At 40.1% G+C, this 71,831-nt stretch overlaps 3 protein-coding genes across 5 annotated transcripts in view; 1 reads left to right on the forward strand and 2 right to left on the reverse strand.

Moving 5' to 3' along the window:
* Nucleotides 1-8,766: 8,766 nt before the first annotated feature.
* CB3H15orf48 (chromosome B3 C15orf48 homolog) lies at nt 8,767-12,552 on the reverse strand. Of its 2 annotated transcripts, XM_043555512.1 has the most exons (5): nt 12,417-12,552; nt 12,241-12,302; nt 11,983-12,068; nt 11,080-11,140; nt 8,767-9,160 (listed from the first exon to the last, which is right to left on the reverse strand). In XM_043555512.1, the coding sequence occupies exons 2-5, from the start codon at nt 12,274-12,276 to the stop codon at nt 9,092-9,094; spliced, it is 252 nt and encodes an 83-aa protein (XP_043411447.1). In that variant the 5' UTR covers nt 12,277-12,302; nt 12,417-12,552; the 3' UTR covers nt 8,767-9,091. The 2 variants fall into 2 exon arrangements, with proteins under 2 accessions (XP_043411447.1, XP_043411446.1); XM_043555511.1 differs by lacking the exon at nt 12,417-12,552 and having other exon boundaries at nt 12,241-12,404.
* Nucleotides 12,553-19,233: 6,681 nt separating this feature from the next.
* On the reverse strand, nt 19,234-39,096 carry SPATA5L1 (spermatogenesis associated 5 like 1). 2 transcript variants are annotated; one of them, XM_043555513.1, is made up of 8 exons: nt 36,632-39,096; nt 34,973-35,158; nt 29,896-30,054; nt 26,807-27,016; nt 26,067-26,291; nt 22,088-22,222; nt 21,046-21,171; nt 19,234-19,523 (listed from the first exon to the last, which is right to left on the reverse strand). In XM_043555513.1, exons 1-8 carry the CDS (start codon nt 37,724-37,726, stop codon nt 19,356-19,358), a joined length of 2,304 nt encoding a protein of 767 aa, XP_043411448.1. In that variant the 5' UTR covers nt 37,727-39,096; the 3' UTR covers nt 19,234-19,355. The 2 variants fall into 2 exon arrangements, with proteins under 2 accessions (XP_043411448.1, XP_043411449.1); XM_043555514.1 differs by lacking the exons at nt 19,234-19,523; nt 21,046-21,171 and having other exon boundaries at nt 22,090-22,222; nt 26,099-26,291.
* Nucleotides 39,097-65,802: 26,706 nt separating this feature from the next.
* GATM (glycine amidinotransferase) overlaps nt 65,803-71,831 on the forward strand; it is a 16,211-nt gene continuing 10,182 nt past the window's right edge. The window contains exons 1-2 of the mRNA XM_043555515.1: nt 65,803-66,000; nt 67,527-67,745. Coding sequence (XP_043411450.1) covers nt 65,932-66,000; nt 67,527-67,745 — 288 coding nt within the window. The 5' untranslated portion in view covers nt 65,803-65,931. The remainder of the gene's footprint in view (nt 66,001-67,526; nt 67,746-71,831) is intronic.

The raw sequence follows: 71,831 nt of genomic DNA on the forward strand, positions 1-71,831 counted from the left end.
CCACACCACAGCCCAAGGAAGCCTATTTGTTGTCCCTGCAGGGACAGACTGAACTAGGAGCCCTGGTCCAGGTGATCTTGTTAGTGTGTTTCTTACAATCTTCAGCAATGTCCAGTTTCCTGTTTTCAGAAAAAAAGCAAATCAAGTGTAATATATAGGCTAGAGGATTACTTCATATGGAGGGAAAAAATTATGCCAGCCTCTCTTATTTCTGAAGGTAAGAAAGCAAGTAAATGTGCAACAGATTTTTTTTTTAGAGGGGGGCAATAATTCACATACGATAAAATTCACCCTTTTTACGTGTACAGTTTGGTGGTTTTTAATTTAAAGAGTGTCACAGGAGAACCTTCTGGGGTGATAGAAATGTTCAATAGCTTGTTTTGCATGATACCTTCATGGGTGTATATAATTATCAAAACTCTTATAGGGGTGCCAGGATGGCTCAGTCGGTTAAGCCAACCTCAACACAGGTCCTGATCTCATGATTTGTGACTTCAAACCCCGCTTCGGGCTCTGTGCTGACAGCTCAGAGCCTGGAGCCTGCTTCGGATCCTGTGTCCTCTCTCTCTGTCCTCTTCTGCTCTCGCTCTGTCGCTCTCTCTGTCTCTCTCTCAAAAACAAACATAAAAAAAAAACAAAACCCTCTTCTAACTGAAGCATTAAGACCGGTTCATTTTGTTATATCTAAACTTAATGCACTTGTCTCCAAATAACAAGCAAACTACAGGTCACATTGGTCTTGTGGTACAGATTCATTTCTCATTTATGTTGAAAAGGAAAATTCAGATAAGCAAAGGCATTATGAAATAAGTCAGGCTAGCTTTCCTGAGGCAATATATCCTTAACAACCACCAAGGAATAGTATCAACTTCATGATTACACACAACTATGTAAAGGAAAAATCATATACATTACTTGATGTAAATACAAAAAAGTGGAGTGTAATTTTTTAAACAGTATGCCCACTCTCCAAACAAGCAGTATTTTATTATATATGTGTTATAAATCATACCAGCTGAATGAGAAAGTTAGTTTTAGCATGTCTTCCAGAGTTATAAAATTTGGGGTTTTCCTTCATTTTATTCTAATTTTCATTTTAAAGCTAAGTAACATTCACACAGGCAAATGATGGAATAAAACACCATGAAAACCAAAACAAAAGCTTTAGTTTCTAGAGAAAAATTACATAATTACCTGAGGCAACTTTCTAAGCACGGGGAAAAGATGCTATAAGGGCCAATGACCAGAAAAACTAATTTGATTTCTTTTTTTTAATGTTTATTCTTGAGAGAGAGAGAGAGAGAGCATGAGCAGGGAAGGGGCAGAGAGAGAGGGAGACACAGAATCTGAAGCAGGCTGCAGGCTCTGAGCTGTAAGCACAGAGCCTGATGTGGTGCTCAAACTCAAGAACCGCGAGATCATGACCTGAGCTGAAGTTGGACGCTTAACCAACTAAGCTACCCAGGCAATACCCCCTGCTCCATGTTTTTAAATTTCTATAGCTGTCTTAGGTACATGCACTCAACTTCACCTGCCTTCCTTGTTCAAACCACATATCATCACTTTTGAATGTGAGAATATATATAACGTACTTGTGTGAATATAGTGATTACTAAAATACAGACATTTGTCTCTATGGAGGCATATATGTATATATGTATACATACATATTTTAATTTTAGAGAGAAAGAGAACATGAGTGGGGGGGAGGGGCAGAGGGAGAGAGAGAGAGAGAGAGAGAGAGAGAGAGGGAATCTTAAGCAGGCTTCATGCTGCCAGCACGGGGCTTGGCCTCACCACCCTGGGATCATGACCTGAACCGAAATCAAGAGTCAGTCAGATGCTCAACCAACTGAGCCACCCAGGTGCCCCAGGATATGTATATGTGTGTGTGTGTATATATATATATATATATATACACATATGTATACATATATATAATATATATTATATATTATAAATATATACAAATATTTATATATGTATTCATATTATATATGTATATATAATAAATGTTTATATTTTTATATATAATATTTATATATGAATATTTATATTTATAATGTTTATAATATATATTTATAATGTATATTTATAATATTTATATATTTACATATAACTATTTCTAATATTTATATGTATTTATCTATATATATAAATATTTTTGTTACTATGTGTTTTCTGGATGTGAGCACATCTATGTGGGCATTAATGTAGGGATTCTTATCTCCAGCTAGGTATCTATGTAGATGAGAGCTGAGGTGAGATGTATTTATCTATGGGTGTGTTTGTGCTCTCCCAAAGGTTTATAATTGGGGCATTGTGCACCCAAAGCGGATCAGTTACTACAGGTAGGTATGTGTGAATTTCAAACAGGCAATGTTCCCAGCCACGGAAGAATATACTTTTAAATACATTAAGACCCTTCTACTTTACAGAGATAATTTTTTTTAAAGAAGGAAACACTTTTTGAACAACTAGCCCTGTACATGCAAAACACCTCTTTCAGTATTTTATTGTCTCACCTGATTTTCACAGCTAACCTAAGCAGGTACAAATTAACCCAGTTTTATAGATGAGAAATCTGAGGCTTGTCCAAAGCAGCACAAGTAGTAAGTGGCAGAACAATCTGATTTCAGAGCCTGTAATTTCACTCTCTACCAGAAAGCCTCAACTAAAATGTGACACAATCTTCCAAAGGGGGAAAATATGATGAATGAGTATTTAATTAGACCCCAGGCCAGTCGTTAGTGATATCGAATGTGATTTTAACGTTTTTATTCAGAAAGCTTATTTATCTAAGCTTCACATCTAATTTTTTATGTAAGAGAAAATAATAGATGTTTGCTTAAGGCTCAAGGCCATAAAGTTGAATGGACTCTGGTTTAATTGCTGGAAAAATCTGACAGGGAAGAGCACTCCTCCCTCTCTGGGCCCCTGGACGCATGTCTCAGTCCTCCTTCCCTGGCCATGACCTCTCAGTCCCCGTCAGGGATCAGATCCTCCTCCTCTACCCACGCCCTTCATGATAACATTCCTCTCTCTTCAGTCTTCATTTCCCTTTGATGCCCTCTGCTCTCTGTAGGCACGTCCTTGGTCTTACCGCCCCTGAACTGCCTCCAGCTCACACCTCCTTGCAGTTCTCCAGAAGCAATCTACCTACATAGCTCACTGGGTTTTCAAAGGCAACAATTCCAAAGTCTAACTCATTTCCCTCATTATCTACCTTTCCCTTGAATATGCCATTTTGTTTCCCTCCTATATTCTCTATCTTGGCACCACCCCCCACCCACTTCCTCAGGTGAGAAACTGGGGAGTCATTTTGGACATCCTCCATCTACCTTCAATGAGCCTTGAAGTCTTCTCATCAATGTCCCTCAAACGCACCCTCTCTTTTTCTATTCTCTCTGCCATTGCTTTAACCAAGGCAAAGGTTATGGCCCTCACTACCTGCACCCTAGACCGTTGGCAGCAGCTGGTCTCTGGCCTCCAACCACAAAGTCCCTTCCAGCGTGCACGCCCCACTTCTACTTGCTGTAGCCAACGCCCCATTAAGTAAAGTGTATTCTCTCCTTCCACAGCTTAAAACCCTTTTCTGGTTCCTTTGTGCCTGCAGGATAATAGCATAAAGGGCCCTACATGTTCCATGTATCCCACTCTACACTCCGATATTAAATTCCACACATTAACCGACTTCGAGTTCCCAGAAGATAGGCTATTTTAGCCCCTCTGTGCCTTGGTAAACATGCCCCTCTACTTCAACTGAACTGCTGACTTCCAATGATTGGTTTTTCAAGAAGCCAGACTGATCAGTCTTTCAGCGATCCGCGTTTTTTGGGAAGCTTTTTTTTGTACCTTATGCTCAGTTCTATCCTTGCTGTGTGGTCACTGTATTGCTTTGATGTGTTCATAAGTGCAAGCCTTTCCTATGCCAGATTCTAGAGGCCAGCACCATGCCTACCACATAGTGGATGCTCAATCACGTGCAATTTCTTAAATTTCTTTAAATTACATGAAAACATTATTATATCTCAAATTTTGAAAATTCAAAGTCCACATCCAAGACTATTTTATCCAGATCAAACTCTATAGAGATAACAGTTCTACAATGCTCCTATGGAGTCATTTTTATGACCACATATTTGTCAAATACTCAGTACAAATGACCTAACAATCATATGCAACAAGAAAATCTTGAGTTGGATTCCAGACATAAAAATACAGCTATCTGGCACAAAAACAGGCACTCAGATCATTGGAACAGAATAGAGAACCCAGAAATGGACCCACAAACACGTGGCCAACTAATCTTTGACAAAGCAGGAAAGAATATCCAATGGAATAAAGACAGTCTCTTCAGCAAGCAGTGCTGGGAAAACTGGACAGCGACATGCAGAAAAATGAACCTGGACCACTTTCTTACACCATACATAAAAATAAGCTCAAAATGGATGAAAGACCTCAATGTAAGACAGGAAGCCATCAAAATCCTCCAGGAGAAAGCAGGTAAAAACCTCTTTAACCTTGGCCGTGGCAACTTCTTCCTCAATACGTCTCCAGAAGGGAAACAAAAGCAAAAATGAACTCTTGGGACCTCATCAAAATAAAAGGTTTCTCCACGTGAAGGAAACAATCAGCAAAACTAAAAGGCAACCGATGGAATGGGAGAAGATATCTGCAAATGACATGTCAGATAAAGGGTTAGTATCCAAAATCTATAAAGATCTTATCAAACTCAACACCCAAAAAACAAATCATCCAGTGAAGAAATGGGCAGAAGACATGAATAGACACTTCTCCAAAGAAGACATCCAGATAGCAAACAGACACATGAAAAAATGCTCAACATCACTCATCATCGGGGAAATACAAATCAAAACCACAATGAGATACCACCTCACAGCCGTCAGAATGGCTAACATTAACAACTCAGGCAACAACACATGTTGGCGAGGATGTGGACAAAGAGGAACACTTTTGCACTGCTGGTGGGAATGCAAACTGGTGCAGCCACTCTGGAAAACAGTATGGAGGTTCCTCAAAAGGTTAAAAATAGAACTAGCCTACGACCCAGCAATTGCACTACTAGGAATTTACCCAAGGGATACAGATATGCTGTTTCAAAAGGACACATGCATCCCAATGTTTACAGCAGCACTATCAACAATAGCCAAAGTATGGAAAGAGCACAAATGTCCATTGATGGATGAATGGATAAAGAAGATGTGGTACATATATACAATGGAATATTATGAGATCTTGCCACTTGCAACTACGTGGATAGAACTAGAGGGTATTATGCTAAGTGGAATTAGTCAGAGAAAGACAAATATCATATGAATTTACTCATATGAGGACTTTAAGATCTAAAACAGATAAACATAAGGGAAAGGAAGCAAAAATAATATAAAAACAGGGAGGGGGACAAAACATAAGAGACTCAAATATAGAGAACAAACAGAGGGTTACTGGAGAAGTTGTGGGATAGGGGGTAGGGGGTGATGGTGTGGGTTTAATGGGTAAGGGGCTTAAGGAATCTATTCCTGAAATCATTGTTGCACCATGTGCTAACTAACTTGGATGTAAATTATAAAAAATAAATAAATTATAGAAAAAAAAGAAATAAAATGTCTTCATTTCTCAAAAAAAAATACAGCTATAAAGGACATTACAATTGGAGAAAATAGAAATGGATTGTATGTTGGGTGATACAATTGAATTAGTGTGAATCTTCTTAGGAATGATAATGGTATTACAGTTAGCTATAATGTCTTTCCCTTAGGTATAAGAAGCTTTATGAGGTGTATACTCATTTTCAAAGAGCTCATTTTATTTCTTTATATATTTAAATTTCTATTTATTTATTTTGAGAGAGAGAGATCACAGCGGGTAAGAGGCAGAGAGAGGGAAAGAGAGAAGAGCGAATCTCAAGCAGGCCCCACACTGTCCCAGTGTGGGGCTCAATCTCATGAACTATGAGATCATGACCTGAGCCAAAATCAAGAGTTGGACGCTTAACTGCCTGAACCACCCAGGCACTCCTTCAAAGAGTTCATTTTAAAAGAGCATAATAACATGCGGAGAGATACAGCGAATGTGGCAAAATGTTTGATTAAAAGTTGTATTCCTTGTACTGATTTTCCACCTTTTCCACATATTTGAAAATTTTCAAAATAAAACATTTGGGGCAAATGCTAAGAACACAAGCAAAAATAAAATCAGTCAGTGTTGAAATTTAATTATCAATATTGCTCTTGGGGTTTCTTCCTCCCAAACCTGCCGCCCTCCAGTGTCATGTCCATCCCTTAAAGCTACTGCATTTCAATCGGGTTTGTGTTTTAAAGTTGAAAGGTTACCCCTCACACTCTGCAGTTTTTTCTCCTAGTTGGCCGAACTTCACAAAGTTTTTCATTTTTATTTGCCTAAAGGGTACCATAGTGCACTTTAAAAACTTAAGCAAATAAAATTTTGCTTCCTAATTGGTACAGGTAATACCGTGAGATCAACCACTGGAGATTTTCATCTGGGAAAATGAGGTGATAAGGAATCACAAAGGTTGGCGGAAGTAGTCTTGTTTTAATCCTTTCAGAATCGCCAAGTCTCTAGCAAGAGCTAGTTATTTTTTATTGCCGGGAAGGTGATAGGAATTTAGCCCTTCCCTCAAATTTCTATTATATTCAGATGGAAACTAAAACAATTTTTTTTAATTATTATTCTTTTTTTTTTTGAGAGAGAGAGAAAGAGCTGCGAGGGATGAAGAGGAGCAGAGGGACAGAGAATCTCAAGCCAGGTCCATGGTCAGCGTGGAGCTTGATAACGGGCCTCAATCCCATGACAGGATCATGACCTAAGCTGAAATCAAGAGTTGGACGCTCAACTGACCAAGCCACCCAGGTGCTCCTCAGGTGGAATTTTTTTTATTAGAAAAATATTTTTTAACGTGTATTTATTTTTGAGAGACAGAAGGAGACAGAGCAGGAGCAGGGGAGGGGCAGAGAGAGGGAGACACAGAATCTGAAGCAGGCTCCAGGCTCTGAGCCATCAGCACAGGGCCCAACGCCAGGCTCAAACCCACGAACCGTGAGATCATGACCTGAGCCAAAGTTCGATGCTTAACTGACTGAGCTACCCAGGAGCCCCTCAGATGGAAAATTTTAAAAGCATGTATCATCTTTATTTAAAAGAGGTGATGAACACCCAAGAGAACTGAAAATGTATGGCTACACAAAAACTTGGACGTGGCTGTTCACAGCAGTATTACTGATGTAACAACCAAAAAGTGCAAACAATCCACATCAACTGATGGATAAACAAAATATGGTACATCCATACAACGGAAAATTAGTAATAAAAAGGAATAAAATACTCACACATGGCACAACAGGGATGAATCTTGAAAACATTATGCTAAGTTAAAAGAGCTAGAGACAGGGGCACCTGGGTGGCGCAGTCGGTTAAGCGTCCGACTTCAGCCAGGTCACGATCTCGCGGTCCGTGAGTTCGAGCCCCGCGTCGGGCTCTGGGCTGATGGCTCGGAGCCTGGAGCCTGTTTCCGATTCTGTGTCTCCCTCTCTCTCTGCCCCTCCCCTGTTCATGCTCTGTCTCTCTCTGTCCCCCAAAAAATAAACAAACATTGAAAAAAAAAAAGAGCTAGAGACAAAGGCTACATAACGTATGATTTCATTTATGTGAAATGTCCAGCATGGGCAAATCCATAAAGACTAAGTTTATCAGTGTTTGCCTGGGGCTGGGAGCAGAGGGGTCAGGAATAGGGGAAAGACTGCTAATGGGTAGAGGGTTCTCTTTAGGGTGATGAAAATATCCTGGAGTCAGATGGTGGAGGTGGTTTTAGAATTTTGTGTGAATACACTAAAAACCAATGAAGTGTGCACTTTACATGGGTGAATACTATGGTGTGTTCATAGCTCCTTTTTTTAATAAATTATACCTCCTTTTTTAAAAAATAACAATGAAAAGGTCCCATTTTTTTTTAAGTTTATTCCTACTTGGTCCCATTTTTTTTTAAGTTTATTTATTTTGAGAGACAGAGAACAAGCAGGCAAGGGGCAGAGTGAGAATCCCAAGAAGGCTCCATGCTATCAGTGCAAGAGCCCAACTTGGGGTTTGAACTGACTACCTGTGAGATCATGACCTGAGCTGAAACCGAGAGTGAGATATTTAACCAACTGAGCCACCCAGGCGCCCCATACTTGGTCCTTGGTCCTATTTTTAAGAAAAGTCAACGGGGAGCCCAGGAGCATATGGGTTTGGTTGCACCTTTAGTCTCCAAGTCACCACTGGCCAGAGTCAAGAGTGGCCCTGGACTCTATCATGCATGGGCAAAGCTCTCCATTCTCCCCTCCCCCACCCTCACGGGAGAACCATGTTATCCTTGGCATCTGCCAGGCCGGTTTTGGCGTGCCCCACCTTCCTACGTTGTAATCCCAGCACTTCCTTCCAAGCCCAAGTGTCATGCAAGTCTCATCCCCCATATCACCTTCATTTTCCTCATTGTGCTTACCATCTTTTATTCATCTCCTTCCAAAGTGTGGTTTTATTCACTGCTTTATCTCACCTGCACAAGAACAGGGCATAGCTAACAGCAGGGGCTCAATAAATTTCTGGTGAATGAATAAACTTGGAAGAAAAGTTTACACACAAATTTGCACTGTATGTTGTTTTAGAAAATGAAGCTCCATCCTTCAAAATAGGTTTTTCTTCCATAAAAAGACTTTCTCCTCTATTTAAATATGTATCTTTAAGAAATCTTGCACAAATAGTATTTTATTATAGACAATCTAGTTCACAAATCTTTACACACTTTAGGAAAATATTCAGGCATCATAAACATAAAAATTTCAATATGCAACATTAAATTTACAAGAAAATAAACACAAACTTATTTTTGAACTACGTGACGTGGTTATTGCTGCACTACCTTTATAATTCCTATCCAGAGTCCAAAAATGTAGTCAAGCCCTAAAAATGTAGCAGAAGCATTTCCGCACACTGGTATCCATAATCTAGTTTGTGCAGAAATGTTTCCACTAGATTCATAGAGTACTCTTTGGAAGAAAGAAGCAAGAGCTGGTCATTTGGTGGCCCTTCGGACCTTCTGCAACTCTTCAATGGGCTTCCATTGTTGGTTGATTGTTATAAGCTTGAAAAAAAAGAAGGAAAATACAAATGTTTTTCAGGATCTGTCCTTCATCCTCATGTCCCTTTTTAGGGTTTGTCCACACTCCCTTTTGGAAAGAGCATCACCGTAGTATTTGTAGTCAAAGAACCATTTCTTCCCATCTCTAAGAACATGCACAAAACAGTAATATGAGCTCTAAAAAGCCTTTGGGTTCCTGAGTGTTATGGGATCATCAAGAAAGGTCATATACATTTGCCCACTTTCACATAACAGGTTGTAGATTTCTAAGCTTCCTATGGCTTTAGGTGAATTATAAGTTCAAAAAGTGTGTCTGCTCCTGGTGAGTGGATGTAAAATGCTCTAGCACAGGGCTTGGCACACAGTAGGCTCTTAACCAAACTTCCTCATTGTAATTACTCAACAAAGGTACACATGATCTAAGTTATGCAGTAAGGGAAAAGGGATAGAGCTGTGGATAGTCCTTGACTTCCCAAAAACTCAAATTCAGAGGTTCTCATTTATCATCACAGTTACAGGACATAGGACATACCCCATACATATCATACCCCAGGACACAGGAGATGTAGATAGGGTTTTTTTGTTGTTTCAAAATTTTTTGGAGGGCACCTGGGTTGTTCAGTTCGTTGAGCAACCAACTTCGGCTCAGGTCATGATCTCACAGTTCATGAGTTGGAGCCCTGCATCAGGGGCTCTCTGCTGTCAGTGCAGAGCCCGCTTTGGATCCTCGGTCTCCCTCTCTCTCTGCCCTTCCCCCACTCTCAAAAATAAATAAACATTAAAAAAATTTTAATTTTAATTTCAGTTATAGTTAACCTACAGTGTTATATTAGTTTCAGTTGTACAATATAGTGATTCAACGTTTCTGTACATTACTCAATGCTCATCATAAGTGTGCTCGTAATCCCTATCACCTCCTTCACCCATCCCCCGACCCGCCACCCTTTGGCAACCATCAGTTTGTTCTCTATAGTTAAGAATCTGTTTCTTGGTGTCTCTCTCTCATTTTTCCTTTGCTCATTTGTTTTGTTTCTTAATTCCACATATGAATGAAATCATATGGTACTTGTCTTTCCCTGACTTATTTTGCTTAGAGATGCACGTAGTTTTAAAGATTCTAAATGTCCCTCACTAGGTCAAACTCTACTATTTGAAAGTTTTGTTTAAAAAAAGCTTTCCTGACAGATCTAAGTAGTGTTGATTCCAACAGACTCAGAAATATAAAAAAGTCTTTGCTATAGTCTTAAAAGAATGAGCGACTGTTAGGTGATTTTGTGTAAAGAGAACGCCACTCCTGTTTTCAGGAGCTCCTGTTATTTATCACAATAGACCTTGTATTAACCTTAGATAAGCAATGGATACAATGAGATAATATATTACAATAATGATGAAAGTTAATATTTAAGTACGTACTATGGGCTAGGCACTATGCTAAAGGGCGTTATGTATTTTACATTCTTTAATCCTCTTAACTCTGAGGTAGAATCCTATTATTGAGCCCAGTTTAGAGATTCTGAGAGCCTCAGAAAGGCCAGGTTGCCCAAAATCACCAGTGAATAATGGAACAAGGATTTGAACTAGATCTCCATAATTCCATAGCACTCCCTTTACCAACACTCAAAGGCATGCTGAAAGTGAAAGGTATTTTTTTAAAGTTATTTATTTATTTAGAGAGGGAGAAAATGAGTGTGGGAGGGGCAGAGAGAGAGCATCCAAAGCAGGCTCCACGCTGTTAGCATAGAGCCCAACGAGGGGCTTGAGCTCACCAACCACGAGATTATGACCTGAGCCAAAATCAAGAGTCAGCTGCTTTACTAACTGAACCACCCAGGTGCCCCAAAAGGGAAAGGTATTAAATCCATTTTGCTGCAAGGGTGCTAAAGCTTGGGGTAAATGTAAACCACTTTTTAATTTAGCAATACCTTGCTAGGTACATTAGGATCCACAGTTTCCCAAGGTTCTGGATTTTTTTTCCGATCAATGCTAAAAAGTAAAAGAAAGCTGATTAAACATCAAAGTAAGTAAATTTAAACCAACTCTGACAGTGGGTCTATAAGCATGCTGGGACATCACACGACAGACCTAGACTGACAAACAGGCATTTATCTGTTAGTTTGCTGAAATTAATGGAAGGTTACTTAAGGGAACTTCACGATTTGGCTCAAACATTAAGGATCAATTCCTCTGCAGGGTGAAAGGTCTGTATTCCTTTTATTGGGCTGAACTGGAGAATGTTCCCATAAGCTGAACAGCAATGGGGGTGGAAATGCCAGGATAAATGCAAGCAAAAACGTTCTTGCCCTGGTTTCTGGGACAGGGAGAGGGGCCGGGCTTGATCTCTGTAGATGGTGAACTCCGAGGTGCAAGGCCCCTGGGCCAGAGCCTGGCATTACCACCCTCTCCAGCCCTGCACTGGGCCAAGATCAGTTTCAAGTTTCTTTCTTCCTCATATTCCAGGATACATGGTATTTTACCTCCCTATATCCAGAGCTGAGGTTAGGTTCACTATAGACAAATGAATCTGTAAAGGCCATTTAAGAACTTTAAATTTCAAAACTTAAGTTAAAAAAAAAAAATCAGACCTTGCTGAAGAAGAGGAGGGTCAGTGGATGAAAGGATACTTAGATACAAGGAACAAACTTATTCTATTAATATCATAATTCAAGGGTCTTCCGATATCAGGCTGCTTTCTAGTCCCAACTCCAAGTTGACAATTTGACATTCTTATCCTGGGGGTAAAACTAGGAAACTGACACCATGCATTTCATATGCGGAAGGTCAATCTAGCACTGCTAAAAACGTTTGTATAAATGATGGCTACTTACATCACATCAGTCTTTTGAAGGGAATATACTGCAAAAGCCAAAGCTCCACCCGCTGCTGTGGTCATCATCAGCACCAAAGGAATAAGCTAACAGAGAACAGGTTTGAGGGTGAATATTCCCATGTTTCAGTGTGAAACATGTGACATATAACAGAATAACTATATATCATCTTACATACTTCCTTCAAAATTTGCACCATCTTTTCATCTTTAAAAATTAATATTTTAAGTCAAGAATTTCAATTGCTTTAAAACTTACTTCCTTCTTTTTCCTCAGGAGTTGGAAGAGGTTCATGATGATTTCAGTGTTGAATGCCAAATCTAGAATTAAAAAAAAAAATCCAAGATGCTGCTGAAAACTTCAGCCACTAAGGACCCAATCTGGCGGGCTCCAACCGGCCAACGTCCTCCCCAAGGCAGCCTGAGGCAGCTCACCTGGGAGGCGGGGCAGAGCGGCGCGCGGACGAGGAAAACGCCCCGAACCGAATTAGCCCTCTGCGTCCTCACTTTATATACGGACCGCAAATGATGGGCCGGGCCAGGGCGCTCAGGTCACGCGGGCCTGGCGGGGGGCGTGCGGAGGCTGACTCGCTTTCCCTTCCCGGCGCCCGGCTTCCGGGCGCCCCCTGCAGGACAGCCAGCTGGAGGACGCGCAGCAGCCGAACGCGGGAGCTGGCGCCCCCTGCCGTCCGGCGTGGTCCTTACTTGCCGCCCAGAGAGCTGAGGCTCAGGGTTGATGCTCCAGGTTGCTCCCAGCCCGGCCCAGCGGCCCAGCGACGCCAAGAGAGCGGCACCGAGAGCAAGGGGAGCTCTGATGGCCAAGGCCTGGATGAAAACCAAGCCCCCTAAAAGGAGGTCTGGAAAAGAAGCCGGAGAGCCGGGGTCTAGAGGGATGGAGGGGTGTGTGGCTCCCAGGAACAGGCAGGTAAATTAAAATCCATCCAATCACATTAAAAGCTCTAAAATAAGATGTATCTCCACATATGGAGATAATTATAATTAAATGTAAAATTCACTTCAGAACTCCCATGGTGTCCTGATTTGTTCCTTTAAAAATTTTAATTTCCATCCCCCTCCCCCCCATTTTTTTTTTTTTTTAATGGAAAAAATCAGGTGAGGGAGAAGATAACAGAGAGAATCAGGTTTGGAAAGGTTTCCTTCTCGGAGACGACTCAGTCTTTGGCGTCGTCTGGAAGTCTCCTTTTAACTAGCAGTCTCGCCTTGCACAGAGCATGCAGGCAGCTGCAAAACCACGGAAATAATGCTAACAACTCCATTAAAGCAAGCCCATGTGCTAGACTCTGTGCCGGAATCGTCTTCGGCATTTTTACAAGGTGAGTATGTTATATAGAGGCTCAGAGATACTCAAGTCACATAGTAAGAGGCGGAAATGTAATCAGAACCCATGCCTGTCTGACACCCAACACCCCTGTTCTTTCTGCATGGTGGCGCTCTTAGATACTGCAATTAAGCCAAGAACACAAGCGCCGTTATTTAAAAATAGTTATTAAAAACAATTATTTTTAAATTGTTTGAGGTTCAAGCTACCAGTTAACATTAAAAGGGAAACACCTTCATGTTTCCTGGAAATGATCAGACCCAAGATCTGTTTCAACCCCCTTTTAGTTTAAGGCTCGGGCTTTGCAGTGAAATGGCCCAGAATTCAGAGCCCACCCCTGCTACACTTCATTAGCTGAAGGACTTTGAGGAAATGAAACTTAACCTTTATGAGTCTCAGTTTATATATCCGTAAAATGGGAACAAACCTAGCAGGGGAGGCAGTTGGAAAAAATGTTAGAATGCATGCAAAGCACATCAATAAATAGTAGTTACTATTTGCAAAGATTTGTTTTATATAAGGAAGATCATAAATGTAGCATCACACCCACTTATTCTGATAAGGATTCTCCCTATGTAACCCCAGAGCTGTAACTGGAGACATTTTCTGGTTGGTTGGGTTCAGTAATCAATACATCAAAGAAAACTCAACATTAATTCTCTGTGGTTTGTATTGAATAGAATCAAACTTCTCCTGTCAGAAGTTTCTTTAAAAAGCGTCATGTGTTTCCAGGAAGGAAGGGAGGAAAAAGGAAGGGAGAGAGAAGGGGAAGGAGGAAGGAAGAAAGAGGAAGAAAGAAATTTTACAAGAATGTATTATGGCCCCCAAATTAAAATTAGAGTGTAGCCCTTGCTCACTGATGTCTGTAAACTGCTTTGCCAGTGCCGTTTCTTTTCAAAATGCAGTACTGTTTTGTAGTAATCTAGGCATTAACCTGGGGACAAGGGCACAGTAAATTTAAAAGATTAATAGGATATGAGTCCCTTACTTCAAGGTTCTTACAATTTAGTGCCTGTAAATAACCCCAGGCATGATGTGGCACCAAAGGCAGGTGAATAATTCCACCAAGGCGGTCTTTGAGAAAACTTACAAAAGGTGAAGATGTTTATTTGGCAGCAGTTAAGGAAACCAAATGCAGACCATATATGAAAGAATATTAAAGAAGTATTGTTCAGTTTGTTAGGTGTGATAATGATATTATGTTTATGTTAAAAAATACCCTCCCTGGGGCACCTGGGTGGTGCAGTCGGTTAAGCGTCCGACTTCAGCCAGGTCACTATCTCGCGGTCCGTGAGTTCGAGCCCCGCGTCAGGCTCTGAGCTGATGGCTCAGAGCCTGGAGCCTGTTTCCGATTCTGTGTCTCCCTCTCTCTCTGCCCCTCCGCCGTTCATGCTCTGTCTCTCTCTGTCCCAAAAATAAATAAACGTTGAAAAAAAAATTAAAAAAAAAAAACCCTGCCCCCCTTTATAGAGATTATATATGAAAATATTTAAGGGGGAAACATCTTTTTAAATCTTTTTAATGTTTAATTTTTGAGAGAGAGAGAGAGAGAGAGAGAGAGAGACAGAGCGTTAGCAGGGAAGGGGCAGAAAGAGAGAGGGAGACACAGAATCCAAAGCAGGATCCAGGCTCTCAGCTGTCAGCACAGAGCCCGAGGCAGGCCCAAACTCATGAGCTGTGAGATCATGACCTGAGCCTAAGTCGGCCGCCCAACTCAGGTAGAAAAAAATTTTGGTTTTGTTTGTTTGTTTGTTTTGGTTTTTTTGGGGTTTTTTTGTTTTGGGTTTGTTTTTTTTTTAAAGTAAGCTCTAGGCCCAACTTGGAGCTTGAACTCACAATCTCAAGAATTGCATGCTCTACCAACTGAGCCAGCCAGGTGCCCCGTAAGGGAGAAATATAATGACTGAGATTTACTTTATTTAGTTTTTAAACGTTTATTTATTGAGAGAGTGCAAGCTGGGGAGGGGCAGAGACAGGGGGATAGAGGATCCAAATTGGGTCTGCTCTGACAGCAGAAAGCCCAATGTGGGGCTTGAACTCATGAACCATGAGATCATGACCTGAGCTAAAGTCGGAGGCTCAACAGACTGAGCCACCCAGGAACCCTGACTGAGATTTACTTTAAAATATTTCTGCTAAAAAAAAACAAATGAAGCAGGGGCACCCAGATGGCTCATGGCTCAGTCCATTGAGCCTCCGACTCTTGTTTTCAGCTCAGGCGATGATCTCACGCTTCATGGGTTTGACCCCCACATCAGGCTGACAGCATGGAGGCTGCTTGGGATTCTCTCTCTCTGTCTCTCTCTCTGTCTCTCTCTCTCTGCCCCTCCCCCACTTGCACTCTCTTTCTCAAAAATAAACATTTTTAAAAAAACACAAATGGTCAACTTTAGTAAAATATTAATTAGTCTAGGTGGTAAGTATGTGGGAGTTTTTTATACTATTCTATGTTTGAAAATGTTCAGAATAAAATGTTTTAAAAATTACAAATTGTATACACAGATATAACGTACCCATATAACCATTAAGATCTGCTTATTTCTATTTGCGGCAATGAGAATTAGACCCAGACAACCACACTTACTTTCCTTTAAATTAATGCCATTTTACTGACCTTGTGGGAGCTTCAAGGTCAATATGTAGTTTGTTTTTTTCCAGGATTACTTGCAGGCACAGCTCCCACCCTTCAAACTCTGGCAGCTCCCAAAGAAGCCACTTAGGACACTCACCAGGATCACTGTCCGCATCTGCTCCAAAGCCTATAATTCCTTCAGGAAGCCTCCCCACCCGACCTTAATTGCCAGTAACTTCTAGAACCTTCTCTAGCTGATGCCCTTTACAGGGGTGTTGAACCATGGCTGCTTGGCTCCCAGTCTAAGAATTTCAACTTAGATTTTAATCAGCCCAGCTTAGTCTTTATAAGAAAAATATTTTTTGTTGAAATTCTTTCTGCCCATCCTTCAGTGTCTACCTAGTTACCAGGTTTAGTAAAAACTGCATTTGCTTAATTTTGGAATGTCTGGGAGTACACTATATTGTTTATGGCTGTTAATTGTGGCTCAGAAAAGAGTTTGGGTTCAGTGTATAGGGAAAGCTGTTCACACTTCCCAGGTGCTCAGAAGCTGAAGTATTCTTTTCTCACTGATTAAGAACACAGCTTTTACAAGTTTCCCAGAGCCATATTCAAATCACATTAAAACTGATCCAAAGAAATCCTTGATCTGACTTCATTATTTATCAAGTTTTTCAATGAGAGGAGACACATGGTTTTTGTTCTCAGGGGGCTTTCAAAGTTTTGTTGAGAAGTTACCATTACAATTTAAAAAGACATTTTCAAATCAAAACTCAGTCTCTGAACAATGTACGGGTACTACATTTCCAGTCTGGACACTAGAAACTTTTTCTAGGGAAAACAAGGAGTCCATAGCTAGAGTCTGAGTTAAGGGCCAAGATGTCTCAGCACTAGGATGGCGAAGCCTTAATGGCTGCCTTATCCCATAAAATCAGTAGCTGAGAGAGAACATGAATGAATTGTCAGAATTCTTTTTTTTTTTTTTTTTAATTTTTTTTCAACATTTATTTATTTTTTGGGGACAGAGAGAGACAGAGCATGAACGGGGGAGGGGCAGAGAGAGAGGGAGACACAGGATCGGAAACAGGCTCCAGGCTCTGAGCCATCAGCCCAGAGCCTGACGCGGGGCTCGAACTCATGGACCACGAGATAGTGACCTGGCTGAAGTCGGACGCTTAACCGACTGCGCCACCCAGGCGCCCCTGAATTGTCAGAATTCTAATAGGTTTCTGGGTGTCTTCCCTACTATTCAAAAGGGGTCAGTTTGTTAGAATAATTTTAATTGCATTCTATTTTATGCCTATAAATAAGACCGGTCTTTTAATTATTCCCAAGTAGTGAGGTTTTGCTTAATCAACAGACCTGGTTCCAGTCAGAAATAGGAAACTTTCAGGGCACTTGGGTGGCTCAGTTGGTTGGATGGCTGACTGTGGCTTGGGTCATGAACTCATGGTTTGTGAGTTCAAGCCCTCGCATCAGGCTCTGTGCTGACAGCTCTGAGCTTGCTTCGGATCCTATCTCCCTCCCTCTCTCTCTCAAAAATAACTTAACGTTACAAAAAACAAAACAAAACAAAACAGGGGCACCTGGGTGGCTCAGTCGGCTAAGTGTTGACTCTCAATTTCAGTTCAGCACATCATCTCCTGGTTCGTAGTTCAAACCCCAAGCACAGAGCCTGCCTGGGATTCTTTCTCTCTTCTCTCTGCCCCTCCCCTGCTCATGCTCTTTCCCTCTCTCTCAAAATAAATACACATTAAAAATTAAAAAAAAAAAAAATAGGAAACTTCCCGACTATGTAACATTTATAACTCGCATGTGTCACGCACTATGCTCTCCAGTACCCTACACTTGTTTTGAAGCACATCTTCATTGTGCTTAATTCACTGCATGATTTGTCTGAGGTCTGTGCTCACAGCTGGCCTACAGCGGCTGTCCATCTCATCCATTTACACTCCAGCATCTCGTATGGCACCTCCTTGGTGAAGAAAGGCTCAGTAAGATGCTTACCAGACAGACACTGTTAGGTGAGAAAAACAAGTTAAGAGCTATACCATGCATTTTTGGTTTAAAAAAAAAGATCTACACATGCATAAGGGGCTAAAAGGTTAAATATCCAAGTATTTTCTTTGTGTTTATCTGTATTTTCTAACATTCTATTACTTTTGTAGTAAAAGGAAATAAAAACATACATATCACTAGCTCCTTAAAAATTGTTTAGAACTGCAAAAGGAAAATTACAGCTATACGTGGAGAAATTGGACAATACTGTGAACAAGTGATCAAAATCAACACCACCAATATGAGTAGACTCACGTGCCTCCAGCTGTGATCTCTGACAACACAGCACTTATGTAGTGCACCACTGGTGATGCATAGCCTGAATCTAGATGCAAAAGCAGGCAAACACAAATCAGAAGCCAGTGGTTCTATTAAGTAGTTAGTCTGTACTCTTCAAAAAATGTCAAGGTCTAGAAAGACTGAGGAACTGTTACAAATCTAAAGAGGTTAAAGATACATGATAACTAAATGCAATGTATGATCTGAGACTGGATCCTGTAACTAGAAAAACATTACTGTGGAGACCATAGATGAAATTTATTAAAATATTGTATCCATGTTAAATTTCCTGAGCTTGATAAATACACCATGGTTACATAATAATCACATTTGTAAGAAATATCCACTGAAGGGGCGCCTGGCTAGCTCAGTTGGTGGAGCATGAGACTCAAACTCAGGGCTTTGAGTTTGAGCCCCATGTTGGGTGTAGAGATTACTTAAAAATAAAATCCTAAAAAATGTACACTGAAGTATCAAGGGGTAAAGGGGCATGATACATGAAATCTATTCTTAAATAGTTCTGAAAAATACTGTGTTTATGTATATGTATGTATGTATGTATATGTTTATGTATATATAAAAAGGAGAAAGTAAATACGGCAAAATGTTAAAAATTGGTGAATCTGGTTTAAGAGAACATAAGAGTTCTTTGTACTTTCCTATAAGCAACCAACCCGGGGTGCTTGGGTGGCTCAGTTGGTTGAGATCTGACTCCCGATTTTGGCTTAGGTCACGATCTAAGTGTTTGTGAGTTTGAGCCCTAGGTTGGGCTCTGCACTGGCAGATGGAGCCTGCTTGGGATCCTCTGTCTTCCTTTCTCTTTACCCCTCCCCTGCTCACTCACTCTCTCAAAAATAAATAAAACTTAAAAAAAAAAAAAACAACCAACCCCAAACAAACAAAAGCAACCACCATCCCCATTACAAAAATCAACATACATATACTCTCTTCCCAAATTATGGTATTTTCATATACTTTTTAGAAATAAGATGAACTTTAGCTTATCAGGTGCTTATCCCTTTTATTTACAGGAAATGATACACACAAACTCTAAAAATGCGAAGTTGCAAATCATAGAGCAAATTCACAGTTCAATTAATCCTTGAACAGGGATGTAACGTAATTTTTAAAAATCCTCTAAGTTAGATAATCCTTGTTCCTGAAATAAGTTTTCATATAAAGTCAAGTCCGCATGACTTAAGGACGGTTTTATAGTCTTCAGTGATTTCAGGAAGTGCTCTTGTTTCACTGTGGTTGCGTCTAGTCCATTTTCTTGCAGAGCCAGCAAGGCAGCCTATAAGAGACAAACAATAGGAAGTAATTAATGTGCTTCGTTTTTTACAATTTATGGCAATACTTCAAAACCTAAGTGTAAAAACCTCAGTCCCACTTCTCAGAATTCCAACACTCATGACCAAATATTAAAAAGTTAAATATGTTGTTTAAAAGTTGTCTCAATGGATCATTTCTTCTACATTAAACTCTAGCCTTAAATGGGAAAAAAGAAAATGCAAGTTGTAATAATAATATATACACTATGAGCCCATAAAAATATTTATAGATGAGAGACTATCTCCCTGACCTCAGAGTAGTTTTTTTGTTTTTTTGTTTTTTAAGTTTATTTATTTTGAGAGACAGTATGTGCACATGAATGGGGTAGGGGCAGAAAGAGAGAGGGAGACAGAGAATCCCAAGCAGGCTCCACACTGTCAGTGCAGAGCTGATGCAGGGCTCAAACTCACAAACCACGAGATCATGACCTGAGCCAAAATCAAGAGTCAGATGTTTAACTGATTGAGCCACCCAGGTACCCCAGAGTAGGAGTTTTTAAATAGGACACAACACTGATCATAAAGGAAAAGGTCAAACACATACTCTATAACACAGCAATTCTCTCTATAAGTATATACAGACACATACACAAGATTGTTCACAGCAGCACAATTTATAAAAAAAAGTCGTAACCCAAACGTTCAAAAGAATGAACACAGTATATTCATAAACCATAAAGTGATGGGCATGCACAAACTACTGTTATGCACAAAATCACAGATGAATTTCACAAACATAATCCTGAGTTAAAGAAGCAGACATAAAAGTATACAGTATGGTCCTATTTTTATAAAGTTCAAAAATATGCAAACTAATCTCCAGTGCTGGAAGTCAGAAGAGTACTTCCCTTTTGGGAGAGAGATTGGGAAAGCCCCAAGCAAAGCTTCTGGGGTATTGATAATGTTCTCTTTCTTGGTAGTTACACAGTGTGTTCATTTTATGTTAATTCAGTGAACCATATCCTTATGGTCTGTGCATTTTCCTGAACAGTACATTTAATAAAAGGTTATGGAAAAGGAAACACCTACGATGGCTTCTTTTACTCTCAAAGTCTAAATTCCTTAAAGTGGCTTACAAGGACCTGTGTGATCTGGCCATTGTCCATCTCCTCAATAAAGGACTCTTACTCCAGTCCGCACATTTTCTCCCCTCCCTTAGCCTGGTCAATGGTCTCACCATCCTTCCAATCTCAGTTTACACCCGAGAGCCTTCTCTGATGCCCCCAAGTCTGGTTCAGTCCCACAACACCCTGAACTTCCTGATTCACCACATATTTTCAGTTGCCAACTGAGTACTACAATTTGCCTCTCTGCAACTCGCCATGCACCTGTAAGCTCTGGAAGGGAAGGGCAGTGGCGACATCTGTTTCACCTTCCACAGTGCCCACCACATAGCAGTCCTTCAGTAAATGCTACCAAGTGAATGAAGATCTGAATAAATGAAGAAATGTTCTCAACCATATGTTCCTTCACTAATTAACTTACTTCTTTGCAAAGGTTTCCAAGATCAGCACCAGAGAAAAAACAGGTTTCTGCTGCTAGGTTTTCTAAGGAAACATCGGGTCCCATTGGCATGTTTTTGGTATAGACTTTCAAAATAGAAAGCCTGCCCTGGAACAAAATTAAAAGTAATATGTTTATAATCTTATAACATTTATGTGTGACACAAAGCTAGATTAAAATATTTCAAGGGAGTGTTTCCTGTCATACTACAGAGAAAGTGTTATGTATATTTTAATGATTAAACATTAAGAAAGAATCACTTCTGAAGAGATAAGAAAAAGTACTTCATCAATGGCTCATATGACAATGGTAAAAATAATGACATGATAAATTTCTAACACTTTTATAATCATTTTTAAAATAGCTGATTGTAGATATATTTCTTTAAGAGACATGATGAATCCCCTTCTTTTGGGTACAAATAGTGTTATCAGACATGGATTAAGAAGGAAACACATGACTTATCCAGACATAATTTAAAAATAAACAGACATTTAAATATTTATTTATTTATTTTTTAGGAAGGGAGGAAAAAATTCATTCTTTGTCATTAGTCTCTCCCTATCGGTGGCTGTGGATGTTAAGGGCAAAAGATTTACTGATTCTTTGACTATGGATACATTGTGTAATCACTCTAACGTCAGATTTTCCCACTGTAAAATAAGGATACAGATACATATATTCTCCAGACATTTTAGGATTCCTCCATTCTAGTTGTAAAATAATGTTGAGTATACCTAATAAGCTCGATATTTTTTCAGTCTGCCACAATAATGAAATAAGGCAACTACTTTTAACTTTTAAGCTTATGTTTCTCTGAAAATATGCCCAGAGTATCCAGCAAAAGCAGATCAAAATTATGACTTTATGAAGGGCCACCAGGCGAGGAAGAATGCAGAGCCCAGTGTAAGACACACACCAGGTACATATATATCCAGTTTGGGATTCAATGCTGCCAGGCTCCTTACAGCTCCAACACTGATGTATTAAGAATCCTAACATAGAGTAAAACATGTACAATTACCTTTTCATCTGGAGGTGGAATATAAATAATCTTATCTAATCTTCCAGGTCGTAATAAGGCATCATCTAATACATCAGGTCTATTTGTTGCAGCAACAATCATGACATTTCTATTAAAAACTTCTTGCAACTCTAACTGAGGGAAAATACACAACACAAAAGTAATGTCAATAAGTTGTTCGTTATTACATTTTTAAGAAATATAGATAAGAAGGGTCCATTTATTTTTAAATAAGCATATCCTTTTCTTGGGACAGGAATGCTTATACCCCCTTCTTGATCTCAAGGTATGCAAATACAAATTATTAACCAAAGAACTACTTTCTGTGTGTGGTGAAAGAACTGGCCAATCCTGGGGGACATCTCTCCATGTGAGAACCAATGGAAAGCCTACACCACAGCAGAGAATACCTACTGAATGTACCTGAGCCCCAGTGAATGATTGGTAGATGACTTGAAAAGACAAAGCATATGACTAACAGGTAGAGATGTATGGCTATGAAACACCCTGGCTCTAATGTCCTAGAAGATGGAGATCTACTTTACTTTTTATTTATTTTTCTTTCCAGAGGCAGAAATATGACAACATAAGCTGAAGATGGGTAAATCCTAGATGAAGGTAAGAAATACCGAAAAGCAGTCAGGGCAAGGCCTTACACAGGCTAAGCATTCAAAATTGTTTGTTGCGAGTTCAAAAAGTCCAGGACCTGATGGCTTCAAAGGGGAATTCTACCAAACTTTTAAAGAAGAGTTAATACCTGTTCTTCTCAAACTATTCCATAAAATAGAAGAAGGAAAACTTCCAAATTCATTCTTTGAGGCCAGCATTACCCTGATACCAAAACCAGATAAAGATACCACAATAAAAGAGAACTAAAGGCCAGTATCTCTGATGTACATGAATGCAAAAATCCTCAACAAAATATTAGCAAACTGAATCCAACAATATATTAAAAAAAATCATTCACCACAATCAAGTGGGATTTATTCCTGGGATGCAAGGGTGGTTCAATATTCTCAGATCAATCAATGTGATACATCAATAGAGAAAGGACAAGAACCATATGATCCTCTCAATAGATGCACAAAAAGCAACTGACAAAGTACAACATCCATTCATGATAAAAACCCTCAACAAAACAGGTTTAGAGGGAACATACCCCAACATAATAAAGTCCATATATGAAAAACCCACAGCTAACATCATACTCAGTGATAAAAAACTGAGAGCTTTCCCCTAAGGTCTCAAGAACAGGACAGAGATGTCCACTCTCAACTACTTTTATTCAACACTGGACTAAAAAAGTCCTAACCACAGCAATCAGACAACAAAAAGAAACAAAGGCACCAAAAATGGCAAGGAGGAAGTAAAACTTTCACTATTTGCAGATGACACGATACTATATTAAGAAAATCCAAAAGACTCCATCGAAAGACTGCTAGAACTGATAAATGAATGCAGTAAGGTTACAGGATACTCAATGTACAGAAATCCATTGCATTTCTATACACTAATAATGAAACAGCAGAAAGAGAAATTTAAAAAACAATCCCATTTACAACTGCACCAAAAATAATAAAATACCGAGGAATTAAACTTAACGAAGGAGGTGAAAGCCCTGTGTACTCTGAAAATTATAAAACACTGATGACAGAAATTGAAGAATGAAAAGACATCCCATGCTCATGGATTGGAAGAACAAACATTTTTAAAATGTCTATACTACCCAGCAATCTACAGATTTAATGCAATCTCTATCAAAATACCAATAGCACTTGCCATAGAACTAGAACAGGAATGCTAAAATTTGTATGGAACTACAAAAGACCGCAAAGTAACCTTGAAAAAGAAAAACAAAGATGGAAGCCTCATAATCCCAGATTTCAAATTACACTACAAAGCTGCAGTAATCTAAACAGTATGGTACTGATGGTATTGGCACAAAAATAGACACAAAGATCAATAAAACAGAATAGAAAGCCCAGAAATAAATTCACAATTATATGGTGCCTTTGCCTCAACAAAGGAGGCAAGAATATGCAATGGGAAAAAGACAGTCTCTTCAACAAATGGTGTTGGGAAAACTGGACAGCTACATGCAAAAGAATGAAACTGGACTACTTTCTTACACCATACAGAAAAATAAACTCAAAATGAATTAAGGACCTAATTGTGAGACCTGAAACCATAAAAATCCTTAAAGAGAGCACAGGCAGTAATTTCTCTGCATCAGCTGTAACAACATTTTTCTTGTCTCCTGAGGCAAGGGAAACAAGCTTTCAGAGACAAAGCACAAGTGGGGAAGAAGCAGAAAGAGAAGGAGACACAGAATCTGAAGCAGGCTCTAGGTTCTGAGCTGTCAGCACAGAGCCCGACACTAGGCTGGAACCCACAAACATGAGATCACGACCTGAGCCAAAGTTGGACACTTGGGGTACCTGGGTGGCTCAGTCGATTGAGCGTCCGACTTCGGCTCAGGTCATGATCTCATGGTCCGTGAGTTCGAGCCCTGTGCCGAAATCTGTGCTGACAGCTCAGAGCCTGGAGCCTGCTTCAGATTCTGTGTCTCCCTCTCTCTGCCCCTCCCCCACTCATGCGCTCGCTTTCTCTCTCTCTCTCTCTCTCTCTCTCTCTCTCTCTCTCTCTCTGTCAAAAATTAATAAACCTTAACAAAAATTAAAAAAAAAAAAAGTTGGACACTTAACCTACTGAGCCACACAGGCACCCCTACTGTAGCATTATACAATAGCCAAATTACAGAAGCTGCCCAAGTATCCACTGATAGATGAATGGATAAAGAAGATATGGTATATATACAATGGAATATTATTCAGCCATAAAAAAGAATGAAGTCCTGCCATTTGCAACAACATGAATGACTCTAGAGAGTATAATGCTAAGTGAAATAAGCCAGAGAAAGACAAATACCATATGATCTCACTCATATGTGGAATTTAAGAAACAAAACAAATGGACACAGGTTTAAAAAAAAAAAAAAAGAGAGAAACAAACCAAAAAACAGACTCTTAACTATAGAAAACAGAGGGGAGGGAAGGAGGCAGGGTGGGTGGTGAAATAGGTGATGGGGATTAAAGAGTAATCATGATGAGCACTGAGTAATACATGGAATTGTTGAATCACCAAATTGTATACCTGAAACTAGTATAACACTATATGTTAACTACACTGGAATTAAAACATTTTTTTCTTTTCAATTGAACTGAATAATCAGAGTAGTTCACCATTAATGTGATCTCTCAAAGTAGTGAATTCCCTGTATCTGCAAAATTTTAGCAGAGGTGAGTGAACACCTGTCAGATGCTGTAGAAGGAATTCCTGTGTTGCAAGAAAATTTGATTAGAAAATCTCATGGGTCCCTTCAGATTCTAGTGTCATATATTTCTCAAGAGCTATAAGACTCTCCCGTGGAATGATTTTTCAACTGGGAAACAAGTAAAAACAAGGAAAGAATAAAAGAAAACGGATCTGTTGGGTAATTTAAGGGTATCAAACTATCTAGGAAGAGACTCAGAAAGGGAAGAAGGGGATTCTGAAGGTCATTTTAACTTCATTATAAGCAGGGAAACCCATTCCTCAAGAAAATCGGAAGTTGTGAATTACTAAGATCATTGGTAATAACAATGTTTTGTTTTGTTTCATATAAAAACTTTTAGAAAGGGATGAACACTGGTTCTTCAGGATATAAAAATAAGAATAAACCCCTTTTCTATGCAATATGTAACGTTAGGTTTCTAAATCTCAGGAAAAATAAAATTCACATTCGTATATATTTAAGATAACTTATAAAATTTACCTCATCTTTTCTAGCCAAATCACAATTTTTAGCAGCTCTGTAAACATCCAGCCAAACTGAAATTACATAATTCCTTCTATGAGATGAATCCACATAGGAAAAGCTAGTGTATATGCACTGTATTTAATATTGGCCTGGGTTTTGTATATTCTGGCTAATAAATACCTCTTCGTTTTTTCTCAGCTCCTTGTATTTACCCTGTTGATCTGATTTACTTCCTCTTCTCTCTGTAGTCTTCAGTCCTACACCATCTAATTCATTCAGGAGAACAGAAAGAACACGCTCTTGAACATTACATTCTGTTTTGCTGATGGATCGAGAGCCCAAGATTGAATCAATTTCATCCAAAAACACAATTGCTGGAGTATTTGCTCTTGCTTGTCGAAATACCTTTTGTTGGGAAAATAAAATTATTGAAAAGCTATACACTACTCAGTATTCAAGTGAATATATGCTTTATGTATTACTACTTATAATTTTTAAAATGTAAAAAGAAGAGAAAGATGCTACATTTTTAAGAATTGGGAAATGAATAAACAGAATAAGAAAGAATGGAGTATTATGTACATGTTAAAAATCATATTTTCAAAACATTTAATACTATGGAGTTTTAAAAATGATGATTTTAAAAAATCGTGATAAAGATATAATCTGCCCTCAAGTTTAAAACAAAAGCAAAAAAATAAAGGAAATTCACCAAAACATTAACAGTAGGTAGAGATTACAAAGGATTTCTTACCTAACACTTTCCTATATTTCCTAAATTTTCTATAAACAAACATACATAACTTTTCTAGTTGAAAAAAAGGCCAGTAATATTTTTAATAACTAAGGTTTATCCTTAAGGCATATCATGAAAATTCAGAAGGACACTTAACTATATGGGAGAAAATAAACAAACAAACCTGAGACAAGACTTTTTCTGAATCTCCAACAAAAGGAGAAAAGAGATCAGCTCCACTCACTGAAACAAAAGAGCAATGACAGCTTGTGGCCAGGGCCCTCACCAGGGTGGTTTTAGCACATCCAGGGGGACCATACAGGAGAACTCCCTTTGGCTGTGTCAGGCCCATCCTGACAAATTCCCGAGGGAATTTTAGAGGCCACTCAATACTCTGTAAGTACATAAAAAGAGACAATTGTTTTAGTATAATGATAAAACATCATATGATCCAGTAAATTCAAGTGTTCACTCAACAATTCTCAGGTACCTGTTATGAGCTGGAAATGCAGTCCACTCTCCACACAGCAACCAGTGATCTTATAACCTAAGTCAGGTCACATCATTTCCTGCTTCAAATCCTACAGTGACTTCCCATCAGAATTAGAATAAAAGCCACATCTGAACTTCTTCCTACCACTCCTTCCTATTACAAGGCCTTATGCAGCCTCTTTCCCAAACACCCCAGTTTGTTCCCATCTCAGGGCCTTTGTTTGCTATTCTTTCTCTGCCTGAACACTCCTTCAAAATCTGTGTGGCTATCCCTCATCATTCAGTCTCAGCTCAAATGCCATTTCCTTGGAGAGGTCTTCCCTAACTACTTTAATTAAAGCAGACCCCACCCCCATCCCCGCCCGCCAATCTATGCTACTGCCCATCTTTTATTTTGGGAGCACTTACTCATTCACTATCTGAAATTATTATTTTTCCATGTTGGGTTTACCATTCTGCTCGGCTAGAATGTAAATAAAGTTTACCACTTAAATTCCCATACCTAGAATGACACCTTCACAAAGTAAGCATTCTACAAATGTTAACTAAATAGTAAACAAGTCCCCATTACCTCTGAGTATGTGGTTTTATTGTCATCATACTTTTATAGATGCAGAAGCTCAGACTTACAACAGTGAAGTAATTCGCCCAGGTCTTATTTCTAGTGAGGCAGCAGAACTAAGGCTGTCCCCCTCCCCCCCCCCGCCCCAGGCAATGTAAATCAGGAAGTGCAAACTCTTAACTACTGATGTATTGTCTTTCTATTAAAAAAGGATAAGATCCCCTTAGCAAGGGAACTGAGATTTTAGTTGGGGAGGCAGGCTTGTAAACTAACAATGAGGCCAGAAAACGGCATTCCACCGGGAACGAACAATACACACAGAGACACTTGAAACTCTTATTCATCCCAACAGTAAGTAGTAACAGAAAGGAGAATAGGGGAAGCAAGGAGTAATGGAATGAAAGTGGAAGTAGGAGTCAGATTGTGTTAAGCCTTGAAAGTTTTAGTCAGCACTGAGGAAGCAGGATGGAGAATGGACTGGAAAGAAATAAACAGAAGCAGGGCGACCAGTTAGAAGTCTCTTGCAATAATTCTGACTACAAAAATAGTAAGGCTGGATGTGTCACAGGCACTGGAAGGGATAGATTTGAAACATAAAATTAACTCTTTTATGCAGGGACCATGTTTCTCTGTCTCTCTTTTTTTTTTTTTTTTAATGTTTTTATTTATTTCTGAGAGAGGAGGGAGACAGAATGTGAGCTGGGGAGGGGTAGAGAGAGAGAGAGAGAGGGAGGCACAGAACCTGAGGAGGCTCCAGGCTCCAGGCTCCAGGCTCCAAGCTGTCAGCCCAGAGCCCGATGTGGGGCTTGAACTTGCGAACCCTGAGATCATGATCTGAGCCTGAAGTCAGATGCTTAACTGACTGAGCCACTCAGGCGCCCCTGCAGGGACTATGTTCTAAATCCAAAGGGGGACTTACGTGCACGTATGGCACGACCCCTGCATTTAGAAGACAGGTTTCTGACTTAGGAGATGGGTTGCTGGCTTTATTCACAGAGGTAGAGAATCCAGGTGTGGAGGGTGGGTTGATTAGCTGAGCTATGGATGTCCTGAGTTTGAGATTCCTGGAAGTTACCTGGTAGGCAGACAGCTAAGTAGCTCTGATGATCAAAAGAACTATCTGTGTTGGATATAAAGATTTTTGAGTGAACAGTTTTCAGGAGACAGCTAAAGCCCTGGATATTGAGATCATGGACTCACAGAATGCAAAAAGAGGATTCCTAGGAGCTTGGAGTACTAACACTTATGGCAACATTAAGGAACAGAATGTTCAGAAAGGCAAGAAAGCTTAACATCTCAAAGCTAAAGAAATAGTGTTCGCAACAGGAAGTGTGGCTGATCTCTCACGCACTTTGTAAAGATTAAATGAGACAATGCATGTAAAAAATTAGGGAATGTTATAAATGCACTGATCCATGGACACAAGGATTCTAGGGTTCACTGTAGATATAGCTTCTAGTTATGATGAATAAATTGTAGTGATACTTATACATCAGTCTTTTGTATGGGGTTAGAGAAATCTGGTTCCTTATGGCAGGATCACCTGAAGGTAAATGAACAAAATTAATTTCTGAAACTGCAATGCCAGTGAGAGGATCTGGAGAGTTGTGCTCCTTAGCATCCACTGTGAGAACTGTAGCCACCCAGGCCATACTGTGTATTATAACTTTGTGCTTTTATCAGTCCCAGGGCAAACTCAGGCCTGTAAACTAAAAATCTGTGTTTGTACCACCCACAAACTAAGAACCACTCTTACATTTTTAAATGCTTGAAAAGAAAATCAGAAGAATATTTTGTGACGTGTGACAATTATGATTTCAGTGTCCATAAATAAAGTTCCATCAGAACGCAAGTAGTGATTACATATTGTCTTTGGCTGCTCTCATGCCATGAATACCGAGTTGAGTGGTTGCAATAAAGACTGTATGGCCCACCAAACCTAAAATGTTTACTCTCTGGCCCTCTACAGAAAAAGTCTGCTGACTCCATTCTAGGTTATACAGTCTTTAAAGAAAACAACAAACAAGAGAAGGGTGAGGTAGGAAAATATGATGAATGGCATCTGACACCTATAGAAGCCCAGTTAAACAAGGACTGAGAAGTAACCCTTGGATTCAGATGTTAGGATGGCATTAGTTTCAGCAAGTGCGGTTTGTCTTCATCACAAAAGTGTTACACTTAAACTCTACCATTCTACTGGCGCAAGCAAACTCTATCACCTGTTTTAACTTCAGTTTTACATCTTCGAGGCCACCAATCTGCTCCCAGCCAACAGGCTTGATGTCCATCAGTCCAATGACACTTCGAAAGGATGAGGGTTGAATCTTTTTAAAAGCTTCAAGGAAGTCTGCTTCATCAATAGTCGGGTTGTCCTGGTTCTGAAGAAATATGCCCCAAAAAGCAAAATCAGACCAAAATTACAGGGTCTTTTTGTGATACAGGAGCACAATTACTTCTTCTTCTTTTTTTTAAAATCTTCTTTTGAATTATAAATCTATTTTGCTATCATTATAAAGAATCCTACACACACAATACCAAAAAAAATGAAAAGTCTCCTTTCCTCTCCCAGCTCTCCCCACTAACATCTCTAGAGGAAGTCAACCACTTTCTGTGTATGCCACTAGTATGTTTTATGACGGTAAGGACACATACATCCTTTCAAACAGATACATAAATGGGACCCCACTGTACAAAGTAACCTGCACTTTTGTGCCACTTATGTTAGAAATCTTTTCTATCAATTAATATAGTTCAACCTCACTCTTTCTGACACTGTTGTATGAGTGTACCATAATTCAACTGCATCTTTCTGTTGAATGTTAGGCTGTTTCCAGTATTTTGTTATTAAAAACAAAGCTACAGGTGAAAGTGCTTGTGCACATGTTCAAGTATTTTATATAATTTCCTCCAAGTAGAATTACTGGATTTAAGAGTATGCGCATTTATGATTTTCACAGGTATTATCACACTGCTCTCAAAGCTGTACCAATAATATAAAGCTGTTCTTCCCATACCTCTCCAGCACTGTAGATCACCAAACTTTTAAATTTCTGCCAATGTGATAGAGGAAATCGTAACCACTATTGCATTCATTAAATTTCTTCAATCAAGAGTGAGGTAGAGGGAATGATGGAATTAGAAAGTTAGCTATTTTGCAACCATTTAAAGTAAAGGCTGTTGGGGCAAGAATCATCTATGGGTACAAAAAAGGGGAGGGAAGTATGCCAAGGAGCACGATCTCAAAGGTCTCTTCACAGATTTCTTAGTTACAAAGGGAAACACACCACTATACAGTGGAGAAACTGGACAAAACTTGGACTGGCTCATCACCTCAATCACCGATGAGAGACATCACCAACGAGGGGCACGCAGACATCCTGTGCCTTCATGTGTATTACCCTAAGGACACACTAGCACTTATGGAGTATTCCAAATGGGCATGCATAACCTGAACCTGACTATGAACAAATATTAGACAAACCCAAATTCAAAAGCATTTTATAAAATCACTGACCTAAAATGTCAATGTAAAATGTGTCATTTAAAAAAGCTAAGGGAGTACTGGAGATTAAAAGAAACTAAAAACTAAATGCAATATGTTAACCTGAACAAGATCCTGTACTGGAGGGGGAAAAATGCTAAGATGATTGAAACAACTACCAAAATAAGAATATGGGCTGTAGATTTGATAACGTTTTGTGTCCGTGTTAAATTTCATGAATATAATGATTATACATAATCATATTGTGGTCACGTATAGAGACAAACTTGTTCTTAGGAAATAGATAACTAATGGGATATGATGCATGCAACCCATCCTCAATTGATTCAGAAAAAATAAGTAATATGTATACACATATACAATTAGAGACAGAGAAGGAGAGAGAGAATGATAAAGCTAATTTGGCAAAATGTTAAAAATTGGTGAAATTTGGATGGAGGGTTTAGCAGGAGTTCTCTATTTTGCAACTTTCCTTCAAGTTTTTAATTATTTCCAAATAAAAAGTTAAAAAATAACTGAAAGAGACTAATTTTTAAAGAAAGTAAAGTTGAGGATTTTTCACATTTATTGGCTGCTTGTAATCCTTTTACTGTCTCCTACCTGTTCATATTTTATTACCCATTTTCTCTTAGATTGTTGGTCTTATTGATCTGTGAGAATTCTTTCTATATCAAGGTAATTGGTCTTTTTGTCAGAGGCCAAAGTATTTTTTCCCAGTCTGTCTTTTGTCTTGTCTTTGTTTATATATTGTTTTGCCATCCCCAAATCGTCAAATTAGTAAACCATTTCCTTTTTGGCATTAGCTTTTATGTTATGCTTAGAAAGTCCACCTTCACTTTAAGATTACATTGTGGAGAATCTTTCTTGCAATTTCCTTGATCATTCTAGTGAAACAGATTTTTTGTTACAGTTAAAAACTGCTTATATTTATAATGTCTATTTGTAATATCTGTACTATATTTAAGATTTACCCTCATATCAAATTCTGAATACTTAGTTGTCAAAAAAATTCCCATTTTCTTTCTTTTTAAAAAATTTTTTTAACATTTATTTATTTTTGAGACAGAGAGAGACAGAGCATGAATGGGGGAGGGTCAGAGAGAGAAGGAGACCCAGAATCTGAAACAGGCTCCAGGCTCTGAGCTGTCAGCACAGAGCCCGACGCGGGGCTCGAACCCACGGACCGCGAGATCATGACCTGAGCTGAAGTCGGAGGCTTAACTGACTGAGCCACCCAGGCGCCCCAAAAATTCCCATTTTCAACAAGAAACTATTCTATCCCATTTATATAAGATTATATAAGTACATACATATATAGAAAGAGAGAGAGAGAGAGAGAAAGAGAGCTATTCTGAACAATGTTCCTAAAAATTAGAATCTCTGGGAAGTGAGATTTCATGCAATTTTTACTTTCTTTATAATATTTTTATTTTGTTTAATTTCTCACAAAGAAAACTATTAAATAATTTTTTTAATAGTTTTTTTTTTTCCTAATTGGCTAGGAGTATTAGATATTGGGTACCTGAATTATTTTTTTAATGTTAATTTATTTTTGAAAGAGAAAAAGACACACAGAACGCAAACAGAGGAGGGGCAGAGAGAGAGGGAGACACAGAATCTGAAACAGAGTCCAGGCTCTGAGCTCTCAGCACACACCCCAACACAGGGCTCAAACCCACGAACTGTGAGATCATGACCTAAGCCACCCAGGCACCCCCTAACTAATTTTTAAGTAACACTAACTAAGATCACTTATATGTATATTATCTCACTTGATTCTAATAACTCTTTTAGGCAGATAAAATTCTTTCCCCTGTGTGTGTATGTATTAAACTCTATTTCAAACCCTTTAATGGGATTACTTCACAAAAAGCTGAACAAACTTCAATGCATCCCTTGTCTGCCCTGGTATAGATGGAGGCAGCAGTAGCCCCTCAGCTGCCAGAGGGGTAAAGAAGAAAAAGGTGAAGCCAGTACCTTCCCAGATGCCTCTGTCCCTTCTTCCTTTTTGCCTTTCTTCCTTCCACTTCCCCTGGTTGTTTATGAACTCAGCCATCACCTGTGGTAGCTATGCCTGGGCAGGCCCCTCCTGAAGTAGCAGCTGGCTGGTCCACCTAAGCCAGGGTGTTTAAGGTCAAACCTGGAACTTCAAAGCAGAGGGAATCCTAAATGTAAATCTCACCAAGCGCTGGTGCTCTCATCCTCCCTTCAAAAGGCATATATTCTCACACCTCTATGCATGAGAAGTGTCATTAAGTCTTCAAGCAGTTTTGGTTCTAAACCCAGAAGAAGAGAACTTACAAGTTCACATAACTCCTTCCCACTTTCAGAGTACATGTAAAAATAAATGGAAATGAGGAAGGATGTAAATTATGTAAGTAAAAAGGTTTTCCAAACCTTGGATGATAAATCATCCTTTTATAATTTAAACAAACTAAAAACTGGTTTTTAAAAATTACAAGATTAAAGGCAATTTTAATGTTATAATAGTTACAATAGAGATCGAAAACTTTGTCCTAGAATCCTCAGGGTGCTGAAATTAATTTTTTTATGAAGGAGTTTAAGGATCAATGACTACTTATTACATACAAAGTGAAGAGATTTTCCAATCCATAGTGTTGAAAACTATTGTATTTAAAGCTAACATCTTAAATATTTTAAAGAAAGGTAGTCATGAATTAAGGATTTCAATGTCAAAGACAAGTTTAGAGAAAAATTCCAGGTGCCCAATCTTCTCCTGGGTTAGAAAAGTTTACTTTCAAAAAAAAAAAAAAAAAAGAAAAGAAAAATTTATTTTCCCTACAAAATATTTATTAATAAGGAAAAAACAGATGGAATGGGAACACAGTATTTCTGTGACCCTTCTGCCAAAAATGCAAAAACTGAATCCAATCATGAGGAAACATCAGTGAAACCCAAACCAAGGAATACTCTATAGAAAAAATAACCTGTAGTCTTAATAAGTTAGCCATAAAAGACTAAAAATGGTTCTAGGTTAAAGAATATTAAGAAATCAGGATAACTAAATGCAATGTGTAATCTTGGATTACTATTTTTTTTTCCTTTTTAAATTTCTGCTAGAAAGGAAATTAATAGGATAGAGTCAAATTTGGATAAGGTCTACAGAGATTATACAAAAGTATCATGTCAGTGTTAATTTCCTCATGTTGATAATTATACTGTGGTTCAAGTCTTTGTTTTTAGAAAATATATATATACTTAAGATTTTAAGGTTAAAGGGACATCATGGCTGCAGTACATTCTCAAATGTTTCACACACAGACATATATATCATATATATGAAGAGAAATATATATGTACGTACATACATATAAAAACACAGAAGAGAGAAGGAAAAAGCAAAACTGGAAAAATGCTACATTTGGAGAATCCAGGTAAAGCACATACAGAAATTGTTTGTACTGTTTTTGCAACTTTTCTCTAAGTCTGAAATTGCTTCAAAATAAACAAAACCAAAAATTAAAAAGAAATACATTTGATTCTTCTGGGGGCCACGCTATCTTTTCCCTAGCTGCTCTGGGCTTCTGCACTAGGCGGTTCCCTTTGGCAATGAGGGAAAATGTCCTGGTAGACCTGGAAGACTCAGCCCTCTGTCCCCACCTTCAGTCTTATGCTATTCCCATGGAGCGGAGATGTAGAAATACAGGTAAGAAATAACTGTGGAAGGTATCAAAAGTTCCAAAAAAATGTACTTACCACTTGTTTAATCCCAAATTAATTTGCTATATTAATCAAAAGGCCAACATACACAGTCATAAATCAGTGCTTCCTACCTTCTTACTATGAAGGAGAGCGTGCAGGGCAGCTTCTCTACAAAGTGCAGTCAAGTCCGCACCAACGTAACCAACTGTCATTTCTGCAAGGAGGCTCAAATCGACTTGACTGGAGATGGGCATCTTTGAGGTAATCACCTGGAGTATCGCCTTTCTTTGTTTAAGTGTGGGAGTCCCAATGACAACCTATATGCAAAGCAAAAAAAGAGAAATTAAAGCTTACACAGCTTAAAACATTGTATAATATTTATATCCTCTCAAAGGTGTATACTTAGTGAGCAAATTTGGCACTACAACTATGTACTCTTAAGGATGCCATAGATTCTGAATATATTAAAATCCTAATTTTCCAGAGGAGTAACACTGGCTGGGTAGTTGCACAATGAAAATTACATACAGATCTTCCTCACCTTAAGATGGGGTTACATCCCAATAAATGCATCATAAGTTGGAATTACAGTAAGCAGATAATGCATTTAATATACCTAACGTACTGAACATCACAGCTTAACCTAGCCTACTTAAATATGCTCAGAGCACTTACATTATCAGCCGGTGGTTCGGCAAAATCATCTAGCACAAAACCTATTTTACAATAAAGTTTTGAGTATCTCATACAATTTATTGAATACTGTATGAAAGTGAAAAACAGAATGTTTGGATGAGTATAAAACGGTTGTCAACGTGTCAGCTGTTTACCCTCGTGATCCCGTGGCTGCCCAGCATCACAAGAGAGCATTTTACAGTATATTACTAGCCTGGCAAAAGATCAAAATTCAAAATACGTTTCCTACTGAATGACTATGACATTCACACCACCATAAAATCAGAGGCCCTCTGTATGTCATTTAACAACATTTTGTTATTTTTAACAACTTCCCAAGTTCTACCAACCAAGGGTGCAACAGTAAACCAGATAGTCTAGGTCCCTGCCCTTATGGATTTTATTCAGGAGACAAGTACTAGATGATGCAAAAAGAAACAAATGTGCTCAAGTTCTGCACAGATTAAGCTAAAAGTGTGCAATTATCATCTGTCTCTTTAGATTCCTAACACAAAGTTCAAATATCACTTAACCACTATTCAAACTATTTAATCAGGAATCAATTTGGGACTAAAGCTTGTAAAATAGTTCAGCTTTTGAGTACTCAATCTTTCTGGCAACTCAGGGACCAATTGTGGGTAATTTCTCACTTGTGGGTCAGGATGCTGGTGTCCTGACAAGGAATGAATAAGTCCAGAAGAATTAATGCCTGCTTTGATTTAGATCTTTCCCGACTTCTCCCTTTTTATTTCAACACACTCATTTCTTGAAGCTATCCTAATTTTAATTCTCATTCCAAATCCATAAGAGTTGAATACACTTATAGCTGAACTAGTTCCCTAAAAAATTAACATTACTGGTGGTACTCATCTTCAGGACCTGCACAACAAAACTCATCCCTAAAGGCCACCTTGCTTCTCAGTTTGACTCGGGAAAAACAGGTCCCGGCTCACAGATCACACAAGGACAGAGAACAGGTTCTCTGCACCACACAAAGCCCCACTCCAACCTCACCGACTGCCAAACCTAAGTGGCAACCACCTAGGGGCAGCCAATCAAGGCCAGAAGAGGCCGAGGTTCCAGGAACAGAGGTCTGACTGGCCCCGCCCATTTACCTCTCGGTCAAATCTCCCCGGTCTGCGCAGCGCTGGGTCTAGAGCGTCCGGCCGGTTGGTGGATGCCACGACCACCACCTCGCGGTCCCCACTGATGCCGTCTAGCAGCGTCAACACCTGGGCCACCACGCGGCTCTCGGGGGCTCGGTGTGGGCCGCCCCGCCGGGGACACAGGGCGTCCAACTCGTCCAGGAAGAGGAGGGTGGGTCTGCGGCTGGCCAGCTCCCGCGCGCGCCGGAAGACCTGCCTCACGTTCTCCTCGGTCTCCCCGGGCCGGGCGCCCTGTAGCGCGGGGGCGCTCACTGCCAGCAGCTCCGCGCCCGCTTCCCGGACCACGGCCCGCACTAGCTGAGTCTTGCCCACTCCGGGGGGACCCGCCAGGAGCACCCCGCGAGGCACTGCCAGCCCCAGGGCCGCCAAGGTGCGAGGGTAGCGGAGCGGCAGGCTGAGGAGCTCCCGCAGCGAGTCGGCCGCCTCCGAAAGGCCCCCCAAGGGCACCTCGGGCCGTGGCTCCGCTTCCGACGGAGGCACCCCGCTGAGACCGATGCGGGTGCGAGGAGTGACTAGCCCGGCCGGATCCGGGCTGGGCGCCCCGCTGATGATGTGCAGCGCGGCTACGGGACCCGGGGCGCCCGGCGGAGCGGTCACCACGTGGCCCCGGGAGACAGGTCGGTTCCTGAGAAGCTCCTGCGCCGCTTCCAGCACCGCGGCTGGATTCGAGGCACCGGGCGCGCCCGCCCCCTCCCGCAACACGGGCCACACACTGAGGTGCCGCAGCGACGGGCAGGACACCAGGCGGAGGCTGCTTAAGCGGAGATTCCCCCGGAACCCTGAAGCCTCCACGGCCGCCCCAGGGCTCGCGCACTGCGGATCCAGTTGCACAAAGCCGTCTGCTCCGTCCCGCCGCAGCCAGGCGGTGCAGACGCAGGAGCCGCCGTCAGGCAGAGAGATCTTCACCGCCGAGCCCAAGTGCGCGCCCAAGGCGCGGAGGGCGGACGGGCCCAAGCGACAGCGCTGAGTGCCCCTGTCCTTAGCGTCTAAGGGTAGCACCTTTAAGAGCGGCTCTTCAGGAAGGGGACCTGAGTCCGGAGACATTGCCCACAGAGAAACTCAAGCCGAGGAAAGTGAGATAGGAATTCCACCCGGCCTGGGAAAACGGGAACACCCCGCTCTTCGGCCGGAAACAGATGACGCGCATGCGTCAGTGATGGCCTTCAGTTGCCAGTCCCTGAGCGGAAGCGGAAAGGGCCAATCGGAATTTAGACTGTGCTGTGGCTGTCGGTGTTGTGGTGTTGGATTTGACAAAACTCAGTGGCCCATTCCAGAACTTTAAGGAAAAGGCTTTAGTTATGGGTGTCTGGGAGGTCGCGTAAGCTAGCTTCAGTAGGCCATTAAGCATATATATATATATATATACCGGTGACTTAGAGAGGCCCCGCATAGCATGCTCTCCCTGGCTCTCAGAGTCGAGCATCACCACCTGTACTTTTGGGCTATCATCTTAGAGGCTGTATTTTGTGAAAAAACCTTAACTGTCCTGGTGGGCAAAATATTTTGGAGTGCTCTGGTGCTAATATCTAAGGGGACTTAGAGTAGCTGAGAAAAACAGCCTTGGCACCTCTGATGAATGTCGAATCTAACGTGTTCTGAAGATCCAGGCATGCCCCTCCTAAGGAAAAGCACCAGGATTGCAAAAGAGAAGCACAGGGTAGCATTTTAAATCCCCAGGAGAGAGAAAAGAAGGAAAACCAGGCCATCTAACCTATTTGTGGCACACCAATACATTCTGTTCAGATTCCTTACTCCTGTAGGGAGCAAGGGCAGGCCGGGTAAACTGTACCACAATGGCACACTGATTATTTTGAATTAAAGCTACTTGGGACAAGGACACTCAGGCTCTCCTCTGTACCCCTGAAAGCAGGAAATAAACCTCCCATGTGAAAGGTAGTAAGAAGTAAACAGACATCCTTATAACACAGATAGGAACTTAAAAACTGAGAAAGCTGTAAAAATAAACCTTGTTGCTTTTTTAACTAATCTACTACGTCAGCCCAAATTCTACTTAGAATTCATTACTAATTAAAGCTTCCAGGGCGCCTGGATGGCCCAGTCAGTTAAGCATCAGACTCTTGGTTTTGGCTCAGGGCATGATCTCACAATTTGAGTTCAATCCCCACATTGGGCTCCTTGCTGACTGCATGGAGCCTCCTTGGGATCTGTCTCCTCTCTGTCCCTCCCTCTTTCCCTCCTCTGCATGCTCTATCTCTTTCTTTCAAAATAAATAAATAAAACTTAAAAAAAAAAAAAAACACCTCCCAAGCATTTTTTTAGATCCTGTCAATTCCTCACAAATTTATTGTCTCTTTGTCTAAGAAGCATAAAAACTGCCTGCATTGGTCATTTCTTTATGTCTCAATTTCATTATTGGGTCTCTGCATACGTAACAAGAAAACTTTGGGTTTTCTCCCCTTTTTAATTGGTCTTGTGTAAATTTAATTCTTAGTCTAGCAGAAAGATCTTGAAAGGCAGAGAGAGAATGCTCCTTCCTTACACTTCTCTGAATGTTCTTTCACAACAATTATAAACTCTTCTGTTCATGTGTTTATTGTCTTTTTGGTGCACAGCAGTACTAAGGCCTGTATTAGAGATGATGGTGGTCTACATCATTAAGACTGCTGCCTGCTCTTCTCTTCCCACTGTTCTTCTCCCTTCCACACAGGGGATTACTCTTTTTTTTTAACTTAAAATTTTTTTAGAATTTATTTTAATTCCAGTATATTTAACATACAGTGTTATATTAGTTTCAGGTGTACAATATAGTAATGCAACAATCCTATATATTAGTGCTTATCATTATCAAGATAAGTGTACTCTTGAATCTCCTTCACCTGTTTTATCCATCCTCTCACCCATCTCCCCTCTGATAACCATCTGTTTGTTCTCTATAGTTAAGAGTTTGTTTTGGGGGGTTGTCTTTTTTTCCCTTTGTTCATTTGTTTCTTAAATTCCAATATGAGTGAAATCATATGGTATTTGTCTTTCTCTGACGTATCTTGCTTAGCATTATAGTCTCTAGCTCCATCCATGTTGTTGCAAATGGCAGGGTTTCATTCTTTTTATGGCTGAATATTCCATTGTACATATGTACTGCATCTTCTTTATCCATTTATCAATGGACACTTGGGTTGCTTCCATAATTTAACTATTATAAATAAGGCTTCAGTATACATAGGGGGTACATATCCTTTCAAATTAGTGTTTTCATATTCTTTGGGTAAATACCCAGTAGAGTCATTACTGAATCAGAGGGTAGTTCTATTTTTAATTTTTTGAGGAACCGCCACAGTGGCTGCACCAGTTTACATTCCCACCAACAGTGCATGAAGGTTCCTTTTTCTCCACATCTTCACCAACACTTGTTGTTTATTGTGTTTTTTTTTAATATTTATTTATTTTTGAGAGAGAGACAGAGTGTGAGCAGGGGAGGCAGAGAGACAGAGAGAGAGAGACAGAGAGAGAGAGAAAGGGAGACACAGAATCTGAAACAGTCCCCAGGCTCTGAGCTGTCAGCACAGAGCCCAATGTGGGGCTTGAATCAATAACCATGAGATCATGACTTGAGCCAAAGTTGGATGCTTCACCAACTGAGCCACCCAGGCGCCCCTCTTGTGTTTTTTATTTTAGCCATTCTGACAGTTGTAAGGTGTTATCTCATTGTGGTTTTGATTTACATTTCCCTGATGATGAGTGATGTTGAGCATCTTTTCATGTGTCAGTTTGTCATCTATAGGTCTTCTTTGATAAAATGTTTATTCATGTCTTTTGCCCATTTTTAATTGGATTATTTGGGGGTTTTTTTTGTTTTCTTTTTTGTTTTTTGTTTGTTTGTTTGTTTGGTGTTGAGTTATATAAACTCTATATATTTTGGATACTAACGCTTCATTGGATGTGTCATTTGCAAATATCTTTTCCCATTCAGTAGAGAGTTGCCTTTTAGTTTTGTTGATTGTTTCCTTTGCTGTGCAGAAGCTTTTTATTTTGATGTAGTCCCAATCAAACGTAGTTTATTTTTGCTTTTGTTTCCCTTGCTTTAGAGACATATCTAGAAAGATGTTGTTATGGCCAATGTCAGAAAAATTACTGGCTGTGCTCTCTTTAAGAATTTTTATGGTTTCAGGTCTCACATTTAGGTCCTTAATCCATTTGGAGTTTATTTTTGTGTATGGTGTAAGAAAGTGGTCCAGTTTCATTCTTTTACATGTAACTGTCCAGTTTTCCCCACACAATTTGTTGAAGACAAAATTTCCTATTGCATATTCTTGCCTCCTTTGTTGAATATTAATCGACCATATAATTATGAATTTGTTTCTGGGTTTTCTATTCTGTTCTATTGATCTATGTGTCCGTTTTTGTGCCAGTACCATATTGTTTTGATTACCACAGCTTTGTAGTATAACTTAAAATCTGGAATTGTGATACCTCCAGTTTTGTTTTTCTTTGGCTTTGGCTATTCAGGGTCTTTTGTGGTTCCATACAAATTTTAGGATTGTTCTAGTTCTGTGAAAAAGTGCTGTTGGTATTTTGATAGGGACTGCATTAAATGTGTAGATTGTTTTTGGATAGTATGGACATTAGCAGTATTTGTTCTAGAGGATTACTCTTCCTCTGTATCAGCTAGAATACATTTCCTATCCTTTTAAATTCTGCTCAGGAAAATGGGCTCCAGATCTTTCAAGGTCAAGAAAATATGCTTTGTTTTTATCTTACTCACATCTCTCTACCTCTATTTTTTCCACTTCATTGCACCCCAAACTTATTTTATTACAAAACTGAGATTGCAGACAGAGTGTGTAAGTCACTGGGGGCTGGTGGGTTTCTTTCTGCTAATACAAATAATCTATTATGGACTTTCTAGCAATGTCTTCTCAATAGAAAGTACTGTGAGATCTGGGATCTTAAGACCCATGCCAGTTCCCTTTATTCTACTCAAACCTCAGGGCAGACACTATGACTGACTTCTAGCTTCCACATTGACGTATTTGGTCTCCTGCTGTATGTTTCCAGCTCCAGTGCTGTAACAACTTAAAAGGAATCAGGAAATAGCATACCTAGGAGAGGTTCTGAACTGGATAAGTCACCCATTACATACCATTTTCTTCTTTTTCTTAATCTTATTGCCTGTTTGGAGAACAAAGACTCCAAACTCAGACTTGTCAAGAAAAGTTTTGTATTTTCTGAAATAAAAAGCCAGTATTTTCACTGACCCCTGTAGGGGTGAATAAAATGCCCGTCAAGTTATTCTATCACAGATGTTCTTTTATTCTGGTCCCAAGAAGCTTTGAAGATCAAAAAAAAAAAAAAAAAAAGGCGGGGGGAGAAGACTTAATGAGAAAATGATAACTGTCTTAAATATGTGAAGGACTGTCATATAAAAGAGTTGGTAGATTTATATATATCTGCAGTGCAGAATTGTCTAGAAAGTGAAAGGTTAATGGAACGAACATAAGAGTCTTCCTCCTCATGTTTTGAGTATGGTTATATGGTTATATGAAGACTTTTTATATGCTACAGCTAAGAGGCATAACCAAAGCCAACATAGGGAGGTAAGTAAAGTTAAATCAATGTTAGAATTTTCTGCATTTGGTGTAAAGGAAAATACATGTTGCTTTGGGTTCTCTGACTTGTAGGACCCATATGCCCAGAAAATATTTACTTTACCCTTCTCCAAAAGTTCCCATTCTCACCTTTGGTTGCAAACAAAAGCATCTAGGAATCCTGTTTCTGGACCTTCGACCCTTATCCACACACTCTCAGCAGAATTATAACCAGCTTTTCCAGTCAGCCGGTGAAATTCACGGTGTCCCTTCCCTTTAGGTCAAACCATTTCCAACACTATTATTTCAACTATCTTAATGTTTACATATATCCTATCAATGATAAAAGACAAGTCTTTTAATAATTAGTGACATAGTTTTCTCCTTGTGGAAAACTATTCTAATAGTAGTCGTGTGGTTCTTTTGCTTAATTTTTTTTTCTCATTTGTTTTTAATATGACCCCAAATTTGGTGATTCTACAAACTGAAGAGTACCAATTAAAGCACCAAAAGGTTGAGCCACTAGAGGGAGTCCAAAACCAAACAAGCACAAAGGTTATAGGATTGTGGATACTGAGGAATTCTCATCTGTGACTGTTAGATTTCCCAAGACTCACACCCAGGTGTATGAAAGGGTCTTTGGTCTATACAGTTACTTATTTTGACATAATTTCTACATGCTTCAGGCCATGTGGAACTCACTTTCCAAGTTATAATTTAATTGTTGTATTAAATATCAAAGTGACACTCTCCCCAATCCAAATTTATTAGTGGATCAAAATCCAAACAAAATGAATTTATCTTGCGATAGCCTAGAAATAATTATAGCTCTGAGTTGTCTCAAATATCTTTGCTAAACAAAATCTTTTGTGAGATTTCCCTGAAGTGATGCATTTAACAAATAATTCCTCTTCATTTTAGTTGCTACATTCAAGGTTACAATCTGTTTAATATTAAATTAACTGTAAACATTCTTCATTAGCAATAAGTCTAAAATTCAAAAGTAGTTGGAACCTGTTCATTATTTACTTCTTTCTTTTTAATGTTTATTTATTTTTGACAGAGAGAGACAGAGCACGAGCAGAAAGAGAGAGAGACACAGAATCCAAAACAGGCTCCAGACTCTGAGCTGTCAGCACAGAGCCTGACGCGGGGCTTAGACTCACTAACCATGAAATCATGACCTGTGCCAAAGTTGGACCCCTAACCGACTGAGCCACCCAGGCGCCCCAGAACTGTTTGTTTTTTAGAATAATGACTGTACATTATTGTATGCCTTCAGCATCAATAATATTACATATTAAATAATGTATTTCAGGATGTGAAATACCATAATTGTAAAAAATTTAAAGGAAATGGTTAAGTTAGTCATATGCTAATCTTTCTTATGTTTCCATTTTCATATTATGAACATGTTACATTCAACTCGAATATACTTGAGCAGTAGTAATGATTATGAGCTGTAACAGATAAGTATAGAGAATCATTTAACCACACTTGAAAAGGCATATTTGCAAATGCTCTCATCTCAACATGTTCATGTAGGTATATCAAAAGACTTACTTCCACAGATACTTAATATGCCAAACAGAGTTTCTTATTTTAAAGTATATAATGAAAATCCTCTAAAATAGGACATCATTAAAATTGTTCTTTAAAATTGGACATCTTTAGTCTTTCTCATATATCAAGGCTAGAATTATTCTTTGCAAGATCCAGAGTCAGGAAGTGATTAGAGCCATTAGAAATCTTGGCTGGACTACAAATGACCTGCAGACTATGGTTCACAGAACACCATTTGCAAAGTCTCTTCTTGCAAATTTTTGAGAAACTACTTGTTTCATCATTTTTTAGAAGTTAAGTCTTTATGTCTAATTATCCTCTTTGATGTTGGTTCAAACTATTCAACTAATGAAAGTAACAATATTCATATATTTATTAAACAAATATTTATTGAACACCTACTTTGTGCCACTTACTGTCCCAGAGTCTTAGTGTATGATGGTTAAAAAAAAAAAAAAGGTAATTCTTGCCTTCATGAAATTTATATTTTAGTGGGGAAGTCACACATTAAAGGGCTCAATAAGTGAATAAACCAGATAATTAAAAGTGATGAAAATTGCTGTTAAGAAATAAAACAGAAAAGGGTCACTTCACACAGGAGGCAGGGAAGGCCTCTCTGAGGAAGTGACATTTAAGCTGAAACCTGTAGGAAGAGAAGGAGCCAGGCAGGAGAATTGGGGATGGGAGGCAGGGTGTGCTAGTTAGAGGAAGGGCTATGCCACTGCCCCGAGGGTGGAGCATGATTGCTACATTCGAGAAATTAAAAGGAGGCTAGCTTTTTGTGTTGTGTGTGTGTGTGTGTGTGTGTGTGTGTGTGTGTGTATGTGTGTGTGCATGCATGTTTTGCTTTTTTTTTTTAACCGTATCTTTGGTACGTACATTCCAATTCTTTCTAAATAGATGAACACTTCTTACTCATACTTCTCTTCTAGCTAGATACTTTATTACTACTCTGAGTATACAATAAGTTACATAAAGATAGAAACAAACTTTAAAAATATTGGTGGTACACTTTTAAAAATACCTGGTAGTGTGCTGCAATATATTTGTGCTCAGCAAATATTTGTTGAATTGAATTTGATTGAAATTAGAGAACAGAGTCTGGTGACTTGTTGTGTACGTTAGATTTTGTTCTATCCAAACACATCAGACACTATTCAGGGCAGACTCAGGAAGGCCTCAAGGGTAATCTTCAAGAAGGATGTCCTTGCTCCTGTCTGACATCATTCTATCATTCATCTCTCCCTCTTTTGACATTTTTAAATTTTCAGTTAAACTAATTTTTATAAGAGTCTGTTAAATTTCAGGATTGTTCCCAGAATCCTTGCTAATGTTCAAATATTTGTATCTTAAGGTTGACTGTAACGTGCCAATTGGAAACTCATGTGCTGCTGACTTATCTAAACATTCATCTTCCTTTTTATCTTCTACTATCAATAGAAATTCATATCACTTTTTTCCAATTATTACAACAGCTTCCTAGCTAAACTCCACCCTTCCAGTCCCTCCTCACATTGCCTTTATATTAATCTAGTCAGGAAACTACTATACTTTGACTGGCTTAGGGGTTATATCTATCTTCATGAATCCTAGATCTTTCAAACACTCAAACACGTCGAAGAGTGGACTCAAGTTTATGTAAGATCTAATCTTAGAGACTGAGCCAGAAAGAAGTCCTGTATACAGGAATAGGGGAGACACTATCTGAAAATGTTTTCTTCATACTGACTTCAAGGAAAGTTGTAAACTTTGATAAACTTTAGTAAACTTTATTTTAAAATTCTATTTTGGATCACTTTAAAGTTGATAACTTTCCTTGAGGCATTCTCTCCTCTGAGATAAGTGTTTCTGCTGTGGGTTTCCTCAATAGCCTGAGCATACCTCTTAGAGTGATTATCATACTGTATCATAGCTTTGCTCTCTTTGTCTAAACTCTGTAAGGGCAAAAAATAGGTCTAGTTCTTCTCTGGATGCTCTGTGCCTACCACAGAGTCTAATGCATTTACCTGTGAAATAAAAATCTGCTGAGTGAATGAATAAGTAGTAGCAAGGCTGGATTGGTAATATAGGACTCAGTTGTGGAAAGCCTTGAATACCGTTTCATTTGTTCATTTTGCGTGCCAGGCAATGTCTTGAGAAATGGGCAGGAATGAAATACCCAAAGCACTACAAGGGGGCAGAGGACAGAGTTAATGGTATTCCCTCCTGCAAATACATTCTTTACTCCAGTCCATTCATTTATAAATCCTCAATACAAAGCTAACTTCCCCTTCCACATCGAGGTTCAAATTGCTCTTGCCTTAGTCTGAGGTCCTACAGCATTATCCATACATTTATGCATCTAGTTGCATTCTGTTTGTATTTGTTAGGCAATTATTTAATGCAACTTTGTATTCTCTCTCCAGTGAGATCTTCAAGTGATTTGGGATTTTTACCACCCTTTTCGAATATTTTATAATTTTTGCTCCCCACCCCCAACATTGAGCAAAATGCTTGTTGCTTAATAATTAAATATGTATGTTCTTTCCATCACCTAGACATTTGGTTTTAATTTAGCAGAATGAGCTTGAAGAATCTCAGAAAATCTCGTTTGAGTATTACACCTGAGATATATTGGATCTGAGAACTGTAGTCTATCATAATGAATCCTAGAACTTTCACACTCTCAGACTTGTCTAGGAATTAACCTAAGATCTCATCTTGGGGACTGAGCTGGAAACAAAGCCAGTCTACAGAAAGAGGGAAGACACTATCTGAAAATGGTTTATTCATGGTGATTCACAGATACCTACTTCATTAAAGTTTCCTCTAGTGCTTTGCCACACCCCATCCAAATAGGAGTAAAATCTTTTATTTCTAGTTTCCAAGCCACCAAGATCAGGCAGAGGAGAAGGAATCATCTTTGCTGCACCATGATATCTCATTGATTGGCAAGATCTTGCTGGAAGTGTACAAGCCCTGAGAGAGGAGAAAGAGAGACACAGAGAGAGAGAGAGACAGAGAGAGAGAGAGAGAGAGAGAGAGAGAGAGAGAGAGAATATCTCATAACCCTAAGGCCTCAAAATGGTAGGTCTGTCTCCAAAAGAAATTGATCCACTAGGTTCCAAAGTAGCAAAATTAAAGATAAAAGGAAGAAGATACACATTCTGAATCCCTTCAAGCAGATAGGGAACTTTCTTTAGAATAATCACATTGTTCACATTATCCTTGGTACTGAATACTTCATTTGTCCTTAAAATGAAGGTCGCTGTTTCCCTCCTACGTTCAGAAACGTGTAGGAGTTGCCATGAATGCCCAGGCATTTTTCAAAGTTTTCTTTGGGCAACTTCTTTCCCTTGTTGTTCTGTTACTCCCAGACCTTTTCTGCCTTCAAGTAAACCCAATATGTTTCATTACCACAAAACAGCGCCTGACCTGCTTTGCTGCCATTGGGATGACTTCTAGGCAAACATACTACCTCCAGACAGAATTCATCGATTCTTCTGGCTTTCTTCAGCGTGTAGTGTGCACCCCTTTTAGCACATGGCTGCATTTATCATTAAATGAGCTGGTGTTTTCCTATCTGCATTCCCTCTAGTCTCTTCTGATTTTAAGAGTTGACACTGTGTGTTAGCCATTTTAAATCTTTCATTGTTTCTTCTCCCAATGGGGGCTACTGACTTGCTGCTGTATGACCTTGGGCAATCCATTTAACCTTTCTGAGCCTGATTCTTGTCATCTATAAAATGGATTATTGTGAAAACTAAATGACATTGTATTATATTAACTGTAATTATTGTTGTCTACCTTTTAAGAACATTATGAGATAATTTATGGAAATTTATTTTGGAAAATAGAAAGCTCTATTGGTGTATATAAGGCTCTACTAAACTCTAAACTTTTTTTTTTAATGTGTATTTATTTTTGACAGAGAGAGAGAGAGAGAGAGAGAGAGAGAGACAATGAGCAGGGAGGGGCAGAGAGAGAGGGAGACACAGAATCCGAAGCAGACTCCAGGCTCTGAGCTGTCAGCACAGAGCCTGACGCGGGGCTCGAACTCACAGACCGTGAGATCATGACCTGAGCTGAAGTCAGATGCTCAACCGACTGAGCCACCCAGGCGCCCCAAACTCTATACTTTAAAAAAAAATGTTTTGTTTACTTATTTTTGAGAGAGAGAGAGAAAGCACATGAGTAGGGAAGGGTCAGAGGGAGAGGGAGACACAGAATCCAATGCAAGCTCCAGGCTCCTAGCTGTCAGGAGCTTGAACTGGGCCTTGAACTCACAAATGGTGAGATCGTGACCTGAACTGAAGCCGGACACTAAGGCACAGTTCTAAGTGCTCATTTAATCCTCCCAATAACCTTGGCAGGTTGGAATTATTATTTTACTTTATAGATGAAGGAATTAAAGCACATAAAGGTTAAGTAACTTTCCCAAGGTGACACAGCTAGTAAGTGGCAGAGCTTGGATTCAAGACTAGGTGATCTCGCTGACTCCAAAGTCCCCACTCTGAGCTACCACACTATGCAATGCTATAATCAAATGTGGGCTTTTACAAACTAGGTTCACTTGTTGCTTAATAGTTATGTGACCTTAAGCAAAGCTTAAAATTCTAAACCTACTTTTCATCATTTGTAAAATAGATAAAGGTAATCCCTACCTCAGATTCATTTACTCAGCAGTATTTATTGAGTTCCTACAGTTTGCTACATGCTGGGCAAACTGTAATATCATGATGACTACAGTCACATAAAACAGTTGCCATATTGACAGGCACATAGTAAGTGGTCAATGTTAATTATTATTTCAGTGAGTTGTAAGAAGCCAGTAACTTCTCTGATACATATTTCCTATTACTTGGCTAGAGATTATGTTGTCATTTGAAACATTTTTGTGGCACTGTTCTATAGGATATTACTTGCTATCACAGCAAAAATGAAGCAAAACAAAACATGGTGCAAGAATTTCTCAGTGCTAAATACAGAAAGTGCTTTAAATAGGTACTTTCTGATGCATAGCTAAGGCCAGGCCAGGCATGCAAAATATGCTTAACTACCAAGGAATATGAAATACATTTGGTGAATGTGAAGCTATGGAGATGATCAAATATAACGCTTCCAGGAAATGTATGATGAGGTCATCTTGGGAAGTGAAATAGCCCCACATGACATCGCTGCCCAGCACCACCCTCAGACTCTAAACAGAAAGGGAGGGCCTGCTGTGCTCTCCTGTGCTGTGCTTTGGTGCTCACAGGGTCCATGCTAGGCTTGTCTTACCCACATTCTGAGGGACTCAGCAGTCTTTGCTAGGTTGCATAAGAGACTTTACCTCCCTAGATTGCTGATAATCAAATGATATATGATATATCACTTTGAAGTGCTACACACACACATGCATGCAAATAGTAAAGAATTTTATACAAGAGTGCTGTAGTCACGTACAGAGAATACTTAATGTAGGAGCAGATGTGCTCCCCATTTCTGAAATTGCTCTCAACATCTTTTTGTTTCCTAATGTGAATTCTTGTCCTTACATTCTTGTCCTTGTTCCCCTTCTCCCCATTTCAGTTCTCAATAATAATAGTGATGATGATGATAGCTAATTTGTACTGAGTGGCATTGTAAGTGCTCTACATGTAGCTGGGGTCACATCATGATACACCCACTGTAAGTTGAAAATATCCTAAGTAGAAAATGAACTTTATGTACCTAGCCTACTGAACATCATAGCTTAGACTTCAACAGGCTCAGGACACTTACATTAGCCTACAGTTGGTCAAAATCATATAACAAAAAGCCTATTTTATAATAAAGTGTTGAATACCTCATGTAACTTATTGAATATTGTACTGAAAGTGAAAACCAGAATGGTTGTAAGTGCGTGCGTTGTTGACCCTTGTGATTGTGTGGTGGATGGAGCTGCGGCTCCCTACTGCTGCCCCGAATCATGAGACAGTATCGTACCACATATCACCATCCTGAGAAAAGATCAAAATTCAAAATTCCAAGTGTGGTTTCTACTGAACGCATCTAGCTTTCACACCGTCTACCATCATAATGTCGAGAAATCGTAAGTCGAACTATCCTCAGCCGGGAAACACCTGTATTCATTAAATCATCATAACAATTCTATGAGTTAGGTATTAGTATTATGCCTATTATATTCAAGAAAGTTGAGATACAGAGGGTTAGATAACCTCACAAGGTCCTGCAGCCAGGAAGTGGCAGAGTCAGGCTTCAAGCCTAGCAGTACAGCTCTAGAGCACATGCTCTTACTGTATTTCACTCTGCACTAGTGCGTACCATTGTCTTAGATACATATTTACCAAGCCAAAATTCTTCAAGCAGCAGTCAGCATTTTTCCTCTTTATCTTTTATAATCTAGTCAGTGAAACCTGAGTCTTTTTTTTTTAAATCAACTCTAACATAACATTTGTTATGATAAATTCAGAATCTAATCAACAGGCAATAACTCACGCTATAAACTTTTATTTTTATTCATTATCTGAGGAAAAGGATAATTTAGCAATAACTCTATATAATATTAACTGAATGCTAGCTAGCTCACAACCATAAATATATCTATTCAAGAAATGAGGTCAAAATCTCAGCTATTTTTCCTCTGATGATTACATGATATCTGATAACATTCAGGCTGCTACTTGTTCAAAGGTTAGGCACAAACTTGGCAGAATCAGCTTTATTAATGGCATTGGGATTAAACAGGGAGAAGCATTGTTCTGTTTTGTTTTTAAATTTTTATTTTTAAGTAATCTCCACACCCAACATGGGGCTTGAACTCACAACCCTGAGATCAAGGTTGAATGCTCTACTGATTGAGCCGGCCAGCTGTGCCCCAACATTGTTTTGAAACGTATGCAAAGTATCTTTCTGAGACATCAGAATGAAGTGGTGAAAAACCAGGACTTGAGAGAAACCTTGAGATTAAGTAGTTAGGCCCGCAGAGGTTAACTGACTTGTCCAAGTAGTTAGTTATTCAAGTGGTTAATGTTTGAGCAGGGGCTAGAAGTCGGGTCTCTATGTCAGCATGCATTTCCTTAGCACTGCACTTCTGACTAGAACTACTTCAGACAGGCTGCTGTCACACATACAATGATGTGAAAGCCTTCTCATAGTCAAAAAAACCCTACATTCGTTGCCCTAACGAAGACACTACACTTCACTCAAGAATCACAATTTCATTACATATTTAAATAAGTAAATTTTGTATGTCATGTTAGCTTAATATGAAAGCAACTGAGTGTTTGGCTGGTATGGCTTAGAACTTGAAGGACAGACAAACCTACTTCCTGTTTGTGAGAAAATAGTAGTAGAAACAATCATAGTTTTAAAAATGTGAGTGCCTTACTAAAATCCTCAAGTGCAATTTTAGGGTAAGGAGCCTCAAGTTCTAGGGGCACCTAGGTGGCTCAGTTGATTGAGCATCTGACTCTTGATTTCGGTTCCGGTCACGATCTCATGGTCATGCAATTGAGCCCTGTGTCGGGCTTCCTGCTGTCAGAGCGTAGTCTGCTTATGATTCTCTCCCTCCCTCTCTCTCTGCCCCTCCCCTGCGCATGCTCTCTCAAAATAAATAAACTTAAAAAAAAAAAAGCCTCAAGTTATAAAAGTAGAACTTCTCTCCACAAAACTCATCTCTACATAAAACTAACTTATTGTCTTTTTGATGTAGTCTGGGTACTTCTTTTCAACGTCAAAGGAAACACAGAGTTGAGGAAATGTTTACTTCAAAAGCAGTTTTCGTAAGGAAGACAATTCTCTTTCCTTCCTCTGGCTTATATTAGAAGATTTCCAGATAACTGTTTATTCCTTTAATCATCAAAAGTCTTTTTAATATACAAATTTGTCCATTCTTAAATGGCTGCCTTTCTAAGATGTATTATAGGCTTTCACCTTCTTGAACAGAATATCCTGAACAGTTTAACCTTTTACAAAAGTTGATCATTATACTGAAATTCAGGATAGCGGTGATGGCTGAACTTGATGACCTCTCAAGTTTCTTCCAACCCAAGTTAGCAACTATAAGACAGTATTAATGAAGCTATGTCCCCGAATAACCAAAGACTTCTTGTTTTCAACCTAAGGTTTTTACCTCAGGGTGAGGGTACAGTAATCACAGCCTTCCTTCTACATCAGAGATACAGAAAAGCATCCAGGACAGCACATACAAATCACTCAGGGAGGTTGTTAAAAAGAAGATTGATTCAGGCCTGAGATTCTACATTTCTAACAACCTCTCAGGTTTTCCCAGTGCTGCTGGTCCATACATACACAGAGTACTCTTTGGGAATCAAAGACCCAGGGAATCCCACATAGAAACTTCGTAGTCTGGCTGTGGACAGGGCTTTATGAGTTCAGGGAGTTCCCCTGACAGGGCACAGCTTTTCTCTCCTGCTGCAAAGAGCTCTGAATAAATATGGATTATTCACAAAGTACAGTCAAAGCTTTATAGTGGAAGGAGGAGCTAAAATTAACATTCTTATCAGGCAATTAATTCCACAAACATTTATTAAGCGGCAATCACTGTGCTAGGTATAAGGGTTATAAAGCTTGCCCTCCAGAGGTCTCAGTCTGGTGAAAGAGACAGATCTGTAAACAAGCTGTTACAGCCATGTGATTAAGTGTTGTAGGGGCGCCTGGGTGGCGCAGTCGGTTAGGCGTCCGACTTCAGCCAGGTCACGATCTCGCGGTCCGTGGGTTCGAGCTCCGCGTCAGGCTCTGGGCTGATGGCTCGGAGCCTGGAGCCTGTTTCCGATTCTGTGTCTCCCTCTCTCTCTGCCCCTCCCCCGCTCATGCTCTGTCTCTCTCTGTCCCAAAAATGAATAAACGTTGAAAAAAAAATTTAAAAAAAAAAAAAAAAAAAAAAAAAAAAAAGTGTTGTAAAGGAGGCGGTAAGACATGCGCTGGTGCACAGGGAGGAACTGCTTCACTCTGCCTGTGCAGGCTACAGAAGGCGTGGGACCTAACAACTAGGAAGACCATGCAATACTACCATTTGTTCTAACCAGAGTCAGTGAAGAATTGGTCCTATATTAAACATTTATTTTAACTGGCTGGGTATGAAAACGTGGGATCACTGGATTTCCCAGCCATAAATTGGCTGCTTATCAGAAATCGGGTTGCTACAGAGCTGGCCCAGAAAGTCACAAGTGTCTCACGTTGCAGATGCACTCTCTTGGGAATGCTGGTCGATATGCATGAAATCTGTCCCCTGAGGTGCTTTAACTGTCACAGGAACAACATAACTTTCTAGAAAAGGCTGTGTGTTGGCTGTCATGTTCTGTCATTTCTAAGTCAAGCCATCATAATCCATGCCTCTGAGATCATTCTCTTTCCATCTTACAGCTGCACAGGCTTTGCAAGCCTGTCTCAGTACGGGTTTCCCTTGCTCATGTTCTTTTGTTCCAAAAGTACAACGCTCCTATGAAACATTTCGTAAGGTAATGGTGGAGAGCGAAGAAACAATCACCTTTTCCTAAAAGGGAAAAATCCTTTTTGGATTTCTTTCTGTTAACCAAAACAGGTACTAACGTAGTAGGTCTTTTGTGAAAGCAGAGTGGTGTGACCCAAACTTTCAGATAGCAGAGGAAGCCTGTATAGAGTTGGGCTTTTAAGTTCTGAACAGCATGGTCGAAACACAAATGTAGGGTTCCTAAGGAAAAGTTTAAAACTGGCTCCTACTTTGACCCCAAGCTTGCAAATTCTGAATTTTCTACCTTGGCAGACCTTTCTTTAGGGAGAACAACATGACTGTGGGGGAAGTTTTGTCACTTAAATGGTCTCGAGGGGTGGGGATGGGGGCTTTCTGCTGGAATGCTGCTCAAGCCAAGGAGGACTGCTGCAGAGGGTTACAGAAAACTGGCAAATGTTAGTTCTCTTTTCCCAGGGCCCAAGTGGAAAAGTGCCTTTTGCTGGGAGTCATAATTCTGGAAAACACTTTATCAGCAACAAGTGAGACAGATAGGAGTGAAATAGCAAGTACAGACCTGAGGGAGACGGGCAAAGTGCACGACAGACAGACACAAGTGCCTTCCCACGCTAATCTCCCAGTCCTGCCAGATCTCTGCGGGGGTACACATGAGAGGAGCCAGGTGGCTGTGGGAGGTTTTCTCCCAGAACAGTGTCTACAGTTTTCTTGGGGCAGAGCTTCAAGGGAAAACATCTGTGACAATAAGAGACTTCTTTCTGGGCATACACAGAACTCTTTGCTTCTTAAAAAAAAAAATTGGCATTTATGTTTTCTTTTTCTGATTATAAAAAGTAATTATGGCTTATAGAGAAAACTGCACAGGTTGCAGAAAAGTAGAAGGAAGAATATAAAGAATACCCATTATCTCTCTATCCAAAGAGAGTCGCCACTTAGTGAGTTTCTTTCCAGGATTTTATATGCATGGATATTCAACATGGTTAAGAGATTACTGTGTGGATAATTTCATATTCTATCCTTTTTCTCTTACTATTATGACATAAGAATTGTCCTAGGGGCTCCTGGGTGGCTCAGTCAGTTAAGCGTCCAACTTCAGTTCAGGTCATGGTCTCACGGTGCGTGAGTTCGAGCCCCAAGTCAGGCTCTGTGCTGACAGCTCAGAGCCTGGAGCCTGCTTCAGATTCTGTGTCTCCCTTTCTCTCTCTTCCCCTCCCCTGCTCACATTCTGTGTCTCTCTCACAATAATAAATAAACTTTAAAAAAAAATTTTTTTAAAGAATTGTCCTAGATTGTTAAAACTCTTTGTACACATTCTTGTTAGTAGCTGCATCTTTCATCCTACAATGAAATTTATGTATTCTAAATCCTAAATGTATTCATCATTTAAGAATATTCATTAAGAGGCTCCTGGGTGGCTCAGTCAGTAAGGTGTCCAGATTCTTGATCTCCGCTCAGGGCTTGATCGCAGAGTCATGATTTCAGGCCCCGTATTGGGCTCCACACCGGGTGTGGAGCCTATTTTAAAAAAAGAAAGGACATTAAGAAAAATGCATTTATTCACTTAGGGGGTAAATGCCAAATGTGTTGCAATTTCCTTAACCATTCTCAAGTTGTTGGTCATTCAATCTGTTTATTTCATAGTGTTTTGTTTTGTTTTTGTTTGGAGTTTTTTTGGTGTTTTGCGGTGTTTTTTTTTTTTTGGGGGGGTTTTATTTTGTTTTTGAGAATGTAGGCCAGAAATGAAAATAGGGAGTCACACTGAAGAGGAGGGTTGAAAAAATACTGGGAGAGGAATTTGGGCTGAAATAAAGAGATAAGAGAGAGGGTCCAGCGACAGCTGCCTTTCATCCCTCCGCCCACACTAAGGCATCCAAAGAATATTTCCTGCAAAACCAGAATTTTTCATCGGCAAAATCATCTTTGTGGCACCCTCACCAAATAACATAATGCTGGTGACTCATTAACTTCTGCAATATTTCTAGAATTGGCCAGTATGTGTTTCTCCCTCTTGCGGTGCTGACTGGCTGTGGCTACCCCTGGCCAGCACTACCAGTGCCCCTGGCTATTGGGTTAGGAAAGGGAAGTGTCAACTTAGGGGGAGAATGCCAACTGAGAGGGAGAGCTGAGGCACAGTTTTTCCAGCAGAGTGAGTAGAGCTATTTTAGCCCCTGCTAAAAGGCTTAAGGTTGGACTCAAATGGGGATGAATAAGTAGCTTATTTCCAGAGCCATCCCAATGGGATAGAGCCTTCTGGAGCATCTTCCCCTTCCTGAGATTTTCCCTTCTTTGACTGCAGAGCAGGAGGCAACAGCTACACTCTGCTAAAATACCTTCTGTTGCCTCCAGAGAGTTCTCAGTAAAGCATCTCAGCTATTTCTGCACTTGTTTAGAGGACTCTTACTATGTTCTGGTCTTTATCGTCAGCATTCAGCTAGAGCTGAACTACAGATGTTCAATTTGTCAAAGACTCATTACCACAATCTTTATAGGTACAGTGTTATCCTAAGAAGGGCAATTATCTGATAAATGGCTCCTGGAAGAAATACTCAGATATCTTGAAGTACAAATGGGAACATGTGATACAACATAAATCTTACAGGAGAGTATGTAATATTGGAAGTAGTTGGGCTACATATATACCTTGTGTTATGGAATAGATATTCTCTAAGAATTGTGAGAAAACTGAGAGGTACAGGCTTTTTTTTTTTTAATGTTTATTTATTTTTGAGAGAGACAGAGACAGAGGACAAGCAGGAGAGGGACAGAGAGAGACACACACACAAAATCTGAGGCACACTGTAGGCTCTGAGCAGTCACCATAGAACCCAATGTGGGGCTCGAACTCAAGAACCACAAGATCATGACCTAAGCTGAAGTCGGACACTTAACTGACTGAGCCACCCAGGCAAGGAGCATAGGCTTTAGAGTCTTAGAGGCCTGGGTTTGCATTTGGCTCTGTCAGGAACTGGGCAGCTATTTAACTGACTTTGGACAATTTATTTAATTTCTCTAAGGCTCAGAGATTCTTTATCTACCGGAGATTATTGTAAAAATACCTCCTTGTCGATGAGTGATTGAGATAACAGAGATAAAGCTCTTATCAGGCACACAGTAAGCACTCAGTCAATAGTAGCCATGATTGTTAAGTAGAGTGAAGGTGATTTTAAAATTAGTGAACAAATATTAATTGAGTAAAATTAGGGGCAGGACAGTATGACAGATGCCCCCACACACTTATGCTTTATTTTTTATGTAAACTTAGTTTTTCTTTCTTTTTTAAAATTAATTAATTTATGTATAGCTTAATTTACATCCAAGTTAGTTAGCATATAGTGCAACAGTGATTTCAGGAGTAGATTCCTTAATGCCTCTTACCTTTTTCGCCCATCCCCTCTCCTACAATCCCTCCAGCAACCCTCTGTTTGTTCTCCATATTTAAGAGTCTCTTATGTTTTGTGATCCTCCTTGTTTTTATATTATTTTTGCTTCCTTTCCCTTATGTTCATCTGTTTTGTATCTTAAAGTCCTCATATGAGTGAATTCATATGATTTTTGTCTTTCTCTGACTAATTTCACTTAGCATAATACCCTCCAGTTCCATCCACGTAGTTGCAAATGGCAAGATTTCGTGCTTTTTGATTGCTGAGTAATACTCCATTGTATATATATACCACATCTTCTTTATCCATTCATCAGTTGATGGACATTCAGGCTCTTTCCATACTTTGGCTATTGTTGATAGCTCTGCTATAAATATTGGGGTGCATGTGCCCCTTCAAAACAGCATACCTGAATCCCTTGGATAAATACCTAGTAATGCAATTCCTGGGTCATAGGGTAGTTTTGTTTTTAGTTTTTTGAGGAACCTACTGTTTTCCAGAGTGGCTGCACCAGTTTGCATTCCCACCAACAGTGCAAAAGAGATCCTCTTTCTCTGCATCCTCACTAACATCTGTTGTTGCCTGAGTTGTTAACATTAGCCATTCTGACAGGTATGAGGTGGTATCTCATTGTGGTTTTGATTTGTATTTCCCTGATGAAATCGGTTGGCCATCTGGATGTCTTCTTTGGAGAAGTGTCTATTCATGTCTTTTGCCCATTTCTTCCCTGGATTATTCATTTTTTGGGTGTTGAGTTTGATAAGTTCTTTATAGACTTCGGATACTAACCTTTTATCTGATATGTCATTTGCAAATATCTTCTCTCATTCTGTCGGTTGCCTTTTAGTTTTGCTGATTATTTCCTTTGCTGTGCAGAAGCTTTTATTTTGATGAGGTCCCAATAGTTCATTTTTGCTTTGGTTTCCCTTGCCTCCGGAGACATGTTGAGTAAGAAGGTACTGTGGCTGAGGTCAGAGAGGTTTTTGCCTGTTTTCTCTTTTAGTATTTAGATGGCTTCCTGTCTTACATTGAGGTCTTTCATCCATTTTGAGTTTATTTTTGTGTATGGTGTAAGAAAGTGGTCCAGGTTCATTTTTCTGCATGTCGCTGTCCAGTTTTCCCAGCACCAATTGCTGAAGAGACTGTCTTTGTTCCATTGGATATTCTTTCCTGCTTTGTCAAAGATTAGTTGGTCATACATTTGTGGGTCCATTTCTGGGTTTTCTATTCTGTTCCATTGATCTGAGTGTCTGTTTTTGTGCCAGTACCATACTGTCTTGATGATTACAGCTTTTTAATATGTCTTAAAGTCTGGGAATGTGATGCCTTCAGCTTCGGTTTTCTTTTTCAAGATTGCTTTGGCTATTCAGGTTTTTTTCTGGTTCCATACAAATTTTAGGATTGTTGGTTCTAACTCTGTGAAGAATGCTGGTGTTATTTTGATAAGGATTGCTAAACTGAGTTTGTCTACATGGGTTCATTTATATTAAAATAACTTGACCTTTTTCAAAATAGATCTGTTGCATTATCTACTAACTTCTAAGCAAGTCTCAAATGCTCCTCCAAAAGACAGTAATATTGGTGACAATGTCTCTCACAAGCCCAGTGTTTAATTCTTCAGGAGTAAACTGAAGTTACTGTTTATTTATTTATCTACTCTAAAAATGAAATTTTCTCTCAATCATTTAGCTCTAAGGTTACCTTTCATGATTTTTTTAAAAGATAAAAGGTGTTTTTACCCCAGTCTTAGGCAATGTATTTATTTATTTTTATTTTTAATGTTTATTTATTTTTGAGAGAGAGAGAGAGAGAGAGGCAGAGAGACAGAGCATAAGCAGGGGAGAGGCAGAGAGAGGGAGACACAGAATCCAGAGTAGGCTCCAGGCTCTGAGCTGTCAGCACAGAGCCCAACGTGGGGCTCAAACTCACAAACTGTGAGATCATGATCTGAGCCAAAGTCAGCCGCCCAAATGACTGAGCCACCCAGGCACCCCTTTAGGCAATGTATTTAAAGAAGTGTTCCCTCTTTGTATTTGTAAAGAACTATTAATTTTGCCTCATTTGAAAGAAGAATGTTAGTTCCTGTAAATGGGCATCACTTCCTCCCTAAATAAAGGTATTTCACTTTTTTCTGTTCTAAGACAGGTGTTCCAAAGAAGATGTACAAATGGACAATAAGCACATAAAAAGATTATCAACATCACTAGTCATTAGGGAAATGCAAATTAAGCCCACAGTGATAAACTACATCACACCCACTAGGATGGATATAATCAAAAAAGTTGGACATGTAAGTGTTGGTGAGGAGAAACTGGAACCCTCCACATATTGCTGCTGGGAATGCAAAACTGGTGTAGCCGCCTCAGAAAACAAGTTGCTAGTTCCTCAGAGTGTTACATATGGAGTTGGCATATGATGCAGCAATATCCACAAGAAATCAAAACCTACATCCATACAAAACATTTGTACATGAATAACAGCATTATTTGTAGTAACAAAAAACAATACAAATGACCATCAACTGATGAGCAGATAAACAAAATGAGGTATATCTATATAATGGAATAGTATCTGGCCTTAAAAAGGAATGAAGTACTGATACATGCTACAATATGGATGAACCTTAAAAACATTCTAAGCGAAAGAAGCCAGACACTAGAGACCATATTTGTATGGTTCCATTTATATCAAATGCTCAGAATAGGCAAATCAATAGATAAAAAGTAGCTTAGTGTCTGCCAGAGGGTGGGAGGGGGAAGAAGGAGGAGTGTGTCTGCTAATGGGGACAGGATTTCTTGCTGGAATCATGAAACTGTACTTGAATTTGTGGTGATAGATGAACAAGTAAGTATGTGAGTACTTACATTCACATACTGTAAGTATGTAAAAAGCCATTGACCTTGTACCCTTTAAAAGAGTGAACTTTATGCTTTGTGAATTATATCTCAACAAAGTTGTTACTTATTTTTTTATTTAAAAAAAAAATACTGGGGTGAGACCGCAAGAGATCCAGCTGTTTTTCCTGCCATATACTCATGGTATCAAGACACGAACAGATGGTGATGACCTTTGCCTTTTAGTTTAAGTTTAGTTAGGACCTAAAAGAGAATAGTGTTTACTGCTTTTAGATTCCAGAAAGGTATCTGAAGATTGATGTGAAAGAAATAATAAGATTCCTTGGAGCAGACTCTCAACGTTCCTTCTTCAATATTCTTAAAGCCAGATGGGTTTGAGTGCTGACTTAAGCTGAGATTATTTTAAATACTTGGAAAGAGCTGGGTTTCACTTAGTTGGAGTTACTGTTTTGCAGTTGTCATCTGATGAAAGAATCCACCTCTAAGACATGCTGGCCAGTAATGACCCAGATGTTGCCAATAAAAATCCTAAAAGCCTTTGTAAGAGAACTGGGCAGAAACTGCCTTCATAAGATTTTGCCACTCATTGGGTATGGAGGACTAGATTAGGAGGAGGAAGCAAAGATGTTTAGAGAGTTCCAAGCCTAAATGATTAGAAAAAGGTACAACCCTTTCTAGGAGGAAGGAGGAAGGAGGAAGGGCTGGTGTGAGTTCCACTGCAGACAGACTGAGTTTGAGCTGCTGACAAAAATCCCAGTGTAGAAATGGCATTTTTAAAGCTGAGATTATCTAGTGACCATTGCCTTTAATTTCAGATGAGAAATCCCAGGCTGAATGAAGAGAAAATTGGTATCAGAGCTCCCAGGCTACCATTCTGACCTGCAGGTACTTGAAAATGTAGGTCAGGTACTCAGGATAGAAAGTGGTGCTAAAACTACTGGAAATCATCTGAATAGTGGGAATAGCTGAGGTTACGTGAGAGGATTTCCAGAGACATAAAGGATGCTGAAATCGAAGACTGTAAGATAGTTAGCAAAGAGGGAGGTCCGGTTATTCTAGTCCAGGCTTTCTGAGCAGCACCTCCTTCAGTGAAAGATTGATTGAGGACCCGTGTTGTGACAGGCACTGTGCTGGGGATATAGTAGTGGATAAAACAGGCTTCCCACCCCGTTGGAGTGAACAGTCCAGCAAAAGACAGACAGCTAAGAAGGCAATTCCAGAGCAGCAGGAGAGGTGCTGTGAGCTAGGAGAACACGGCGTTGTGGTAGCAAGCCAGTCCCGTAGAATTTCAGGGGCAGAAACTGGATTCCATCAGTTCACCCAGAGTTGAGCAGGCAGACAGAAAAGGGAGAACATTGAGAAGAGGAATATACTTTGAAAGCAAGGACTGAATCACACCAAACTGTGAAGGATAAGCTAGAATACTGATGTAAAACTTTACAATGAAAGTTCCACCTTCCCAGCTCTGTCTGTCACTTGTGCTCAGCCTGAAGTGTGAACCCTTTCCCCATGTCAAGGTTTCCAGGAATGATAAGGTTGCTTAGTGAACTCAGAAGCTGGAGAAGGTGAATATTCTAGAAGGATATTCCATCAAAACCCATGAAATTATTCTTGTCCTCAATAGGCATCACATTTTCAGGGACCAGAATATTCTGATTCCATCCTTAGAAAGAGCTGGATGAACAGACTCTGACAAACTGTGCACCCTGGCTTTCTTTTTAAAAGCTCCATTTTGACAATCACACCTCTGTAAATGCAGTCTTTGAAATATTTATTTGCTTAATAGGAAATTCATTCAAATGTACAAAATTAAAAGTACAATAGGGTATGCAGTGAAAAACCTCCTTCTTGTCCCTGTTCCATAGTGACCCAGGCCCTTGCCCTCCACACAGTTTCTGTTATCACTGTTTTGTGTATACAGAGACATTTTATTGATGCAGTCCAATTACTACTTTTTTTTTAAATAAACAAAAAATTTTTAAAGTAATCCCTACCCCCAATGTGGGGCTCACAACCCCAAGATCAAGAGTCACATGCTCTACCAACTGAGCCAGCCAGGTGTCCCCCAAATAATACTTAAAAAAATTACATCTTTCTTTTATTACATTCTAGTCATGAGAATATGTTGTAGTCATCTTGTTTGACTTGAGTAGTCCTATCTTTTTCTGATTTAATTTGAGAGATATCCTGTCCCCTAAACTATAAGTACAAATATCTCTCAGAAAGGCTGACTTCTGAAGATAGCTAATTTCATCCACCGTGTGTGTGTGTGTGTGTGTGTGTGTGTGTGTACGCCTGTATTACTAGTTTCACAGAGTACCCATATCTCTTAAGTTCTAGGAACATATTATGACTGCTTCCTATGCACAGATTCTGATGTTAACCATGACAATGAAATAATGAATTCTTACAATAGGCTCTTCTGTTGTTCATTGTGTTGACCCAAAGACTGCACTAGCTTTTTGGGTTTTTTTAATCTCAGGACACATTTCTCAAACTCTGTACTTCATTGGCTGGAACCAGGTAGAGCTGGGTATGGTCCACAAAGCAATGGTAATGAAGGAGAAATTGGAAAGCAGAATAATCTGCCATGCTTCTGATGAGTTTCCTATTCCTTGTCCTTTTATCCCTACATGACCCTAAATCATGCCTCTAGATTAACCTACAAAAGTATACTACTATTAGACATGAACATGCATAACCATTAATTATGAGACCACCAAGATCCTAAAATTATTGGTTCAATAAAAATAATTGGTGTTACACTAACCTATTGCCAAAGAAGGAGAAGAAGACAAGAGTTCATGGTCTATTCCATTTCTTCAGAAAAAAAAAGCAGTATCTAAACACCAAGGAGTTGCCAGGTATCACCATCAATACTCTGGAGAGTTGGATACACAATATAAGATAAACAAACCAGTATGGAAGGCTTATGCTTCCCATTGATCAAATCAATCTAAAAATTTTTACAGAATGTTTTCAAAAGCAATGCATATATCCACACATAAGAAAGAAAAAGAGAGTGAGTTAAGTGCTTTGGCTTGCTTTTATAGCAATAGGACTGGTTTGGGTGGCTTTATCCACAAACTTTCCCTTGGATTCCAGGGAGATTAGGATATGTTCTGTGGCTATGAGTCTTTCTTTTTTCTTTTCTTTTTTTTTAAGTTTATTTATTTATTTTAAGAGAGAGAGAGAGAGAGAGACAGAAAGAGACAGAGAGAGAGAGAGAGACAGAGAGGAGGGAATCCTAGGCAGGCTCCATACTGTCAGCGCAGAGCCCAAATCAGGGCTTGATTCCATTCACCTGAGCTGAAATCAAGAGTCAGATGCTTAACCTACTGAGCCACCCAGGCGTCCCATGAAGCTTCTTTTATATAAACCTTAATGACATCTTGGCTTCATCATTTCCAGGTATTTCCAATTCTTACATCTGCAAAATTAGAAGTGTCTTTGATGAATGATATGAGGGTGTCCTCAGATCTCAAACAGAAATGGTGTACAGTAATGTCAATACCTTCTGTTATATGTACCTACTATACTTCAGCCTCTACTACAAAGCTGTATTCATCAGGACAGTATGGTATTGGCACAAAAACAGACACATAGACCAATGGAATAGAATAGAGAACCCAGAATTGTACCCACAAATGTATGGCCAACTAATCTTTGACAAAGCAGGAAAGAATATCCAATGGAAAAAAGACAGTCTTTTTAGCAATGGTGCTGGGAGAACTGGACAACAACATGCAGAAGAATGAAACTAGACCACTTTCTTACACCATACACAAAAATAAACTCAAAATGGATGAAAGAGCATAGGAAACTATCAAAATCCTAGAGGGAAGGGGAAGGCAAAGGAATTAAAAGCAAGAATGAACTATTGGGACATCATCAAGATAAAAAGCTTCTGCACTGCAAAGGAAACAATCAACAAAACTAAAAGGCAACCGACGAAATGGCAAAAGATATTTGCAAATGACATATTGGACAAAGGGCTAGTATCCAAAATCTATAAAGAACTCACCAAACTCCACATCCAAAAAACAGAGAATCCAGTGAAGAAATGGACAGAAGACATGAATAGACACTTCTCTAAAGAAGACATCCTGATGGCCAACAGGCACATGAAAAGATGCTCAACGTCACTCCTCATCAGGAAAATACAAATCAAAACCACACTGAGCTATCACCTCACTCCAGTCAGAGTGGCTAAAGTGAACAAATCAGGAGACTATAGATCCTGGAGAGGATGTGGAGAAATGGGAACCATCCTGCACTGTTGGTGGGAATGCAAACTGGTGCAGCCGCTCTGGAAAACAGTGTGGAGGTTCCTCAAAAAATTAAAAATAGACCTACCCTATGACCCAGCAATAGCACTGCTAGGAATTTACCCAAGGGATACAGGAGTGTTGATGCATAGGGGCACTTGTACCCCAATGTTTATAGCAGCACTTTCAACAATAGCCAAATTATGGAAAGAGCCTAAATGTCCATCAACTGATGAATGGATAAAGAAGATGTGGTTCATATATTCAATGGAATACTACTTGGCAATGAGAAAGAATGAAATCATGCCATTTGCAGCAATGTGGATGGAACTGGAAGGTATTATGCTGAGTGAAATAAGTCAGTCATAGATGGACAGATATCATATGCTTTCACTCATATGTGGATCTTGAGAAACTGAACTGAAAACCATGGGGGAAGGGAAGGGATAAAAAAAAAAGTTACAAACAGAGAGGGAGGAAGGCAAACCACAAGAGACTTAAATACAGAGAACAAACTGAGGGTTGATGGGGGGTGGGGGAGAGGGGAAAATGGGTGATGGGCATTGAGGAGGGCGCTTGTCGGGATGAACACTGGGTGTTGTATGTAAGCCAATTTGACAGTAAATTATATTCATAAAAATTAAAAAAAAATAAAATCCCTTATTGAGGAGTACATCTCTGACCATTGCAAGTACATTAGAAAATTAGACTTTCTGCATTTAATTCCTGGGAGAGGTACTTTATAAATTTTGAGAAATATTAGAGATTTGCCAAAACCTTCACTAGAAGTGTGATGTCTTCATTAGAAAGGAGAAGGAATTTGGTTCCAGGTCACAAAGCAAGTTAGTAGCAGAGCTAAGATATGGACCTAGACTTACTGACTCCTTTCACCCTATTATCACATTTGGAGGCCTCCTTATGGTTAGAGCTGGTAAAATATTACCTCATATTCATATAGATCTTAGGGCCACACCACGTTTCGCATGCACAATCTCTCCTTTTGGCCCCTTAACAACCCTGTGTACTAGGGACAATAAATGCAAGTGTTCTCCCTTTGAGGATAAGAAGATTGCTACTCAAGAAGACACACAGTAGTCTATTACAGAGTCAAGACATGAACCCTGTTCTCCCAATTCCCTCTCCAGGGCTCTTTCTCCCCTGCCATCCTGCTTGTCTGGTGCCTTCCATCAGTGAGCTTTGGAAAACAAGTTTGAGACACCAGAGTTAAAAAGACAGCTTACTAAAAATAAATAATTAGATATTTTGTAGGTACAAAACAAAATACTCAAATCTCTCTGATCCCTTTCCTGCTAGGTTACTTAAATGTTAAACTGAGTTCTCTAGTTTGCACTGTTAGGGAACTTTTCTAAAAAAACGTATCCTAATCAAATTGAAACAAAAAGTTAAATAAATGAAATGGAAGGGAAGACGAGACTGGAAGGGAGGACTACCTCCCTTATATCTGGCCCACTTTTGTCTCTGTTTTCATGATTGAGTTTCTCAAGCCAGGGGCACAAGGCCAACGACTATTTGAAACGTCCAGCATTCCCCCAAACACCGAAAACGCTCATGGGTGGAAAGTGCAGCACCCCGGAGAGTGGAGATAACCTGAGTTCCAGACTTACTCTTCTCCAGTCTCAATCCCGGTGTTGCCCTAGGAAGCCACCTAACCTTTAGGTGGCTTCATTCACTGCAAAACGAGGGGACTGAGTCAGTGCATACAGACGAATTTAACCCTGTGACCGTATTTAACACTTTACATATGTAATCCAACTGGGCACATTTAAGGTACTATTAAGTTTACTTCGTCAGAAGTCGCGTGCTGCTCCCCTTCCCCGACGCAGTGGTGGGCCTCCTTCGGCGGACACGGGTGGGGCTCGGTAGCTGAAGCCAGTCGGCCGATTGACAAGGTAAAAAAAGGCAAACACCGGGGGCTTGACCGGGTGCCACCGGCAGTCCCCTAACAGTTCCTAACTCGGGGCGGCCCAACTCGCGGGCCAGCGCCACCGCCCCCCCCCCGCCGCCCCCGGCCCCGCCACCTGTTCCCAGCAGCCAATGGGGAGCGCGGGAGGTGGAGGGGCGGGGCGAGACTACAAAAGGCATAGGGCCGCGCGCCCCGACACCTCCTGCTGGCGAGCTCTCGGGAGGCTCGGACCGACGCGGCCGAGCACCGGGAACATTCCGCTCGTGGACCAGCTAGGCGCGGAGCGATGCTGCGGGTGCGGTGTCTGCGCGGCGGGAGCCGCGGCGCCGAGGCGGTGCACTACATCGGTTCTCGGGTGCGTGCGCCGCCCATCTCTGCCGGCGGCCGCGTGCGCGCCTTCCCTCACTTTCCCCAGCCAGGATTGCTTGACAATGGTCCTCTGCTGCCCTTTGAATGCTCAGCTTCGAGAGCCTTTGCTGGCTGCCGGGAGCTGGGCGGTGCCCCTGGGGAAGCGGGACACGTTTTGGGGCCACACCCCGTGGGCACAGTTGCTCTCTGCGCACCTCCGGCCACGGTGGCCGTCAATGCAGGGGGCACCGCCCTCCCACCAGCACTGGGTTCGCTCCAAGGAGCTTCCGGCCCGGGGTGAGGGGCTGGGGGTGACACGTGACTTTTCTTAATACAAGGATCGAGTTATTGGGGTGCAGTGCCGGGGGTGGGCATAGAGTTGGAGAGCCTTCGGGGAAATGCGTGTGATGTGGGTGGGCAGGAGAGGAGGCAAAGTGAGAATCTGGGAAGGAGAGGGAGCAAGCAGGCCCACTCCAAGAGGAACATGGAGTCCTGAGTCGAGAGAGGAGCAAGTTCAGTCTGTAGCCAGACTTTCTGCCGAGCCCCCACCCTCTTCTTGCCTGGTATGTAAGCTTGTGCTTGCAGACCCTCCCTGGCTCCTAGGACAGGAATAGCAGGGCAGTTTTGCTCCCTCCCGAAACTGCTTCCAGAACAGCTGTCACTCTCCCTCTTCCTTTGGTCCCCACCCTGGCTCCTCTCCTGCCTCCTTCCTAAGCCATTTAACGGAGTAGGATATAGATGGGAGGTTGGGGTGGGGCGGTGGGGGGGAGGGCAGTTGAAGTTTGCCCACTGGGTAAGGGACTCCCCTGTTCTAGATTTTATAGGCCCTGTATTTTCAAAAGTCTTTTTTGAAGTCCTTAGTTCTCCTTTCTTGTTGTTTACATTTGTGCTTGGGTTAATCCTTATCTTGGCTAGGATACTCTGGACCATCTGTAAAATGAAGCAGATGGCACTTGGTCACTGTCAGAATTGAAGTGCGAAAGAGTGTGAAGTGTGTGAGCAATGCAAAATTTTTAGTTTGAAGCTGATTATTCTGAAAAATAAGGTTGTGTATGCTTCTATATTATAACTTGGGGGGGGATTATAATATTGATGACTTTTAATACTGAAGGGGAAAGGAGGCTACTTCCTTTAGCTGGACTTGGCAGGGAGATATGGAGCAGCTTTCTGTGGTTTTATAGGGATGGGGTGACCCATCATCTGCTGAAGGGTTGCTTAAAGCTTGATTAAAACTTGTTTGCAGAAATCCACTCTAAGATAAATATGGGGGGTGATCACTGGGGACAGAATCTTCTGAGTGGCTTTAAAGAGTTATGCCAATTAATATGATAGATAAAAGGATAATGTACAAACAAGAAGGTAAAACTATGACCCCACTAGCCAACTATATACTACCTAACATCTTGGTTTACTTTCTCCTAAAGGGTTTTAAATGTCTATGTTATGCGGGGTTTCATTCCACCTCTACTTCCTCACCCCTCTCACCAAGCACTATATGGGACTACGTAATAATCTTTTCTTTGTTCTTGGAAGCTTGGAAGAACCTTAACAGGATGGGTGCAGCGAACTTTCCAGAGCACCCAGGCAGCTACTGCTTCCTCCCGGAATTCCTGTGCAGCTGACGATAAGGCCACTGATCCTCTGCCCAAGGACTGCCCTGTCTCCTCTTACAATGAATGGGACCCCTTAGAGGAAGTGATCGTGGGCAGAGCTGAAAATGCCTGTGTTCCACCGTTCACCGTGGAGGTGAAGGTAAAGCAAGGATGGTCACATGTCTGAAGGGGGTTCACTCCTCACCTTGTGCAGGCTGGCTTCTGCTTCCATTCTCCTCTATAACTGCTTTCACTGCAGCCTACTCCACCCCTCTGAAATCCAGCCGTGATTTTAATTATCTTACTTGAAGTCTCTGCAAGTGTTTGATGCTATTTACACAAATAACCCCTTCCTTCAGATTCTGACAGACCTTATCTGGGGATGTAGTACTTTCACTATGCCTCACATCTTCCTGTCTGTAATGTTGGGTTTGAGCAGAATTTCACTCTGGCCCTCTTCTAGCTGTTCTCACAGCTTTGGCTCCTGCCTCCACTCTGGTCCAGATCTCTCTCCAGGCCAACATGTTAAATTCCTTGCTGGGTATTGCCATGGGACCTCACACCTGGCACATCTTGAGTTCAACTGCCAGCCACTCTGCTAAACTGGACCCTTCTTCATTCCTTCCTTTTCATTTTAGGCATTCCTCTTCACTAACGCTGAAACATCAAAGAATCACCTCCGATTTCTCCTTCAGTCAGGTCCTCCACATCCTTTTTCTAAGATCTAACCAGTCTTTTGTCAAAAGCAACCTTGCCTCCATCCCTCTGCTGCTCCCTTTGGTCAGGATCTCATCTACTGCCTATTGCAGTTAACTCTTCTTTGGTCTCCCTCATTTGCTTTTCTCTCCAAACCACCTTCCAGCTTCTATAAGAGTGAGTTTTTAAAATTGTCTTATGAGAGAGAGAGAGCATGTGAGCAAGAGAGAGGAGCAGAGAAAGAGAATCTTAAGCAGGCTCCATGCTAAGCGCAAAGCCTGAGGTGGGGCTTGAACCCACGACCCAGGGATCATGACCTGGGCCAAAATCAAGAGTCGGATGCTCAACCAACTGAGCCACCCAGGCACCCCTCAGAGTGATTTTTTTTATTTTTTTTTAAATTTTTTTTCAACGTTTTATTTATTTTGGGGACAGAGAGAGACAGAGCATGAACGGGGGAGGGGCAGAGAGAGAGGGAGACACAGAATTGGAAACAGGCTCCAGGCTCCGAGCCATCAGCCCAGAGCCTGACGCGGGGCTCGAACTCACGGACCGTGAGATCGTGACCTGGCCGACTGCGCCACCCAGGCGCCCCAGGGTGATTTTTTTTAAACCAAAATTCAGTTATGTTGCTCATCCTGCTCCTATCATTCCTGTATTTCCCAATCTTCGACGTGTTCCCCCCCCCCCCCCATACTGCTCCAGATAAAGTTCTCATGGTAATCAAGATCATTCACAATCTGGTTCTTATCTGCCTTTCCAGGACTCTCCATTTGAGTCATTGGTTCATCTTAGAGATGTGTTAGAAAGACAGGTTAGCAGATGCCCATTCCTATTTGGGTTCCTCTCTGCTCTAATATTTCACCCTGGTTTGCAGAAGACTTTGTAAGATAACAATACAAGCAGCCAAACTAGACTGTTCCCCAAACAATCCTCATGCCTTTGCTCTTACTCAGGACTCTTCCACCTATGTACCTGTACCTCTCTTGTCTACAGCTTTTTTTTCTTTTACTTTTTTTTCTTTTTTTTTTTCTTTTTGAGAGACAGAGAAAGAGAGATAGTTGGGGGGGTAGAAAGAGGGAGACACAGAATCTGAAGCAGGGTCGAGGCTGTGAGCTATCAGCACAGAGCCCAATGCGGGGCTTGAACCCACAAACAATGAGATCACGACCTAAGCCAAAGCTGGACACCTAACCGACTGAGACACCCAGATACCCCTTTTGTCTGTAGTTTAAACCTACCCCTCTTACTACCACATAGCTCTGATGGTACCTTCCACAAAGCCTTTCAGGGTTTCCCTGGCAACATGTAATATCTCTCTTTTAAAAACTCCTAGTGTTATCTGTGATATTCCTAAGGCCAGGCCTCTGTGGGTTGGTGTTCAGGTTGCATCCTGAATAAGGGAGTGCCATCCACATTGCAGACACAACTTGAGCTTCTGTTAATAATGGGTTACAAATATATCTTCAATGTACTTAAATTCTTCTTGAATATTTACATTTTTATTTATAACATGGATTAAGGAAATAAGTTCTGTTACATCATTATCATCATCCTCAGAAATGTTGCCTGCGGTATACCAGGGCTCCAGAGGTATCAGCACATAAGAACTTGCTTTCTATTGAGACAGATAAGATGGTCATATAGAAACAAAGATTAAAGCTAAGTATCTTCTGCTAACCAACTAACAGTTGAATTGAATGTCAGGAGAGCAACAACCAAATGCTGGATAGTTAGGAAGTCTTCTTGAAGAAAATGATTCTTTAATTAGACCTTGAAGACAGGGAAATAGAAAAAGTAATAACTTCTTCTAATTGTTATGAAACTACCTTTGGTTCTGATATTTGAAATTTGATGAACAGATTAATTTATGTATCATCCACATGTTTTAGAAAGGCGTGATCTTTTTAAGTCTTTTCTTGCAAAGAAGTCCCATCCCTTAACCATTTTAATTGGGTGGAATTAAATTTCAAATTCAAGCAATAGTTTACCCTTTTACTTGTCTATGAAATTGTTGACTTCTGTACTATGTGATCTTATGAAAACAGACATGATTCTCAGACATGAGTTTGAGTTCTCTGTCATTTGTGGGAAGTATAGCAGGCTGAAGTCAGGAGACCAAGACTGAATTATGTATTTGATTAAAAAGCTTGATACTAGTCTTGGCTAATCAGCTCTTTGACCTTGTGCAAGATTCCACAAATTTCTGGGCCTCAATAAAGTGAAGATATTAAGAGGTTCGCTATCTACCTAACAAGATTAAACACGAAGGTAAAAGGTTACATGCTAAGTATTTCAAGGGACAAAACCACACTTCATTACTGTTGCATCGATTTAGTTTTACATTACAAAAGTAATGTAAATGTGATGATTGCAGATATTACTAGCTTTAGCAGTATTGATTTTATTCATATGTCTGGTTATTTCTGCTTTATGCCACATACTGAACTAGGCATTGAGGGAGAGAATATTAAAGACATGCATGGCCCGTAGAAGGCAAGGCCTTAAGTAAGAGAGAAAGATGATTCAGATGTATTAATCAGTTTGGGAACAATGAAAGATAAAATTATGTATTAAACTGTTTATAGGCAATTAGAGCATAAGACATATTAGAAGACAAAAGGGCTAAAGAAATTTTATGGGAGTAAGGAATGTAGTTGTCAGGGAGCACAGTTTTTAAAAGCTCTGAAGCATTTTATTCTGTAAAACATAACGAATACTTTCCATCAAATATGTAGTTTTTGTTTCGCTTTTGTCTTTTTTAAATAAAGCTCTTGAGAAAGAACCTTTTATAAAATATAAACTCAGTCAAGGTTAATGTAATATAAGTTTGCACCTGGATACATAAGAAGTTTCTATTGATATTTCTTAGCCTTCCAAAGACATTATTTAAAATTCATTTGGCAAACTCCCCTGAAGGGTTTTAGGCTCTGAAAACCTATAAAGTTTCTAGGAGTGCAGCCACATCTCTGCAAAGGATTATTAAAAACATCACATGCTAAGCATTTAATATAGTGGTTTTTATCTTGCAGACACTTGGTAAATGTTTGCTAACTCATTTAGCAGGGTTACAAAGGAAGTGTAAATAATTTCCAATTATCTCTTAGAAAATGTAATGCGCCTTGATCATTTGGACTTTGTCCAACCTTAGCCACAGTATTCATTACACAAGGAAACTCACACTTGTTCAAATAGCTGTTTTTCCCCAGGAAAGTTTAGTTTATATTTACCAAGGCAAGCTTCATTCTGCACAGTTACACAGAATACTTTGGAATGTGTCTGGCAGGACAACATGGCTATGCGTCTGCTGTGACCCAGTGTTACATTTTCAAAGGCTTCTTGTCCTTTCGTGGACTGTAAGAGATGTGCCTGGCATGAGAAGGAGAAAGTGGTGAATGGATGAGTAGTACCACGATGTGTCTGAGAAGAATACAAAGAGTTATTATTATCCTCTCCTTCCAGTGGCTGCTGCAGGACTTCCTAGGAGAAGAAAACAGTGGAATGCTTTTGTTTTTAAAAAGAGTAGATTGATCTTAAAAAGTACGCAAAT

Source organism: Prionailurus bengalensis, chromosome B3 (assembly GCF_016509475.1).
Source record: "Prionailurus bengalensis isolate Pbe53 chromosome B3, Fcat_Pben_1.1_paternal_pri, whole genome shotgun sequence".
Classification (NCBI taxonomy): domain Eukaryota; kingdom Metazoa; phylum Chordata; class Mammalia; order Carnivora; family Felidae; genus Prionailurus; species Prionailurus bengalensis.

Excerpts from the sequence above, each read along its gene's own strand:
- CB3H15orf48 (XM_043555512.1), bottom strand. The coding sequence starts at position 12,276 with ATGAACCTCTTCCAACTCCTGAGGAAAAAGAAGGAA. Across the intron at positions 12,069-12,240 it reads TCCTGAGGAAAAAGAAGGAA|CTTATTCCTTTGGTGCTGAT; the intron begins GTAAGTTTTAAA and ends GTTCTCTGTTAG. Across the intron at positions 11,141-11,982 it reads CTTCAAAAGACTGATGTGAT|CATTGATCGGAAAAAAAATC; the intron begins GTAAGTAGCCAT and ends TTTACTTTTTAG.
- SPATA5L1 (XM_043555513.1), bottom strand. The coding sequence starts at position 37,726 with ATGTCTCCGGACTCAGGTCCCCTTCCTGAAGAGCCGCTCTTAAAGGTG. Across the intron at positions 30,055-34,972 it reads CTCTCCTTCATAGTAAGAAG|AACCAGGACAACCCGACTAT; the intron begins GTAGGAAGCACT and ends ATATTTCTTCAG. Across the intron at positions 26,292-26,806 it reads CAGAAAAAGTCTTGTCTCAG|GTATTTCGACAAGCAAGAGC; the intron begins GTTTGTTTGTTT and ends TCCCAACAAAAG.